This window comes from Phoca vitulina, unplaced genomic scaffold (genome assembly GCF_004348235.1).
Source record: "Phoca vitulina isolate PV1807 unplaced genomic scaffold, GSC_HSeal_1.0 scaffold70, whole genome shotgun sequence".
Classification (NCBI taxonomy): Eukaryota; Metazoa; Chordata; class Mammalia; order Carnivora; family Phocidae; genus Phoca; species Phoca vitulina.
The window spans coordinates 2,894,581-2,966,669 of NW_022589773.1; positions in this window are offsets into that span (position 1 = coordinate 2,894,581).

Here is a 72,089-nt window from a genome sequence, read left to right on the forward strand (position 1 = left end):
GGGCAGTCATCATGCTGTCACAGTGACATGGCAAAACTTTTGGTCAAAGATGTAGCAGGGCCAAAATATCCTCTGTGTCTTAAATTCTGCCACAGTTGCCATGACAACACTCTCCTGCATTTGGCCCAGGAAAAGATGACAGTGAGATGCAGAGCCTGTGTTTTTATTTCTTGGAAACTAATGAAGGCTGGGGCCTACGGGGAGCATACCTCTGGTCCTGCCATGGGCAAGAATCATGTGGAGAGATTGCCTGGGACCTTAGAAAGGCAGAGGGACTCTGGCTGAAAAATAAACCAGATATGGATTTGACTTTTTCATTCTGGGAGACAGGGAGCCTCAATTTAAGAGACAGGCAAGATTTCATAATGATCGGGAAGCTAGGTATTTCTGGAAGTGTTCTACATGAGTCCTACAGTCCAATCAACTCCCATCACGTGTCTCATCTTGAGAAGGCACCTTCCCTGCCCCCAGTGGGCACTTTCCTGAGTCTTGGTGAGAGCGTAGAAAGTAGCAAAAGTGTGTGAGCCTGGAGCTCTGGGGATCCTGAGGAACCCTATCTGCGATGGAGGCCCCCCTCAGGCTTGATTGCAGCGATGAATGCCGGACGGATCAGCTCGCCCATTAACCTCACCCAGGTCTCGGTGTGTTAGCTTGGGTCAGGCGACTCCCCGCTTCCTGTGTCGGTTCCCACATTTATTAAATGGGGACGTTACTGACTACCATTCAGCATTCTTTTGGTGAAGATTAAATCAGATGCTCCACAAAATCATCTAGCATTGTCCCTGGAATGTAGTTGGTATTCAGTAAATAATAGTTCCCTTTCTTTGCTTCCTGAGAGTAGAGCCCAGGGCTCAGTCAGCTTTTCTTGCCCCTGAGAAGCTACCACCATCTGCTCAATCTGCTCTGATTTTTCTCCTCTGAAGATCGATTTGAGGGCGGGATATGGTTTCCTCAGCTCCCTGCTAAAACATACCTCCAGATGAGCTCTAGGACTATGATTTTGAGGATTTTCTAATAATTGTAATAAGGGGATAGAAAGAGACTTCCAAAAATTGCAAATGTTAAGGCATTTTGACTGGAATGACAAAGCTGCTTCCTTGGTCCCAACTGCCTTCTCAAATGGCAAAAGGAAAGAACATTGAACTTTCACCGCTAGGGAGACTCACACAGATTCTCCCTCCTGGCTCCTTGTACGGGTCATGGCACTATAGGAGCATAAGAAGGTAGCTGCACCCAAGACAGATCTGGACTAAAGGCACAAACTGCAGAAACAACAAGTATCCACTTGCTCCAGGATGCGATGTTTAGTCCTGAACCTTCAACATTTATTTCCCAGGGATCCATCTATGGTAGATTTTATTGGAGGCTCCAATTCTTTATCACTTCCTGCCTCTGTGCCCCTGCTAGGGCTCCGTTACAGATGAAGTGTTCATCTCTGCCCCTTGACTTTGGACTTAGACATGTGGCCAAGGGGATGTGGATAGAAGTGACAATGTGCCCATTTCCAGGCTAGCTAGGCTTTCAGAGGCCTCACATTTCTTCTTGTCCTCTTGGGCCTTTGTTGTCACCGTGAGAACATGTCCCAGCCAGCTTGCTGGTCCCAGGAAGAGGACAGGACAATAGAACAGAGCTGACCCCTCACCAACCCACAGACCTGTGAGCCAGCCCAGGGCAGATGAGCCAGCTGCCCAGTCAAGCCCAGGCTGGATCCACTGATCCCCCAGCTGACCCCCAGTTGCAAGAGTGATAATAAATGGTTATTGTAGGTCACCGAGTTTGTCCTGCAACAGTAATTACCTGATCCACTGCCTCGCACAACAGTGATTGCTTTGGGTCATTTCCTTACGGAGAGAAAGAACCTTTTGATAACAAAAGCTCCAGTAAGGCCTAGACCAACCCCATTCAGTGGTGGGCAGACTCTAATTTTATACTGGGGAGAATTTCGCCAGTAACTAAAACCAGTATCTTCTTATGCTTATATAGTGCCGTGACTGATAGAATACCTTGGCAAGAAGTCTTATATTTATTAGAGATTGTAGAATTCTTTGACTCTGAATAACATAGTAGGTATAGAACTCATAGCTCTCTCATAATTAAAAAAGCAGCATTTTAATGCGTATTTAAGGTTCAAGTTTGCTTTTGAATAAGTAAGGTACCTTGTATATTAAAAGAGCAATACCTGCATTAGCAAATCACAGGCGATTTTGTTTTGCCCACCATGTGATTAAACCTGCTCCGGGGCTGGTTCTTCTGCCCCTGCCCTAGAGAAAATCCCCAAGAGGCGCTGAGCGTCAGGTCATAAAAGCACCTCAGTTCTCTTTAATCTCTCAATTTATCTCAATTCATTATTATCCGTGTATCTAGTCCAAGGTAGTCATCAAACTCTAAACTTCATCTAGAAGTTAAGCTTCCCAGTCTGCCCGTTGAGGAGGCCGGCTTCAGGCAGGTATGTCACAGCGCAGGAGAGAGGTGTAATTAATGTCTTTATTTCCCTCATTGGCAATTTCCCGGCCCCTCCACCCATGGGGGCGGGAGTGCGAAGGAGAGAGGTAGAGCAGAAAATTCTTACTTCACTGACGCTGATCTTGCAGTGGTATTTTCTGGTTGTAGGAGATGGCCCTTCATGGTGCACTTTGCTGGAGTCCCGGCAGATACACTTCCATAGCGCCCCCCCCCGACCTGCAGGCCCCCGGCGCAGTGATGTCATGTGTCCCCTGCCCGGCACCTCCACCCTCTCGCTCAGGCCCCAGTTCTTCACTGAGGGTTTCCTTTGGTTCTGTCATACAGACTACGTCAGCCAGCTGGAAATCCTGCAGATTTCTGTAGTGGGGATGGGACACCATCCCTCAGACTCAAGGGGCCACAGATGAAGGACTCCAATGGCCTCTCGAAGCTCAGTTTATCAGGAAAGGGAGAAACACCCACATTCCTCCTCTATGAGGGGCGGGAGTAGGACCCAGAGCATGGATCTCTCCAAAGAAATCCTGTACCTAATCTTCAGCTTCTTCTGTGGCCTCTCAACCTCTTTGTAAACCAGGAGTGGGTGGTCAGCTATGGTCTCTCAATCTGTACTTAAGTGTCAGCTTGGGAGGCTGACAGCACACCTGACTCCGGAAGGTGAGAGAGTTGATACCAGTGGTTGTGGGGCTTCAGCCAAATCTAAGACAGAATCCCAACACCGCGCGCACATGCTCACACACACACACACACACACACACACTTTTTCATCTTCTGAGTAAGGTCAGCAGAAAGGGAAATGAGGGAAGACCATCATCTCATGATTTGCTGAAATATTAAAGAGGCAACTATTAACCGCATGTGATGGTCTCCCTACCTCCCCCAGCCCCCCATTCTCTCACTTACAGTCTTTCACAGCCTCATTAACTTCCTGTTGCCATCCCCATACATGATGGAAGATCAATGCTTTCTGAAAGGGAGAGGGTCTCATGCAAGACAAAGAACCAAAAAAAGAAAAAAGAGAGAGAGAGAAAAAGAGAGAAGGAGGCAAGAAGGCAACTTTGCAATCATGCTTGAGTCCAGGGCATCCAGACAGGGCAGAGCTGTTCTTTAATCACCTCTCCAACCCACTGTATCCTCAGCTGCCACACTGTTCATTACAATTCAGAAAAAAATAAGCACTTCAAGACTTGAGTGTCTTCTGGAGATGTTAGGAAAGAGCTGGAAAACTCACGTAGCCAGAGACACCAGACAACTCTTCCAGATGACAGGCACTACCAAGACAACTGGGCAATCCCACATGTGGAAAACATTTCACTCCCAGAAGATTGTTGGGATAACAGTTTTCAATGATTCATTAATAGTTAAAAGCATATGGCTCTTTCTTAGGCAACTGAACTGTTTAGCCTTTTGTTTTTCTTTAAGAAGCACAGATGACATTGATGGAGATGAAACATCTTGGTGATAGTGATCAGTGGCATTGTGGTGGCCTGTCCACTGACCACGGCCACCATACTGCTTAGCTGGTCTTCCAAGTGGCTGGCCATGAGAAAGAGTAGCCCTGACCTGTTTGAAGAAAAGGGCAAAGAGGTGAAGAGAATATGAGAAAAAAATGAACAAGAAAAGACAAACAATGGCGGCAGAGACTCTTTCTCTCCTCATTCACTTTGGTGTTGCTTCTTCTCAAATAAGAAGAATTAGCAAATGGGGAGGAGAGGAGGCAGAGACAGGTACATATATTGGCTCAAAGCACCCAGGGAAAGAAAGCAATGAGACACTGAGGTAGAAGGAATTGAGGTGGGAAAGAAGGTTTAGGAAATTATCACCAATAAAGAACCTAAATTTTGTAAATAGAAAAAAAAACCCTTTGTATTATAAATATTATTTTGAACGGATATGTGCTGATATTTAGTTTCAATGATATTTAACTTGCAATTGTTTATAATTTCAACAAATTAGAAACAAAGTGGCCAAAAATATTTTTAAATAGTTAAATAAATTATGGCCATCAAAACAATAGCATGATATGTAGCTATTACAAATTAAACATACAAATATACTTATTGACAAAGCAGGACATTCATACCATATGGGTAACTTCAAAAATGCAGATTAGAAAAAGTATAGGCAGTATGATCACAATTAAATTAAATAAGTTACATATATTCAGATATATATGTGCAGAAAAATGTCTGGAAGGATGTACACAAATTTGTTACAAGTAGTTATGTTTGAATGTTGAAATTGTAAGTAATTTTAATTTTTCATGTTCTTCTTTAATATTTTTTATATATTATCCAATAAAAGTTATTTACATGCTTATCAGATAACTACAATATGTAAAATTCTTATAGAAATAGGAAATTTTAGGAGAGAAAGAAAAGCCACCAACCTATGAAGACGGTTAGCCCTGCAGCCAGAGCTGAGAGTTCACATGTATTAGTACGACTGTGAGACTCTAGCAAGACAGGAGGGCCTCTCACCCCCAAACAGGGAGAAGTGAGAAGGGTCTTTCTGTCTTTTTTTTTTTTTTTTCTGTTTGCCTAAGTACTGAAACTAAAGAGAAGTCCAAGGAAGGAAAGATTCCATGTGTCTATATTCCTGCATATACCATTTGTTATACACGTTATTCATGGTACTAGCTTACTATTTATGATAACACAGGAGTGCAGTTAAGGAGCACTGGGATCTCATAGAAACAGTAGTTGTCTAAGATCTAGGAGAGGTGGGTCCTGTTCCCAGCTCTGCCCCCGAACTTGCTGGATCTCAGACAGTTTCAACGCAAGTCAATAAACATTGATTAGGTGCTTATTATGCGTCAAGTACAGAGTTCAACACTAACATACAAGATGAATTTGTTATAATTCCTACATCTGAATAACCCAAAGCCTAGCCAGGGAGACAAGCAAACAAACAAATGGGTATCAGACAATGTGGTACACATTATAGTAAAGATATGAATAAAATACCATGAGATCACAGTGATAGGGAGGACACATCTTCTATCAACATGGGTAGGATTTAGGCATTAGAAAAAAGATAGTTTTTGAGTTGGGCCTCAAAAGACAAAGCAAGAAAGGGCATGCCAGGTGGGTCACTTTGCCTCTCTGGGCCTCAGAATCCTCACCTTTAAAATGAGGACTTGGGGCGCCTGGGTGGCTCAGTCGGTTAAGCAGCTGCCTTCGGCTCAGGTCATGATCCCAGGGTCCTGGGATCGAGTCCCACATCGGGCTCCCTGCTCAGTGGAGAGTCTGCTTCTCCCTCTCCGTCTGCCTGCATCTCTGCTTACTTGTGCTCTCTCTCTATCTCTCTGTCAAATAAATAAATAAAATCCAAAAAAATAAAAAATAAAAAAAATAAAAAATAAAAAATAAATAAATAAATAAAATGAGGACTTGACAGGAACAATCTCCAGCATCTGCATTGCTCGGGAAGGACTGACTGACAGCCCATCCTAACAAAAGCCCCAGCCTTGGTCATGTTGCTGACGCAGTCTGGAGCTCCTAATCAGTCTGTGTGTAAGACAGGGGTTGGGTTGCTGAAGTAGTTCCCCCAAGTTGGGAAATTGGATTAAAGCAATCACTTGTGTTAAGAAAATGTGTCCAGATTTGGCAATGAGGCCAAGAGGATGACTGCACACTTTCAATGCCTTACTGAAACATTGCTCCTCTGGCCCTGGAGGGGTTATGTAATTCTCTCGGAGACTGTACCTCTGTTGACATTTCTATTTACTATTGATTAGAGCCCAGACACTGTGAAGTTAAATGTTAACTTGTGGATTGGTGTCTGCTAGAAATGCAAATTACTTCTGTTCGGTAGAAGAGATGCCCCAAAGGTTACAGTTATATTGCCCTGTAGGATAGTAACCAGATTTGCCTCTAACTTATGCACACGCGCGTGCGCACACATACACACGTAGACACACAAGCATGTGCACACGTGCACATTTCCACGTGTGTCTTCCCTAATAGACTTCGTAAACTCTACTTCCTTAAATGTCTTTTGCAGCTTTATCTTTTTACTGGTTCCCTCAGTAATGAGCTAATACATTTTGACACTTGTTCATTCTACGTTTGAATGAGTCATGTCTTTAAATTTTTGAAAATTACCCTTTGGCATATGAAAAAATTTTTTCACCCTCATTGAGAATCAGTTGCAGAAATTTTGCTCTTTCCAGTATTTACTGCAGTTGCTGGCTGTTTTTTTTGTGTGGACTCTTCATCCACCTGCATTTAGTTCTTCTTGTACCAAGAGAGTATTTAGGGTTTATTCCTGTGATGCCTACCTTGTGACAGCGACCAAGGTGAAGTTAGCAGTCCACACATACACCCATGCATACATGCATGCACACACACCCATGTGCATACACACACATGCACACGCAGACTGGTTTGCTAAGTTCCCATATCTATACTAAAAATGCAAGCACAATGAACAATAAAATGGCAGAGTTGAGACCTCGTTTCCATTATGAAGTTCTTATTAGCTATAGTACCAGTTAAATATGATCTAATAATGACGATCAGAAATGTTAATAATTGTTGAGGAGGGTGAATGATAAAAATGTGGGGTTTCATTATACTATTCTTTCCACTTTTATATATTTAAACATTTTTTCATAATTAAACGTTTTAAAAATTTTTTACATTGGCTAAAGGGAAGAAGACGTTATCAAGAACATTATTTGAAATATAGATGTATGTCCAGTATCATTAACACTAAATTTCTAAGTGTTTATTGAGTTTTGGGAAATAAACTAATGAAAGTATGAAGACTTCAGAAGTAGTAACACTTCAAAATTTCGTGTATTTCATCTTTATATGATCATATTCAATTTCTATATTTCTAGGTATGTCTTGTAATACTGTACTACATATATGTCAATGCCATAGACAAGGGAATGATTAATATATAACTACATATATGTGTAATGGGAGTGGAGACCTCAACATTTTTATTGATGGGAATACACAAGCAAAACTTTGGGTGCTCAGTGTGCTTAAAAAAAATAAGAGGAGAAAAAAAATAAGAGGAGAAAGTGTATAATATGTAAATATGGAGAATACTAATAAAGATATTAAGGTTCAAATGGGGGGGGTAGGGGCTAATAATATTAGGGAATATCTACAAGGTTAATGCATACATGCATTACTTGTATACACAAACATTATGTGCAAAGTTGGTAAAGCTCTTTGAAATCCTTTGGGATGAAAAACACATAAAACAATATATTATTAATATTACTATTATGTTGCATGCTTGTTTTCTATGTAACGCTGCCAGAGGAGTCTTTTAATGGTCTCATTTTTTATGCAACTTATGCCAGTCTCTATTGAAAAGACTTACATTAATCTAAATTATTGAGATGAATTTTAATTTGGTTGGACAATACTAAAGCTTGGAATGACTAAAGAGTAAAAAAAAAAAAAATCAGCTCAGCATGCTGAAAAATAAACATTAAATGACATGAGACAATGGAGAACATATTTTTCTTCCCCCCACACACTCGTTCCATGAATCAGCGGTGTACAGAGGTCCTACAACAAGGCTCTTCAAGTGTGGTGGAAGGGCTAATGTGAGGCTGGAAGATCCTATATTTTTATCTTTCTGTGGCAATGGTTATGTATTTGGGGCGGGGAGCATGACTGAATAATTTTACTTTGTAGCCTTAAATAAAAGCCAGGAAAACACCTCACTGCTCTCCCATCAAGAGACCAACGAGATTTGTTGTGCTGATTTCATTGAGGTGATTTGATTTTTTTAAATTAGTTGGCCAAGTGGAAAGAAATGGATTAAGGGGTTGCTGTGCCCTATGAATCATCTGTGGCTCACAAAAGTAGAACCATGGTTGTAGGAACTACGTTTTAATGTTGTTGCTCTGCTTTCATTCCACATTCATTAGTTTTTGACGAACTCTCAAGCCATACTCTTGGCCCCAGAAGATGAAGACATTACCTTATTAAAAGAGGTCAGAGCACAAGAGACCACAGACCATTCACTATTGGGTGCCTACAACTTCTGTCCTGACATCCCATGCCTTCCCCTCTTCTGAACCCACCCCACTTCCCAGCGCTGCCCCTCCTGTAATACACAAGCTGGACAGCTGTCTCCATCCAGGTGGGGGAGCAATTCTTGTTTCTCAACAAGCACCATGATTGACTAAAAAGCCCAACCCTGGGGACCAAGTACCCAGAGGGGGTTTGCTCTGGCTTTAGCAATATCTTATCAGACTGTTCGGGGCTTGAAGTCTCCCACCTACAAAACAGGCTTACTTTCCCAAGTGGCGAAGCAAGGCAAGAGTATGTCATAGAAGTCAGAGAACCTGACCTGCTTGTGAAATCTGCCTGTGCTAAAGTCACAATTTCACCCAGAATAAGTGGTCAGAACTTGGGCACGTTCCCTAACTGCTAAGAGTCTCAGTTTTCTCTCTGGAAAACAAGGATGCTCATCGTACTCACACCACAGACTTGCTGGATGGTTAAATAAACTACTCTTTGCGAAGCACCTGGAGCGGTGCTTATGTCTGAGGTAAGTACTCAATAAACGGTAGTCATTTTCACATAACAAACAACAAACTTATAGTACAAATTGCCCAAATCCAAAGAACCCCGCATATAATTTGAAATTACACAGTTGTCTTAGTTTTCTATTGCTGCTATAACAAATGATCACAAACTGAGTGGCTTGAAACAATAAAAATGTATTATCTTACAATTCTTTGGGTTTAGAAACCTAACATGGGTTTCACTGGCCGAAATCCAGGTGTCCGCCATGTCTCTTGCTGAAGACTCTAGGGAAGGATTCATTTCTTTGCCTTTTCCAGCTTCTAGAGGCTGCCCACGTTCCTTGGCTCTTAGCTCCCTTCCTCCATCTCCAAGCCATCAACAGAGGGTTGAGAGTTCCTCTCATGGCTTGACTCTGACCTCCTCTCCTGCCTCCCTCTTCCACTTTTAAGGATCTTTGCAATTACACTGGGCTTATCCAAATAATCCAGGATAATCTCCCTATTTTAAGGTCAGGTGATTGGCATTATTTCCATCTTCGAACTTTATTCCCCTTTGTCTTGTCACCTAACACATTCACCAGCTGCAGTGTTTGTGAACATCGTGGGGGGGGGGGGGCATACTTTTGCCTACAGAACCCTCCTGTCCCCAGAGCAATATAAATAGGTTCATTTCTATCACCACTGAGCACAAGAGTTACTATCTTTCCACTAAGAGTCAGTGAGCACTGTAAAACTTCTCGCCAGTATTCACGGGAAGCATTTGCAGAGAAGATTCGATCTGAGAAGTGTCACCTTTCAAGCACTTTATGGATTTCCGCATGGCAAAATTAGAAACCAAAATAACAGAAAAGAGCTATGAAAGATGAAGGCTGCATTTTAAGGCTGAACGTTGAGTCACTGCAGATTCAAGACCAAGAATGCCTTAGGATTCACAGAAGCAGAAGGAAACGACCAGTGTAACAATTTTACTGTGGGGCGTTGACTGCTTCAGCCAGCACAGAACCAACCAGAAAACCAAAGAGGAGGAGGAATTAGACCATACCAGGACCTGCCAGGGGTTCCCTAAGGCCCTGTGAGGAAGGGTTGGTGGTAACTCCTTGTTCCTTGCCTGGTAAGCGCAGTGAAACATATTCCCTGAGGTATCACTTAGGGAGCTGAGCTGCAGATGTAACTGGATACAATGGGAGAGCTGATATACAGCACACATTTCTACTTAAATAAACCCTAGTTGCTATCAATAGTTTTTCCCACAATGTGCATTTCACATAGAGGTTTGACTCTAGAAATTAACTGCGGCCGGAATTATCTTTGAAAACCCATTCAACAGATTTGAATTCACCAGGACATTGACCCATTGGTGTTCAAAAACCCAGAAGTAAGTTATATTGTTTCTCTTTGCCTTTTGGCTATAGCTTCCCTTCCTCTGGGAGGCTAAAGACCAAGATGTAATTTGATTAGGGGTAATTCTCTCAGAGCAAACAATGGAAATATTTTCCCATGTTGCTTAATTGGAGGGGTTGATTTTATATTAGTTAAATGTGTGCATGATATGAGTTTATTATACTCAAACATTATCAATTATTTCTTCTGATATATCTTAATGTACTTCTAGAAAGGTATTCTATTAGATGAATCTGAATAAATTTGGAATCAAGAATCTGATTCAGGATGGGCAGATTATCTGGAAGCCTTCTTTATGGGATGGAGTCCAACCAGGATGGTCCCTGTCCTAGGGGTCTACCCCTGAGTCTAAATGAGCCAGTGAGAGCAGATGTTCAAAGAGTTACAAGGTCTCTGCAGGGACCAGCACTCTGACGACACATTCCAACCTCTGCATGGTCCAAGTGTGTCTCCAATAACCGTAACGATGCTTCTCATTGATATGGTGACTGTCAGTTTTACAAGCATCTCACATTCCTGACTTCCAAAAAAAAACATTTTTCTTGGTGTATTAGTACATTCGGAAAATAAACCCCTCCTCATTTCACTCCCTTTATGCCAAAAGTAACAAATACAGAAGGAACTGAGGTTTGTGTTTCCAGGGTTGTGCCATTGGTAAGGAAAGGTTTCTGAGCACGAAGTCAACGGAGCTGGCTGCCAAGGGTTAACTTAGGCATCTTTTATAACTGCCTTGTGTTTTCTTTCTAACTTCAGGCAGGGGGACTCAAAGCCCAATTTGGGAAAATTCTTTCTTCCTGAAACTCCTAACCACTCCCACAATCATTATTAAGTCCGAGGAATAAGACAACAGATTTTTCTGTTTGCCATGAGCCTTGCTTTTTGCTTCTGCAAGTTAACAAAAGTAGTAATACTTTTAGAAGATAAGCAAGATTTCTGGTGTCAATGCTACAGTTCAAGAGAATTGTCTTCAGGGTACAAAAATGCCTCTCTGAGGAGAACAGGGGCTAAGGTTTCTCCAAGAGGCAGGAAAACAAGAGTTTGTTGTCTCTCTTTGCCGTGTCATAAATTAAGAAGGAGATCAATTCTGCCATTTCAATTTGTGTCAGCCTGAAGGTCAAGCAGAAGCACATAGTAAATTCTGTTTCTGGCTCAGGGGGATTGCAAATAAAACTGACACCACCCCCGCCGTTATGAAAACCTTCGTTTCAATCCCAAGTACCCAAGAAAGTCTTCCCCAGCCGTTAGAAGATTATTCTCCTGGGTGGAAGGTTTGCCTCTGCTCAACAGGAGGCAATAAACTCTCATGGTTATTTATTCTATCCAAAATTCTGGATCTATTTCTACATCCTCAACTATTTAATCTCAAAAAGGTTGTTCAGATTCTCCCCATGGCATCTCGTGTAAAGCAGCTACCACCACTTGGGAACATGTCATGAAACCCTCGGAGGAGGAGGCAAAGCCAGTTTTATTTCATTGCAACATGTCAGGGCAGAAAAAAATGCCACACCACACGTGAACATGTTAGCCCCACCATCGGGGACATAGCTACCTGAAATGTTTCAACCCTGCAGACTTGCAGGTTTGGCTTGATTGCAACCATGTTGAGAGAGAGGGCGAGGATGGAAAGGAACAATAATAATTCATTGTTGTCAGACAGTCCCAACATTACATTAGATGTGTCTTCAAGGAGCTAAACCACAATCAAAGAAAAATTGTAAATGGCTATTAAGCGTTAGGATGGTGATGAAAAGGGAGAGTATCACGGACGTTGTCATTTCCCTCTCGGCTCCCCCTTACCCGCCAGTGTGCCATCTTCCAGCTGCGGTGAGCAACGCCCTTCTCGGGAAATCACTGAGGCTCCCCACCCCACCTCCTCAGGCAGAGACTCAGTGGGAAGGGTTTACAAAATGCTGACCCCGTGCCTCAAGGTGAGACCAGCTCCCTGGTTCCTCACCATATCCTCCATATGCCTCCATATCCTATTTGCGAACATTCCTGTTCTGGACATGGTAGGCTTCTCCGGGAGGGATTAAATGTATGCATGTGTGTATCATTGTTTTCTTCTTTTTGATAAGACAAATCGGAGCCCCTCCACAGGGACGGTGCATAGCCTACAGACACTGGGTGTGGTCTGCCTTGCAAAGAGTAGTGGACACTCTCCATGTCCCACCCAAATCGCCTCAGCCCTTGCAGAACACATCTGCAAACTTCGCCTCCCATGCCAGGGGCTCCTCGCCTCTCTCTGCCTGAGGGTGTCCTCTCACTGCCAGTGAGCCCTCTGCCCAGGCAGGGCTGGCCAGAATTAAGGGATGTTAGTTGGTGGATCGGTATCCCAGCTTCCTCACGCCTGAGTGCAACAGTTCTGAGGTGGCTCTGCAGTTTCTCAGAGGGTCCTCGATCAGGTTGAGCCCCAGTTGCCCTTGCTGGTTACTTGTTTATTAACACATGTTTTATATCTTTCCTCTGTTCTCTGGCTCCCTTCCCAACCGTGCTTCCTAGAATCCCCTCCCAAATGTTTATCTTGCACATTTCTCATCTTGTGGTCTGCCTGGGGGAAAGTCAGATTAGAACAGAAGGGTAGGTGCAGAGGCTATGGCCTGATGACCCTGGAGAAGGGATGGCCCCTCCCAGAGAGGTAGTGTTGGCTATGGATGGGGTGAGACATGGCACTGGTTCCAATGGCTGGATTCCAGAACCACCCTTATCCCATACTCCTAATGCACACTTGCTCCTTGGGACCTATCTATACAGGAGAACTGAGAGAGGTGATGGCAAAGTGATTTGGGGGTTTAGAGGTGCGTGTGCAATACTTAAAATAAATATCACTGTTTGTCTACCTGAGGAGCCAACTGTCCTCTCTTGGAGAAACTTCACTGCCATCATATTACTGAAAAGCTTCTGGTCTACCCCTGGAAAGACACTCTCCCTCAGACACTCCTTGGACATCTCCTATCCTTCCAGGATGTAGGTTCTTTGGAGGCTCTGGCCCAGCACCTGGATCTCCACGGTCTCAAGCCAGCCAGGAACAGAGGTTTAGAAGATCTTAAGCCAAAGATTACAGACAATGCAGCCAGGAACTTTTCCACAGGGGCACTCTGGAGCAGGAGATCAGTGAGGATTAATTACCATGAGGAGGACATTCTCTGAGCACCTGGACCCTTTGAGAAGCTAAGGACTTCGCCTGCACTTTAGGTATGGCTCACAGAGGCCCCTTTCGGCTAAGTAGCTGCAGCCCTACATTACAGTTGGCACAGCGATATAGAACCGAGGAAGCCCAGCCTTCTCCCCTGCAGACGCTCACAGAGCCCCAGTCAGGCAAGGGTACACCAGGAGCCTCAAGGAATCAGCATCTTGACTTCCTCCTGGGGTGGCTGTTCAGGCAACACACTCACAGAAGGATCGGGGTTGAGTCGTTCGCACCCTAACTTGAGAAGGGCATGTCTGTTACATTAATTTTTCCTCATTTCCTTGATATTTGGAGTCAGACAAAACCTGCTAAGCCATGTTTGAAACTTCTGACTAAGGCCACAGCAAATATACAAAGGTAAATATGCAGTGACTTAACCTGGCTCAGAAAACATTAATAGTTTAAAAGAAACTACAGTCTGAATTGTAAATATCAGAAACTGATTTTTTTCCCATACCATATTTCCAAAAACACTCGTCTGAAACTCAAACCACAGAGGAAATACGATATGACCAAAGCTTCTAGAAGGAGAAAGGATGAGGCAAGGGTGCAGCTGAGAATGGACACCATCAGCTCTGCTGAGTCGATTAAGAACACTTTACACACATGGCAAAGTGCTCTGAGCAACACACCCTGAGCCTTCCACATCACAACCAAAACCCACATGAAAGGCTATAAACAACCATTGTCAGATGGCTCCACCAGACCCACACAGCCATCTTCAGAAACCTGGAGTGATCTTTTTCATTTTCCAGGGATCAGTCAGTCCCTACGTTACTACACTCTATGGAACGCGAAAGGTACGTTGATGGACACATCACCTTCCTGAAACTACCATCCCAGGCCAATAGGGAACTTCTTCTGAATTGGACCAGAGAGCCACTTTGCCACAGGGAGGGTGCAGTTTTCAGTCCTGACCCTTTATCTCTACAGGAAATTTAAGACCGAATTTCAGCACTTATCCATGAGAAGTTCTACTACTGACCTAAAGCCCCAGAAGTCTTGACACAGATTGTAAGCAGAAATGAGATTAGTGTGGAGAGCAGACCTGGGAGCTATGGGGTAGAGGATGCCTCTAAACTGAGTTTGGTGATTGCAGGTTAGGAACTCCTTATCCCATTTCTCTTCCTATGACTTCACTGTCAATTACCACCACGGGCTGGGCTTACACCATCTTGCTCATCCTTTTCCCCATTGTATGTGTCACTCCTCCATCTTAATAACATGGACATCCTCCCTCATGACCTGAGGCTGCATGGATTTGGAGGACCCTTGGCAGGGTGTGGGTGTTCACACAAAATGAAAAATTGCTAAGACCAACGACCAATATAATCATTTTATCCATATAACTGGTTTCTCCCATGTCTTAGTTTGGAATGTAAGGAACATCCTCAGCTTGAGAACACCTCCTACCTGAATTTTCAAGAGGTCTAATCCTCAAGAAGATTGCCCCTCTCTATCTCTGTTAGATGCAAGATTCAGGCAGTGTCTGAAGGGCCAGTGCTGGTTGCTTTATTGTCACGACTGAGGCCAGAGCTTAGACACGTTCCCACATGAGGAACTCCATCGAAACGTCTGGAGGTTAGCTGCTTCGGATCTTTGGTTATATGACTATTACAGTACAGATACCCACACTGCTATTTTCCCCTTTGGATGGCCAAGTGGGTAAGGGCTCCCTAAGTTAGCCAAATATTGGACACCCCGCCCCATCTGCTTTCCCTGAGTCTAGGTGTATCTGTTATCTATTGCAGTGTTACAAATTCCCCACAATTCACTAGCTTGGAATAACCATTTGTTTTTGTCTGTAAGTGCACGAGTTAGCTGTGTGGTCTGGGCCAGACTCCACCCATCTTGGCCAGGCTTGCTCATGTGCCTGCAGTCACCGGGCGGGTCTTCTGGAGGCTGATGGCCTGGGATGACCTCACCATTGACTGTCTGATAGCTGGAGTGACGGTGGTGACTGAGTCACGTGTCCCGTGTCCCTCAACAGGCTAGCCTAAGCTTGTTCATATGCCAGTGGCAGGATTCCAAATGAAAGTTTTGGGGTGGTTTCTTGTGTAGCAAGAACACAGAGATCTACACCCATATTTCCAACCATATTAAAGAAAATAAACAGAATTTTTTTCCCTTATCAATACATTTCTTCTCTGTCACCATCTTTTGAATCTAGCAGATTTAATGATAAGGTAAGGGATAGAAGCTCTTGGCACATTTTCCCTTCTCCTCTCCCTCTCAGACCACAAAGCCATGGAGGTTTGATTCTCTTGCAGCTAGGACACAGTCCTTTTGGCTACACTCACGGGGAAAGGGACCACACCCCACTATGGGAAGAGCTGCCAGTCACCTTATAAAGGGCAGGCATATAAAGGAGAGGCAGCCTTATTTTTGCACCAGGCATCCAGAATTTCTCAAGACCAGAGGAAACCTTCTCTCTCCTGAGACCTGACCCCATTTGTTGTCACAGGGATGAGTAAAATTTCATTCAGGAAATCCTTATCTTCTTATATCTAAGGGTTAAAGCAAATACCAGTAACCTTCAGAAAAAAATGGTGAACCATAATTAAGACCTGTTATCCTGTGGTGCCGAGTACTTCGGGGTGGGAGAAAGGGCACCACGTTAGCTGTGAGGAGAAGAAAAAACCGTGGACAGTTACGCATGGTCCTAATGGTGCTACCTCTCCACCACGTCCTCACCTGGGCCCTGGGGCACTGTGCGTCGTTAGGTTCCCATGGGTGGCTGAGGTCACTATGACTTGTGGAAGAAGGGGCGATGGTCCCCCTTCACCCCATTCCACTTCCAGCTCAGATACTTTCTGGGAAAAGAGACTGGCATGACCGTGTTAGAAGAAGAGGAGAGAGAACAGACGGGATCTGCTTCCTATTCGTTCTAACTCCAATCCTGACCCACCCTGTCTGGTGGTATAATTGTGTCCTGACTCTTCCCAGACTCTGAGCAGTGAACCATAGCCACCCTCTGCATCATTCACCCCTGGGAACTAAAGCTTCCACGTGTGTGGCCACTCTCCTATGTGCAGGCTCCCGGAGCGACACAGAAGGCTAAGAGGCTCCCCTCCACACATGTCGGTGGGTGGTGAGCTGAATGAGAATTTGAATTTCTAGTATCAAGGATGCTGCAGTCCTCTGAGCCATCTTCATTCCATACCCTCTCTCCACTGTAACCTAGACATTTCTTCTAAATGAGTATTGTTCCAAGTGTGATTGTTTTTAGAATGGGTATTTTTTTTTCTGTTTTAAGTCAAAAGATCCAATACCTTTGTCTCATTCATTTATTCATTCATTCCACAAATATTTTTTGAGCACCTACTATGCATCAGGCAGGCTTCTAGGAGTTAGTGATACAATGGTTAGCTTTGGCTGATGAGTTAATACCAGTGGTATCAGATAACTGCTCAAAAGAAAAATAAAGCATGAGAACAGATTGTGAGGGAGGGAGACTTATAGCTAGGGTGGTTGGAGAAGCTTCTCTGAGGAAGTACCATTTGAACAAAGACCTAAAGGAAGTGAGAGCACAAGTCTTGTGACTCTCTGGGGGTGAGAATTTCACGGGGGGGGGGGGGGGATGTCTCCATTGCTTAGGACCTGCAGAATCACTCAGAAAGAAAAAAAAATTATTACTTGTAGCCCATATTTCTTCTGCTCTTCAAACATTCCATGATGGTTAAAATTATATGAAAACTTCCTGAGGTTTATACTTTTGCTAATAAAACATTGACAAAAATGTGACAAGGCTAGAAAATGTGTGAGGCATCAGGGGAGGGCTTGCTACCCTGGCACATTCTGGTTCTAAATGTTTCCCAGCCAGTGTAGACAAGGTCCTACTTGTAGTCCTTCATGGATAAATGTGTTTGAAACTTCATTCCAAAAAAAAAAAAAAAAAAAGAATCAAAACCATATTTGTGCACTCTCTTCACAGCTGTGATCCATGGGGATCTAAGATAATGGGAGGGCAAACCCAGAGACCAGTCTCAACAATCAAGGCCCCTCCCAAACACCTGCCCAAGGAGAGGCTGAAAGCAAGGGCAGAAGAGGGAGGAAGCCCCTGGATGTAGAGCCAGCCCTCCTATGAATTCCCACCTCCATGCCCAGCTGGCTCAAGAGCAAGGCCATTAGCACCACCTGCGGAGTGATAGGAGCCGTGAAGAACATCAGAAGGCCCTGGTGGAATGAGTTTAAGAAAAACACAGAACCTTAGATGGTGCCCAGAGCTGAGGAGATAGAACGAGAATTTTCAGACCTGACCCTCCCAGATACTGTCAGGCCCTTGGGAGAGGGTAGGCTGACAGCATCCAGAAACCAAGGAGTTCCAATAGGCACCTTCCGTACTGAACTACATTTGTGCAGTTGTCCCGTGTTTCTCCCTTTTCTCACCTCTCCATCACACCTGTCCACTGCTCTCTGTCCCTTTCTTCTCTTTCACCTTTTTCTTGTCCATCACCTATCAATTGCTTCTCTTTCTGACCCACTTCAGCCTCCTCTCTCTCCTTAGTATTTAGAAAGTAAATGTTGTTGGGGCACCTGGGTGGCTCAGTCAGTTAAGCATCTGCCTTCGGCTCAGGTCATGATCCCAGGATCCTGGGATGGAGCCCCGCATCAGGCTCCTTGCTCAGCGGGGAGCCTGCTTCTCCCTCTCCCTCTACGCCCCCCACTCTTGTGTGCGCATGCACTCTCCCTCTCTCTCAATCAAATAAATAAATAAGTAATCTTTAGAAAGGAAATGTAAAAAAAATTCATAGTTACCCAGAAATTCCAATGAATGAAATGATATTTTACCATCCACAACAGTGTTTTTTTCTACTCTAATTTTTTAAATTTAATTTTATTTTATTATGTCATGTTAGTCACCACACATTACATCATTAGTTTTTGATGTAGTGTTCCATGATTCATTGTTTTTATATAACACACAGAGCTCCATGCAATACGTGCCCTCCTTAATATCCATCACCAGGCTAACCCATACCCCCGCCCCCCTCCCCTCTAAAACCCTCAGTTTGTTTCTCCTACTCTAAATTTGAGGCAACAATGACACCCTCATTTCCTGCTGGTGGCACCTTCCATCAGGATGGACCTTCTAAGTGCAGCCTGACATTATATCTATCATATAGAAAGTACCACAATGTGTTCCCAGTCATATGAACCTCCTGGGAATACGTGCTTAGGAAGTAATTCAATAGAAGCCAAAAAATGTCCCACGCATGCCAACGTGCTTTGTAGTGTCATCTATAATGACAAAAAGTAGAAAACCATGAAAGTGTCCAACAGTACTTGAATACTAAAGCAAACTCTGTTTAAATGACTCAATGGCATACTATGTGTTCATTAAAAAACTCGTAATCATAACACGATGTGGAAACCTGGCAAAATAGAACAAAATTCTATTATCCTCTTAGTACAATGATGTGATGCCAGATCGGAAAAGAATACACAAAAATAAGACTAGTTTTTCTCTCTTACATCACAGTGGTGAAAATACAGACTTTAAAAAAACTCTTTTCATGTTGGCACACTGTTTTTTAACAGTAAACATGTAAATAATGTCAATGAAAGATATGATGGAAACTTTATTAGGAAGTCCAACATGAAGCAATCATAATTCCCCGCTAGTAACCCCACGAGATTTTTCTTTCAAAGTACTTGCTTTTATGGTATGTTTCCCCATCCTTCTCATATCACCTCTCCCCAGGATCAACTTAAGGGTAGGAAACATTCTTTATTTAACTTCACCCATCCTGTTTTCTGTTGGGCAGACCTGTTACATATGTTCCACATCACGGTCCCACATTATCTGGACAACTTTATACCCCTAAGTGGCACATCCTAAATGACACCTGCTACAGCAGACCTCTCTCTTCTGCTAACTCCCACCTCTGTCTCTTCCTGTAAGCAGCTGGAGTACTATCTCTCTTCTCCTCCATCTCCAAATCCTGCCCACCCTCTGAGCCCATTACACCTCTCCTGACCTCCCCCGCCCTCCATGACCTCTTCAAATTCCTCCAACAGCGATCGTCTTTACCATATGGCCTGGGTTATGAACTTGTCACAACTTATTCTTCTCTGTCCAACTCTACTGTAAAACCCTTGAAGCAAAGCTCACAATGATCGGCTCAGAGTTACTAAGTGATACCATTTATTAAGTGATCAATAATGGAGCAGAGCTAAGGGACATATGAGAACTGAAGAATCGATTGCCGTACCTGTTCTGCTTCTCATCTACCTGTCAGACACAGTCAAGCACCCAAAACTGATCCTCATTAACTATTGCGAAATGCACGTGGACATCCATAAACATGAAGCCATCTGTAGCTCATTTTTCAAACCGTTTAACCAGCACAGATGAATATGTATTACTGATGGTATCATACTGATTTTTATAGTGTTCTAAAGTAGATTAAAAGCTATAGGCGATATTATTAATAACCTAATTTATCAGTGGAGTAAATTTGTAGATTTAATGTTGTGGTTATAAAGACCAACATGAAAAGTTTCTTGAAAATAGATGTTTTGAGTAATTTTATCTGACATATTAAACCATGAAAAGATATGAGTTAGAATTGCTTAATAGAATACTTAAGCATGCATATTAAATGAATCATATTTGTGACTTTTCAAAAAGCAGACTATTACATATTCCTAAATGGGAAATTTATGCTGTAGAATTAATATTATATGTTACAGATTCATAAATCACTGACTATATTAAAGGCAGAGTAATCTGGTTAAAAGAAATTGAGCTATAGAGTTGGGAAGATCGGGGTTCAGAATTCCATCTTCTCTGTGACCTTGAGGAAGTTACTTAAACCTGCCTATGCTTCACATTCTTCATTTGGAAATGGCCCAAGACTGCCACCTTCACAAGATTACTTTGAAGATTAAATGGTATTACGTATGCAAAGCACTTAGCACAGGTCCTACTACTCGGAAAGCAGTCAATAAAAGGTATGTATTATTACTGGCCTTATTATTTTTTAATTATTATCATTTTATCATAAGGGAATGCCATCACAGAATTATTATTCTTAGCATGTCAAACCTGCAACAAAGTTAATATGAAGCTTCTGAACATTTTCAGTTGGACAGAGGAAAGGCAGTTTTTACAACCATCTTGATACAATGAATCTCAGCTAATGTCCCCCAGTGCAACCAACACAACTCTATTAATAGCAAAGAGCCTTAATGGGGCAAAGTTGCAGCAAGGAAACATCTTTTCAAGAAATCATAAATATTATTGATCTATTTTTCTTCCTCTTCCTCGAGAAAGCTAACTGGAAGCGTGTTCGATCCTAATGGACCAGTGGGGAAGGAGAGGGAGTTGTTTTCTCCGAATCAGTCAGAGGAGGTTTGTCTCGATACATCACCCACAAGTAAAACTTTACCCCCCTGCCCAGAGAACCTCTTAAATGGCCAGGCTGGGTCCCTGAACACAGTCTATTACATTGGTCCTTAATATACCACCTGGAAAAATATTCAGCTTTAATTAAGCTTGACATTCTCCAAATACAATGTTGTTTAAGCAGCAAAGATTGAGTTTGTTTTCAATATGAGAGAAAACGACAATTAGGTGGAAAAGGAAACAGTTCAACAATGTAGCCTCCCATGTGTGCTGTTTTTGGAGGCAACTAATGAGAAAGAGAGACAGAGAAGAGAGCAGAGAAGTGTTTATCCAAAGTCCTCTTGGAGCACAGAAACCCTCTCTGAACCAAAGAAATCATGAGGGTAGAAGGAAATGATGTAGAACATCCTATACAACTATAATAATGATGATGACTTTATAACTGCACACAGCAGAGCAATTTTTAATCTTTTAATTTTCAAAGTACTGCTTTGTACCCCACTTTTACCACAAATATGCAAGAAAAATATCTAGAAAGCCTTGAGAGACCCCACAGTGACCACGCGTCATGGCTACTTCCCTGACTCTCTGGACCTCTCAGGACTTGATGCTGCTGCCCTCCCTGGTGCTCATTTCCTCCTCGGGTTGGAGACTTTCCCCATCTGCTCAGACCTCTCTCATCCTGCTCCTGCCTCCTAAATGTGCAGTTTCCCTCAAAATGCCAGCCTCTCTACCCTATTCCTTGAGGAATGCACCCAGCCCCGCACCAGCCATCAGTGCTATGGAGAAGATCCCCAGAGACACACACCCAGCCCCGTTCTCTTCCAGAGCATCAAGTCCAGGTCTGGGATGGCTTTGAGGAGAATCTACATATGAACTGCATTTGAAGGCGGGAGGATTCCAATAGTGGAATAGGAGTTGAGAAAGGAGCATTAGAGGTGAAAGATGAACATGGGCAGAGAGCAGAGACACAGAACAAGCAATGTCTGGACCACAGTTAAGGTCTCTGAGGGATTCTTACCCTTTTTAAAAAGACTTTCAGGAAAAGGACTTTTCCATCTCCTAGGGCATTCAGTTATCTAAATATTTGGGGACACCTTCTCATTGCTTACCATCCAAAGTTGAAAAATAAGTCAAAGGACACATAAACCCTTCCCACACCCTTAGCTCTCATGACATCAAAAAGAGTGTCCCTGCTCCTCAGGGGCCCCATTTCCAGAAGTCTCACCTTCCCAGACATAACCCCCAATGCTGAACTTCACTAGAAATGCCCCTAGGCATGGGGAGTCTGATGTGATTTGTCCTACACTTTCAGTTCTGAAGCAGTGGTTGACTCCTGCTGAATTCAGTTGCTGGTCTTCCAAACTTTTCTTGCAAAGAAAGATCACCTCACCACTTTTAGAGGCTTGATGTCTTGGATTCCTCTTTTCACACACACACACAAGCAATGGCAGTTAAAGGGAATTTGAGTGAATTGTCCAACGTATCTATTGTTGTTTCCCAATACCTGTCTATGGCTTATTATACAATCTTCAGTGCAAGGTCTGCAGAAGACAGAGTGCTTTTTAATATGCTTGAAAGAAAAGCCACGTTATGTAACTGATTAACTCCTCATTCCATTACACGACACAAAGCATGGAAAGTAGTTTCCTGAAACAGAAAATAACTTAACAACTGGGTGAATTCTCCCACTGGGCCGTCCTGGGTTCAAAACTAGAAAAGCAAATCTAACTTTCCTAACCATGTCTTTTGCAAAAATAACTTATCTCCATGGAGAGATGTCATTTAATACATATTTTGCAGCATGTGAGAAGAAGTGTAACACCATGTAATATGCCCATAGGCAAAATTAGAAAAATTATCACTCTTGGCAACTTATAACTATTGAATATATTTCAAGGTCAATGGCTTAGATCAGAATTTTTGCTCTTGATCTCCCTATGAGCCTACCTTTCTTTCTCTTTCTCCTATGAGTTTATGCTAAATATAATTTAAACTACTCCTTGCTGTAGCCATAACTATTTCACTCCATGAAATACATTTTAAAGGCATTTATATATTTCATGGTCAAAGAATAGAACACGAACACTATTTGGCTACCCAAAACACTATGTTCTCTAATTTGCTTTGGATTATAGTGTGTACCTCATAAACCAATTTCCAAAGCCCATTTTTCCACTTGCCTTTACAACCATCCTCACATCTATCCTCACATCTTTCTTTACCAAAAGATGTTTTAATGCCCACAAAAAAATATCTAATCCACGTGCTTTAAAAAAATAACAAATCCACTGGCATCTGCTTTAGATTATGATGGTAATAGTTCCAAAACTAACTAGGAAATTAGATAAAATATGACAACATTTACTTGAAGGTATTGGAAAGCTGCTAAGGTAACCAGAACTTGAGTGCACGAGAACCTAGAGAGAAGGGAAATGTAAGGAGCTGAGCTGACCTTCTGTGTGCTGATTTTCTCTTCAGGACATCTGCTGAGTCTTGTCTTTACAAGAAGTTAGAATCTGAGAAACTGGGCAGAGAGCTATGGCTAACAGATAAGGAAGCCACTAGAACTTTTGGAAATCTCACCAGGGAGAGAAAAAAATAGGGTTTGATGCTGCCTGATAAGTGGTTTTAGAGTGACCAATAATCCAGAGAGAAGGGAACATAGGGACAAGTGATGAGTATCTCAAGTTGCTAAGAGCAAAAGCCTGAAAAATCCATCAGAAAACTGCTGAAGACATAACAGAGTTTCAACAATCTGATATGCTCATTAGTTTAGGAGCAGTCCCCCAAAAAAGTAGGCAGCAGTAAACATCCCAGGTTTTCATCCCAAGAACAGGGATGAAGAAGAAGGTAGATGAGCCTTACCAAACCCAAAACCCTGCCTTGGGTCAGCACTGTGTCTGATTAGACTAAGAATTTGCCCCCGATTCAAGCTGTCTACCAAAAGGGATGGTGAACCCTCTCTAGAAGGAGTTAACATTACCCTGAGTCCCCACAGTTTTTATGTACAATGCCTGGCATTCAATCAAAAACCACCAGGCATACCAAAAAATAGAAACAAGAGAATGAAAACAGACAACAGAAACAAATGCACACATGGCCCAGTTATTGGAGCTATTCAGACACAGATTTTAAAAGGACTATGATCAATATGTTTTTAAAAATATAGGACAGTAGGAAAATTTCACCAGAGAACTGTAATTTACTCTTTGAAAAGCATCAGATAGAAATTCTGGAACTAAAGAGCTACAGTAATTGAAACTGAGAACTCATTAGATGGGTTTCACAGTAGATTGCCTACAACAAGAGAACCGAGGAGCTGAAAGACAGTGAGTATGAAACCTCCAGGCTGAATCGCAGAGAGCAGAACACACAGAAAATACAGAGAAGATCATTAGCAAGATACGGCAAACTTTGAAAAGTTCTGACCCATCTGTAACTGAGTTCTGGTAGGGAGTGCTCAAGTGAGTCAGAAAATACATGTGAGTAGACAGTGGCTGAGAAAGTTCCAGAACTTCTGAAACACAGCCAACAGTTCATGGACCAGGATCAATATAAGAAAATCACAATTAGGCACTTCGGAGTAAAACCGACAAAAAACAAAGGCAAAGAGAAAGATGAGGAATAGAGACAGAGGAAAAAAGACACGTTACCTTCAAAAAAGGAACAATAAGGCTCCTAGTTGAGTTCTTAGTAGAAAACTATGGAAGCCAGGGGTCGATGGATTACTGCCTTTCCAGCTCTCCTAGTTGAGTTTTTAGTAGAAAACTATGGAAGCCAGGAGACGATGGAATACTGCCTTTCCAGCACTGACCGAAATAACTGTCAATCTAGGTGGCTGTACACAGTGGAACCATCCTTCGGAATGAAGATGGAATAAAAGAGATTTCAGACAAACAAAAGTTGAAAGTATTAATTACCAGTAGACCTGCATTAAAGACAAAAAAGGGAATTCTTCAGGCGGAAGGAAAAATGATCCCAGATGGAAACAAGGACATAGTACAAGAATAAGGAGCATCAGAAAAGGTGAAAATTTAGGAAAATAAAAATGAATACTGACAGTAAAAACACTCTAATGTGTTGTGGAATTAAAACATATATATGTATGATATCATATAATGTGTATATATTATATATAATATATATATTATATAACATATACATAAGAGTGAATGTATGTTTATAATATATAAATAATATTTGCATATAATACACAATTTATATATAATATAAATATTGTCCTTTTCTATGACAATAATAATGCAAAAGAGGGGAGAAAATGAAGCTAAAGTATTAGACGTTTCTAGCAACATTTCTGAAAGGGCAACATGATAATAAATCAAGGATAGATTTTGTAATCTCTAAGGTAACCACTAAATAACAGTAAAAGCATATGTAACTAAAAAGTTAATAAAGAGAGAAAAAATAGAACAAAAGGAAAACAGAAGCCAGCATAAAGTTTATACCAAAACCTGATAAGATTATTACAAGAAAGGAAAATTATGATCAATTTTTCCCATGAACGTAAATGCAAAAAGGCTTAACAAAATACTAGCATATCCAGTGATGCATATAAAAGGTAATACATCATACTTAAATGAGTTTTGTCCAGGAATGTTAGGGCAGTTAATATTCAAAAAATCACACAATGCAATTCCCACATTAACAGAAAGGAGAGAAAAGGTAGACAAAGTCATATATCATCTCATAGATGTAAAAAGCACATTTGAAAAAAAAATTTAACACTTATTCATGATTTAAAACAAACAACTGGAAAGTAGGAATAAAATGAAACTTCCTAATCTCAACAAAAATAACCACAAAAAAGCCCACAGGGCACGTGATACTTGGTAGTGAAATATTGAAGACTTTCCTTCTGTGATTGGGATTGAGACAAGGATGTCAGCTCTCACCACTTTCATCCCACATTGTGCTGATGGTTCTAGTGAGAAAAATAAATAAAAGGCGTATGGTATTGAAAGGAAGAAGCAAAACTATCATTATTTTCAGATGATATGATTGTGTATGGAGGGGAAAAGAATCTACAGCAAATTTAGTGCACTTACTAAGTTTATTGGATACCAGGTCACTAGGCAAAAATCAGTTGTGGAATGTAAATTAAAATCGCCGTGAAATACTGCTACATACCCATCAGAACTGCTGAAATGGACAGAAATGAGTATGTGAATTGTTGGCATTTATATGAAGCAGCAGGAATTTTCATATAGTGTTGTTGGGACTGTAACTTTGTACAACTACTTTGCAAAACTGCTTAGTAGTGTCCAATGAATCTGAATGTATTCAGACCCAGTGAATCAGCAATTCTACTCCTAAATATATGCAGGACAGAAATGCACATGTGCATCCTTCCCCACCATCCCCCAACAAAAACTTGTATACCAAACCTTCTAAAAGTATCACTTGCAATAGCTGAAATCTGCAAACAGCCTGTTTGTCTATCAACAGTGCCACACATAAATGCATTGTGGTGTATTGATACAACCCACTATTATACATCTATGCAAATAAACCACCCAATTCCACCCAGACGAATGTCACCAAAAAAAAAAAAAAAAAAAAAGTTGAATAAAAGAAGCCAAGCACAGAAAGCACATATTCTATGATTTCATATGTATAAAGTTCAAAAAAGAGGCAAAACAAATCTATGTAATGAAAGTCAGAATGGTGATTACATTTGGGGCGATTTCTGGGAGACCTCACAAGGGAGGTTTCTTGGGTGCTGGTTAAATGGATGTGTTGTCCTTGCAAAAATGTATTGAGCTGTATGCTTATGATCTGTGCATTTTTATGTATGAGGGCCATCCGTCAATAACAGCTTATAAACTACATCAATAAAATAACTATTCCTTTAGTGAATGCCTTCTAGGTACAAGAGAGTCTGCTAAGATTTTTGGGAAATGCAAGATGTTTCAAATGGAAGGGGTTATAAGGTGGTTGGGGAGAGCATATACATATGAAAAATACGACTCAGAACACAGATACAGAAGAGAATTCAGGGAAGTCTAGAACTAGAGGAGCACTAACCATGTAGAGGCCACAGAGCCCCCAGGATGCGTGTAAGTGGATTTTGCCCCTCGGTCCATTGGGGTCTCCCGTCCCCTATGTTGGTTGGGACACCATGTGCCACACTTGGTGTCACACATGGTCAGACATGGTGATGAAGAGTCAGGATTCAGAAACCAGACTGACTGGATCCAAATCCTGGCTCCCCCTCTCATAAGGGGTAAGCACTGGGCAAACTAGTTACCACTCAGGGACAGGACAAGAGGGTAACAATAGCCCCTAGCTTTCAGCCTAGCTGGGAGGGTTAAATAACCTGACGCAAACACCACCAAAGCATTTGGCACATACGAAATTCTTAAGAAATGTTAGTTACTGTTCATCAGCCCCGGGGTTGTAATTTGGGGAGAAGGGAGTCATAGATGAAGGTCCCCTCAAGAAGCTCACACACAAGGGGAGATTGAACAGCTAGCTACTGCAGCCCGGTAACAGCCGAGCTACAAGCTTAGAGTAGGAACCCGGTCTTCCTAGTTATTGCAATCAGAGATGGTGACATTTGAGGGTCAAAGATGCGTAGAAGTTTGCCGTGCCAGGAAAAAGCTGTGGCAAAGGAGAGGTATCCGTTGGGGAGGAGAAAAGTAGTAAAGAAGGTGCTTCTAAGCAGAGGGAACAACATGAGCCAGGCAGTAAAGCCATAAGGACTGAACTGTATTTGAAAAACAACAACATGATTCAGTGTTACATAGAAATTAATTTAACACCAAAACGGAGAAAAACCAACTGGCATATTAACAAATATATAGAACATTTCAAAGCCGAGCAATAAATATTTTTAAATATCTCTTGGTTTAAACGTTCTAGGCCTGTCAACACTAGCTATTCACTGGCTGCCCAAAGGGACAAAAGAACGGCCCCGATGGATTGTCTATAGCATTATGGGGACAGTGCGTGTGCTCCAAGATAGGGAAGAACCCCGGCAGTCGATTTTAAGGGCTCAATCGAGGTGTCTCATTATTTTGACGTAGGGAACGGGTTGGGATTTAGAGGCAAATTGTGAATTACATGAAATGTGGCCAACTAGACACAACCTTCATGTTGTGAAGATTGGGAAGATGCTCAGAGACGGAGACAGAAAACAAACATGATCTGTTAATCATTACAAGCAGAGGGCTTCTCCGAAACCACGCACGGACACCGCATTCTTAGTCACCGCCAACTCCCAGATCCATCAAATGTGAACATCCGGATTAATGACTTTTATGCATAAGGATCCTCGCTGCACCCAGGACACTGACCTGGAGCCAGGGCGATGAATCGCACACAGAGTTGGGTGATTTAGTTAGTACTGATGGTGTGCTCCGAGTGGGAAACCCAATCTCCTGGGTGGCCTCTCAGAGAGTATCACGGTGCCACACGCTTCTGACATGGAGAACCTGGGGACTCCAGCACGGAGCTGGAGTGCCGTGAAGGGGGAGGGCTGGAAAGAAGGGCGGGCAGGGAGGTGAAGGGGAGAGCAGAGAGTTGAGACTCTGGGGTTCTTTGTCCACCATTCAAAGACTGTCTGCTGTGTTCTTCTATTGCCTAGCTCTGCAGAAGATGCTGAGGATAAATCAGTGAACACAATGTGATTTCCACTCTTTAGGGCTGCAGTAGAGATTGTTATAAGATGCAATGGGAAAAAGAGAAGGGGAAGGTCAAATCTGCCTGGCCGTGGACTAACGTAGAAGAAATGCCACTGGAGTCGGTACTCAAAGGATGTTTAACAATCAGAGAGAGTGACATGCACAAAGACCCAGAAGTGTGCACGTGTACTCTGTATTGGCCTTAAAGCCCTCACCAATATCATATATGCCAGTTTCTCCTGAAGTGGGAAAGGTTGCCATAGCCCTCTTGGAAAATCATTCCAGGATCCTAGGACCAGGACCAGTGACTAACCTGGGATAATAAGGTCATGGGGCTCAGTGGATCAGGAATCAAGAAACCTTTGTTCTTTTCTTGGCTGCCAACTCCTCTGACACATACCAGTGGGGAATCCTGACAGTTTGATTGGTAGGTTTGCTCCATTCCTAGAGTCTTAGATTTGAAGGTCATAAGTCATTTCCACTGGTCAGTTCTGCTATTAGATAGATTTTCAAATACTGACTACTTAGAAACTCAGGGTAAACATCTGCTATGTAAACTAGTTTCACTTGACCTGAAAATTAAGTTCATTATTTACCTTGAAGTGCATAAGCCTAATTTTTTGGCAATGGGAAGAGAGGCAAAGAGTAAGGACAATGTACCACCCCCCTTAGTGCTAAGAAGATCCAGTGTTTTCATGGGGGATTTACTAAAGGAGTGAGGGGAAGTGAGTAGGTACCCAGGCTTCCTGAAATCAGAGGTGCTCTGTAAACATTAGAAGTCATTGACTTGAGCTTATTTTCCCTCTGCCATGGAATTTTGAATTATATGCATTTTTATTGTAATCAAATTATTTCGACCTTGCAAATGAGCGCCAAAAATGTACTGATCCATAAAATGGCTTTTCAGAAGCCTGCTAGCTTTAAAATATTAGGCATCAATTCAAAATTGCTCTGAGTTCAGAGATACTGGTGTATTTCAAAAAACAAAGTCCTTTGTCTCCAGAATTTAAAGGGAAAGATTCTAAGAAACATTTCCAGGAGCTTTTAACACATAATATTTAAAAAGAAGAATTTAAAGAAAGAAAGTCTAAGAAATACTTCCCTGAGCCTTGAACACATAATATAAGAACTCTTACATCCTATCATCAGGAATGCGGTGACCTTGCAAAACGGAAAAAGGCATCAGATAAACCGCAGCAGTAAGATCCTCCTGTAGGATCATCTCCAGGTAATTTAGACTCCAGGAAGCTTCAAAGAAAAGTCCTGAAATCTTGGTTTACACTGCACCAAGCAAAATCTGGAGGGTGTGAGAAGGACAAAAGCTGAACTCTTATTTGAAAGAGAGGAAGCCAATGATTGTTTAGCCTCTGCTACCCCATTATTTCAGGAATTTCTCTTGTGGAAGTTTGACTGTAGCTCTCTTGACTTTCTCAGAATTGCAGATGACAAAAATAGTCTTTAATTAACCAGCTTACAAAGTATGATAATGGCTTTCCTTTACCTCTGGGCAATTGCCTGTGCTAGTCTGACATGCGTGGCTCCAAGGTCATTCCACAGTCTTTTGAAACAGTAATTTGTTTACTGCCAGTTTTTGAAAATTTTTATGTTCCAGTAATAAGGGATGGAGCCCCGGGTGTTTGAGGTAAGGGACCTAGCTCCTGAGAGCTCACAGATTCACCCGAGGGTCCTGACCTGTGTGAAACGTGTCCTGGCCTATAAACGCGTCAGAATGACATTAGCCGTGTATTTACAAAGCTCGGCCCTGAGTGGGTCCATTATGCCTGGTCTAATGGATCTGCATTCCTCTAAGTGCTTTTTAAGTTGTGTAGACTGCTCAGCCAATATCCCTTCAGGGTACTCGAATGTTTAACAGCCATAAATAGCAAGCTAGTCCCCCCAGGGCGATCCTGGGTTGCACTGAGGAACACTGAAGACAGGAGGCACAAGTCCAGTCTGTCTTCTGTCACCATCTCGTCCACTTGTCTGAGCCTGTTATCCTTATTTATTCAACTCTCCTAATTGGAGAGCAGAGAACAAACTAATGTCACCATCCTTCCGTCAGTTGACTATCCAACATTTGACTACCATCAGTTACTTCCAATGGCTGACCACCCCCATCCACTCACACTGTGTTAATTATCTCCTTGTGCTAATTTAATCTACCCACTACTCCTACCCCAATGAGTGAAGCAGTGTTACTACCACCACTTGACAATGAGAAAACCAAGAATGGAGATGAAAGAATATGCCCAAAATTACAGAGGTAGTCCACCTTGCGCTATCTTTAACCCCTTTGTGAAGAGGGGGAAAGTCAGCTTGGAGAAGTTAAGTAGCTTGTTCAAGGTTACAGAGATAGTAAGTAATGCAACTTGAATCAGGTCTGTCTGAGGTTCAAGCCAGACTCTCCTCTGAACCCCAGTGGCGTTCTGGGTTTGCATCTTAAAGCCTGCTAGAACCCAGAAAGATCATCAGAACCATGTAATCTTCGCTTTGCAAATAGGGGTTTGAACGAGCTAAGATGAAATAGCTAGTGGTCAGCAAAGTCTAAAAGTTCAGGACTTGTCACAGCACTCTCTCCCCTAAACCCCCAAAACTCTCGCCTGATTTCACTTAAGAGAAAAAGATCTGAAGCCTGAAGAAGGTCATTTGGGGTGTGGTTTAAGCATAAAAGTTGGCAGCAATCAAAATGTGATTATAGGATAATCCTAACTCTTTAAAAAATAAAAATCTTTGTTATCTTTTAGTTTTTCCTTAGCAATTAATATTTCACAGTCATTCATTTTCAACATTTTTCCTTTCTTGTGACAAGTTCATTATTTGAGATCATCTACCTTCTTTAAAATCAGTTGGCTTTTTTCAGCAAGTGATAATAGACTTGATTTCTTCTAACTATAAATTTCTGTGTATGTGTATGTGTGTGTGTTTATATACACATATATACCCATATGCATAGGTCCATAGTATTTTCATACCTGGAATAGAGAATTAGTCAATATTAATAATAATATTGAATTAGTCAATACTGTCAAACATAAATGCCTTTAAATTCAGACACAGAGATGTCTTACACTAATAATAATAGAAGTAATATTTAATCAGAGTGTTTGACCTATAAATATTCTCGATAAGTATATATCGGATGAATGAATTATTTGTTAAGCATCCCCTCTGATTAAAAATAGAATCCTAATCTATAAATCTTTAACTTGCATTTAGTCACTGGACTTTTAGTGTGATTGATGATATGTTAATCATATGTAAAATATCCTAAAACTTTAATATGTGCCAATAAAAATATGTCCTAAAATATGGGAAGAAAATAAAGCTTTCTAAAAAAAGATATTCAGATCTTCTTGAGAACTACTCTGAGGTTTAAATAATACACAGCATATTCAGGAAGAGAAAGCAGAAAGTAGTCCACACATATTTAGAACCCTACACTATCTCATGGAGTCCAATTAATCAGTCTTTCCAGCCTGTAGGAGTATATATATATCCTATGTTTTCTGATTATTTTTTTAAACGTGCAGAAACACATTTTCAGTGTATTGAAAACGAAGAGAACCCAAATTTCATAGTTTCCAGATAAACTGAACATAGAGTCCTAGATCCCAGGTTAATATTGACATATGCTGTTGCTGACCTCCAATAGACAAGATAAAGATGGTTTATATCCAAGTCTGACAACACAACAAACCACATATTTTTTCCTAGTGGCAATTCATAAAACAAGAACCACCATGATACAGAGAAGCCCTGTTTACTAATGAAAGCTTTTATCAATGTTTTATCATGTAGTGGGTTAATAAAAAGGCAGTATAAAAATAAAATAGCTAAAGATATGAGGTCTTCCTTTCAGAAATAATATTCCGCAAAAGGTTTAACGTCTGCCATCCAGACCAGGGCTGGATCACTGGGGTCTTCCCACACTGAGTGAGCAGCTTCCATCTGGCAGAGGAGCTGGGTCCTGCAATGATAGAAGGCTTCCTGTGTCCCACACTTTGAAGACCGGTGTGGGCAGTGAGCTTGGTGGGATAGCCGATCATCTGTTCAGGCAAGGCTTGAAACAAATAGCAGTAAACCGAAAGCTGAAATGGAACTTGCCCCATTAACGGCAAGCAAAAACTCATCAGCTAGGCACTTTGGGGCTCAGTAAATGGCACCACACCTAGAGGCATTTACAGGAGGCAGATTTCCACTGTGCCTTTTATTTTGGACAACGGCTGTCACTGGCTTGTTGTCCACAGAGCTTATTCATTATTTTACACATACTGAGCCCTCCAGAAAGTGTCTAGGCATAGAAGATGCCCCCAAAACTGCCCTTCAAGGCCCTTACCAAGCTTATCTTTACCTGTGGGATATATCTTTGTGGCTCCAACCATACTAACCTCTCCTTCCCCTGAACTCTCAAATCATTTCTGACTTGAGTCATTTGCATGATGTTCACTATTTACTGCTTCACGCTGGGGTCAACAGTAGATTTGTAGTCACCCACTACACCCAGGGAAGAGCCCCCAGTCCTCATTTTGGCAAGTTATACTCATTAGTCTTATCAGGACTCATTTCAGGGCTTTGGCTTGAGAGATGAGAAAGTGGTGTTGGCTTGTTCCTCTAGACTTGAGCCCTGGAGAAATGATCCGCAGGGAGCCTGAGGATGAAGCCAACACAGGGAGATGGCAGAGCCTAGCTAAGTGACAGAGAAATACTGGGACCTTGTGGCTTATTTTGAGTCTTAAATCTAGTAATGCCCAAAGTCAGCCTGAAACTTTCCAGTATATGAGATAATAAATTCCTATTTTTTACCTAAGCCAAATTGAGTTGAGTTTTCTTTACGTGGAACGTATGATAGTTAATTTCATGTGTCAGCTTGACTGGGCTAAGGGATCCTCAGATAAGTGGTAAAAACATTATTTCTGTGTGTGTCAGTGAGGATGTTTCCAGAAGAGATTAGCATTTGAATTGTCAGGCTGAGTTAAGAAAATTGCCCTCCACAATTCAGGTAAGCATTATCCAATCCCAATCCATGGAGGGCCAGAAGAGAAGAAAATGGTGGTGGAAGGGTGAATTTGCTCCTTTTGCTTGAGCTGGGATGTCCATCTTCTGCCCTTGGACATTGATGTTCCTGGTTCTCAGGTGTTCAGATTCAGACCAGGACTTACACCATCAGCCTCCAGACTCAGACTGAATTACCCACCAGCTTTCCTGGTGCCCCAGCTTGCAGAAGACAGATCATGGGATTTCTTGGCCTCTATAATCGTGTGAGCCAATTCCTATAATAAATCTCCTTGTATATGTATGTATGTATGTGTGTATGGATGGATAGATGGATAGATTAGAAACAGAGAGAGATAGGTAGGCAGAGAAGAGAGACAGAAAGAGAGCTAGCAACAGAATTAAAGATATATCTTGTTGGTTCTGTTTCTCTGGAGAACCCTGACTAATAAGGAAGTAAACAATTCTGATACAAGTGTGCCATGTTTCATCAGTACAATTTCACCTTTTCAAAGGGAGGATCCTGCTGAGTGCTCCCCCATAGCCTTAGCTTAGTACAAAGTGGTAGTCACTCAAAAATGTGTCGCTTCATTAATTTTCTGAATTGTTCCATTTCATTTGATACTGAAACTAGAAAGGAAGCATAAAGTCATGATGGCCATAGCAAGCCCACTTTGTGGTTCCTGGAGGTCTGATGCTCCCCAAGTCAGGGACTGGTTCTGAATTTGACACCCTGCCTAAAGCTCACTCTACCTCATTACCTGGTTATTCAGACCTCACCATCCAAATCAAGATTGACTTAAGAGATTATATTTCTATTTTGAAATCAGTATTTTCTTTATATGTCTTAGTGGTCAAATCCTCTGAACTCCAAAATAAAGACATACAGGGATATCATATATGATTCTAGCCATATGGTCACTTCTTTCCACAGGTGGGCAGTTAGACATACAAATCTTAATGGGTTTTCCCAGGTAATGTGCTTCATGGAAGGCTGCCCAGTTGAATAATATATCTCCTCCAAATCCTAGGACTAGTCAAAATGCAGACACTCTTTCCATAACTACATATTAAGAAGTTAATAAAAATATATAAAATGTGTGTGTGTACATACATGTGTATAGATAGTATGTGGCCCCTGAGGTGACTACATGGTTGTCAGAAAAGCAAGCCAGTCACTTTGCTCACATTCAAAGCCCACTGGGGCATGCTGTATTATGAATCATTTTTCAGTTTCTCTGAAGCCACAGCCCTTGGCTGGATAGAATCATTTTGGTCCTTTTTGTGAAATTTTGATACCTTTGGACATTATCATTCACTCATCTGATATTCATTGGTGCCCACTGGTGCCCACAGGAGGTAAGGTTACAACTGTGAACAAAATCGTCAAGGTTCCAGCCCTTAGAGAGTTTATATTCTAGTAAACATGACAGGCAATAAATAAACACACAAGTAAATGATTAAGATTATTTCAAATAGTATCAAGCATTTTGGATAGAATAGAACAGGATGATATGAAAGAGAGTGACTGGGAGGAATGAGGGAAATGTCACCAGGTGATCAGTTTTGAACTAGGATATACTGTTTCCTCCCACCCGAAAAACTATGTATGTATGGTCTGTAGCTATCTTTTCTTTGCCCCCCATGTCAGAAGACCTTTCTCACGTCAGGGTGAGGGGTGCAGGACATTATCCATTTTATTGGAAATTGTCTGCTCTCTCCTCTTTTTTTCCCTTCCCTCCCTCCCTCCCTCCCTCCCTTCCTTCCTTCCTTCCTTCCTCCCTTCTTTCCTTCCACTGAGAGAGATCCTTTTCCTTCCTTTGGAGGGCTTCCAGTGGGTCCTGGTGCCTCTTTCTAGTATAATCCTGAATTACAGACTTGTTGCCTTCATTTAAAAAATACCCATTGCTCCCAGTGATCAGCTCTTCCACACATGGGCAATAGGTTAAGAGTTGGCAGCCAGAGTCTGAAGACCACACCTATACTAAGCTGGGCAAGAGGACAGAACTCCTAAGGTTCTCAATCTCTCTCTATGTATGTATGCGTCTATATATATCTTCTATCAAACATAGCCACAGATCTGGTAAAGTGGCTAACCACTCCTTCTGAAGCTAATGGGATGAATGTCTCTCTTCAGACAAGCCTCTAAGCGTGGGCTATCTGGAGCACCAGTGCCCTCTCATGGATGAGCTGTGAAGCATCTTCAAAGGAACATGCACAGCCTACTTTTCTCCAAGACAGCTAACACTCAACACCTCTCAGCCGCTGCCCTCCTTCTCCAGAGATGAGGAAGATCATGGTGGGCTGTCAGGAGAAGCTGACTTTGCCCACTCCTCTATTCTCCCCCAAAAAGAACCTGTCCCTAGCAGGTGTCTTGGTCCCGAAATCACCGTGTTTAAGTATCATTCTTAAATCTTTCATCCCAGCCAAATATGAATCTTCCTAAGATAATTCACTTTCAGGGATTATGAGTCATTTACCAGATAGTGAGAAAGGATTTATGTAGCTCCTCCTTAACAGCAGACTTTGACCTTAAACAAAAGGAAAGACCTCGGGTGCACGGGGCAACTCAGAGTCCTGGTAGTGGTTCAGGAAGAGAGGGTTCACCCTTAGAATGATTTTGACTTATGAATCTAGTAGATTCATTATATGGTCTTGATTAACGTTCACACTAACTCAAAAATGCATGAACTATTATTATCCTGAGATATTTTGCAGGTGAGGAAATCAATCCTGACACCAAAGAACCTGGCATATGGTCAATGTTCAATAGATTAGTCCCTTCTTTACTCTGCTATTGCACACAGCACAGTAGATGTTCTAAGAGGAAATCTGCACAAATGAAGTCACTCTCTCTTAATGCCTAATGAAATACAAGTAGGGAAGTGCATGATGGGAAAAGCAGAGTAGAGAGGAAAATATAATCAAACACTACCATTTCTTGAGTATGAAACCAATATGATTTTTTTATCCAATTCTTATTTTTAATTCAACAGTTTAAGAAAAATCTTAGGTTTCTAATTAAGAGGCATGTACAACAAGAATTGTGGTATTTTGGGGGGCACCTGGGTAGCTCAGTCATTAAGCGTCTGCCTTCTGCTCAGGGCATGATCCCAGGGTCCTGGGATCAAGCCCAGCACCCGGTTCCCTGCTCAGCAGGGAGCCTGCTTCTCCCTCTCCCCCTCCCCCTGCTTGTGTTCCCTCTCTCGCTGTCTCTCTTTGTCATATAAATAAATAAAATCTTTTAAAAATTGTATTTTTTCAAGTGAAAGTTTACAGAGACATTTCCTGATAAGCATGTTTGCTAAGGACATTACTCACTTTTATCTAAACTTAAGCTAGCTCCTAACCCCCTCATGAAACAGGCATACATCTCATCAATATGACAGCCAATGCTTTTTATGCAATCTTGAAAATTGGGGTTAAAGGAAGCCAGCATGTCCCCATAAAGTCAAAACTCTGGGTTTGCTGGAGGGCCAGAGGCCCTGTCACACTAATGGCAATGTTATTATTAACATTGCTATCATTATCCTCATTATTATTGGAGACTGTGATGATATACATTGGCAGGAGGAGGTCTTTAATGGATTTTTGTAGGACCAGGAATGCCTAACTTCAGGATAAGATAAGAGCCTCTGGGTGGGTTTCTCCCCATACAGTTTAGAAGGTGTGCTTTTTCTTCTTGAAGACTGAGAGCATGAGAAGTCAGCTAACTATTTATTCCCATAAACATACTGGCTCTTTGGCAGGGGGAGCTTTCTTGGAAGTGTCCCAGTAGCAGCAGGAGACGCCAACTTACACCTGAAAAGTATGGTAGGAAATCTACCTCATGGATAATTTATAGGATAATAACTGAGAGATGACCCAAGTATCTTTTTCTTGAGTCTTATTTTTAATGACAACACTTCCCTCAGAAGAATCCCTATAGGATGCCTGATGATCATGTTTTAGAGATAAGTAACAGGAGATTCTAGGGGGTTCCCCAAGGTAACACAGTAAGTGACAGAGTTAGCACCTGAATCCAGGTCCCCCATCAGACCCAATCCTAGTACTCTTTCTACTACTCTCTGCTGTCTCTCCCAGGTAGACCAGCAAGACTCTGACCAAGACTCATGGGCATAACCAATTACTGTTTACTGATTACCACCATTTCTTCTGCTTTATTGTGGGTCATTTTAATACTTAGGCAGCAGTGAGACTTTGTTATCAGCCACATAGCTGAGCTATGTGTTCTATCTAATTGTATTCCCCAATTATCATTTTGTGGCCAGTGTGTAGATGGGGCCATTACTACATGACCACTGGCCATGCATCACAGTTAAAAGTCAAGTCAGTCTTAATTGCCACAAAATCAAGTTACAAGTCAGTCTTGATTGGCACCAACATTTCACAAATGGGTCAAGTATTCGTTGATTCTTCTACTAAAAAACGGTTTCATAGGGTTCTGATTTCCACACCCAGTAAATCAGAACTTCTTTAAAAGAGCCACCACGAGGACCAGAGCCTCTAGTCCAGTTTATCTCGCTTGCCATAGTATGCTCACCATCAAAAGAGTTTACCCCTTTCCAGTTGACTGGTTTGCTTCACTTTGTGAGAAAAAAATGTACTAGGAGACTTTAAGACGGTTGCAGAGATAGTATTCCTCTCCACCTCTCTAGGCATTGGGAAGCTACTGGAGAACAAAACAGATAAAGTTCCTTTCCACAAAAGTTTATACTATCAGTAGATAATATTCATTTAGGCCTCACAATTGTAGACTGTAAAGGACACAGTTGTCAATTCGTTTAAGGTTTGTTTGTTTAAAAAATTCAAGTTCAGGCCTATATTTATAGTTAGAAACTCAATTTCTGATCTGAAGTGGGAACATCTTTCAGTATAAACCTTGTTCAGAGCTTACCTAGTTAATGATGGCACACTAAAGCTATCTGAAATTTAGAGCTTTTCCATGCAAATTGGACTTATTTTTCTATCAATTAGCCATGCTTAATCTCTCCTTTTTGCTCTTTCTTTTACTGGCTGCCCACCCTTATCCACTTCCTATTCAGGGTTAATAAGTGAAAGCATGCATGGGACTAATATCTGTCAAGAACTCGGAGTTATTATTCTGGAGAAAGTGGTTGTGGGAAAGGAGGACCTCAATGAACTCCTTTATCTCCAACCAACAGGACCATAGTTAACTGAGACGTGGTTTTTGGCATTTCCTCTTATTTCACAAAAAGAAAATAAGGAAGTATATATTCAAACATGTATTTGCTATCTCAACAGAAAGCTCCTTATCTTCCCCTCAGCTGCCTGCCAAGCCCCAGAGGGTTTCAGGGTCAATGATTATCATCTCTCCACTCAGACACTTTGACATCTGTAAATATGTTGACCTTGAAGATTGGACCAAGTCGTTCCTAACAGATGTTAATTTGATTGCTCAGTTCTGACCTCAAGTGAGGTCTGGCTTTTGTCTTCATCACTATATTAAGATAGTGATAACCTCCCTGAAGTCATAAAAATGCCCTGATAAGCCTTATTGATCCTGGATTTGAAATTGAACAGATAACCCTAGTGTATTATGGTAAACTTTTAACCTACTCTCTAAGATATATGTCCACCAAGGCAGATACAAGAGTTCATGGTTTTTGTTTCATAAAAGACTTCTCCCTCATTTGTTTTTACATTAATAATTACTGCTTTAAAATTAACACAACCTACTCTGTCCACATTGCATTTTTTTTTGCCAGCTTCTGACAAGAGTAAGGATCCTTATAATCAGGAAATTATTGAAAATCCTTCTCTTAGAAAATTTTGCACTGTGAAAAAATTGGAAGACAATAGTGAGACATTAAAAATAGTGATATTCGTTATCTGCCTTTAAACAAGCCCTGTAGATTTCAGCCCCATGTCAGAAATGACTCTATTTGTGTAGATGAAGACCCTGAATCTCAGGAAATAAAGCCATTTCTTACTGTTGTGTTGTAAGAAAAGAGCATGACTTGGAAGTCAGACTGGGTTCAAATACTGGCTCTACAACTTACCAGCTGGATGTTCTTGGGCAGATTACTAGACAGAGCTGAGTATGCATTTCCTAACAGGTAAGATGAGGATAATATGCACCTTTTGTTATTAGGATTCAAAAGATACCCCTTCCTTCAAACATACAGATCACAAAGAGACTCTGAAACCCAAGCTTCCTTGTTAACCACACCCTTAAACTCTAATTAATAAATAGACTATATATTAATAACACATTTTGTGTTGTTGTGAGAAGCTTCCTAACCTGAAGTAGAGCTACTGCTGGCCAAATGCGGACACAGGGCTTAAGTAGGAAAATAAAACATTAAAAATCACTAAACTATCTTACTGCCCCAGAACAGGAAAACTGTGTGTCTTAGAGACTTGGAACAGATGGACTAAGGTCAGGAATTTGGCTGAGGTGGTAAGGAATGAGATCTGTGTATAGTCAAGTAGGGAAGGTGGGAGCAAGATCTAGAAGGTTCTAGAAGAAGCCACTGACAGTTCTAAACCAAAACAATCCTTGGGCCAGGCCTCCAGCAGCTTTATGTCTGCCAACCCCTGCATTATTCAATGCACAATGTTGCCAGAGGTTTCTTGGGGGGGGGGGGGAATCCCCCCAAAAAGACAAATCAGGACCACATTCCAAGGTAACTGAGTTGACCTTCACCTCTCCCTTCCTGTTTGCTGATGCTTGAAATTCTTTTAAGCTTGAGCGGAACACTTTTCATCCCATAATTACAGCTAAAAGGCTTAAATTTCACAAGCTTATTTCAGACAAGGTGTTGATGAATATGAGTTCCAGTCAAAATATAATCAACCAGTCAACAAGTGTCAGTGACTGATTATCAGATCTTTTTTGTGTGAAAGAGGAAAGAGGTGAAGGGAGCAAAGCACTGGTCAGCTAAAAGGAGATAAAAGGTCACCACCAGAGGGAAAGCTCATGGAAAAGTAGTTTTATGTCACAGTTTTGCCTGAGAAGAGGCCTGTTGGCAGCTGGGAGGGGGTAACAGAAGCTGACTGAGCTCTGAGGTTTGGTTTAGGGACATTTGGGGTTTCTAATAATTGTTTTGGTTTGATTTGGTCAGGCTTCTGCAAGTACCATAAATCTGTTGCAATGATTTGTGAACTACTTTCCCTTTGGTGGTGTTTATTTATTGTTCACTGCACTGGTTGGCTTCTTACTGGGGGGGAAAAAAAGAGCTTCTAATAGATTGATAGCATAGGTGCTGGAAGGGAGAGGAGACTCCAACCCCCATCAGATGCCTCACCTCCCTCTACAACTTATTCCTTCTGTGGTGACCCAGACCAGTCAGTCAGCCCATCATTACGTCAGGTATTCAGAGAGCCAGTCAGTCAGACATTCAGACAGACATTCAGTCACACATTCATCAGTAGTTCAGCCAATCAGCATGTCAGACAGGCAGGCAGGCAGTCAGTCAGTCAGTCCATGTGGAATAACTAATCTTCCTAACCAATCACCTATTTTTGTACTCTACTCATTTCTTCTCTTATACTAATTAATATACCCTGTGGTGCAGATTTCAATAAGGATATTTAAAGTGCTAACCATCCTTGAAGTGTTGTGAGTCAGGCTACTTCTAATGCTCGCTAATCTTCCAAATCACAGATCAGATTTCACTCATACACATTGTATGTATTTACTCTAAATTATTTCAAAAGAAAATTGCCATAGAGATAATACACTTGACTGTCAATAGGGGACTGGTTAAATAAATTATGATATACATGTAAAATAAAATACTGTACAGCTCTAGGAAAGAATGAGGGCACACACATGAACAGTTATGGAAAAATGGAATGTTCTTTAGCATTTTTGTCACATGAAAATGGATAAGCATAGGATGCTAGATATAACATGCCTCCACTTGAGTGAATGAAAGAATTTATAACCTGTGTATATGCATAAGTATCTCTAGAAAAATATATAAACACTAGAGAAAAAAGCTAAAAATTTTAGCCTCAATAATGTTGAAAATAAACAAATTTGGACCCTAAATATATATATATATATATATATATATACACACAAACACTAGATTTTACTGATTAAGTGGGGGTATAAGGTGATATGAAGGTATTGGGGTGGAAGAGTGGTATTTCAGTATTTGCTCTTTGTGCCATTTCTAAAATAAGTTCAGTTCAGTATAAAAGATGAAAACACTAATAGCCTTTTAATACATTACAGAACAGTGTTTTGACACAGGTACATCTCAGGAACTGTTCTCATATTTATTCGTTCTGTTGATGAAGACTGAGGCTGCAGACACACCTCATGACTGACTTGTGAGCAGGGACACCTCTGCCGCAATTTGTAAAGCTGTCCTTAGCTTGGTGCTGCCCTTCTCTCTCCATGGCTGCACATGCTTTGTCTTTGCAATGGTCACCTGTTCCCACCAATTAGGTCCCCCACCCATAAGCCACAAAGGCCCCCTGGTCCTTGGCACTGGGCATGTCTGTGTTGGCTCAATGCCTCCTCCAATTAGGTCCCCCACACATAAGCCACAAATGCCCCCTGGTCCTTGACACTGGGCATGTCTGTGTTGGCTCAGTGGCTCCGTCTTCTGCCTCACTCACATCCTGAAGAAAGTACACAAGAAGTTACCAAGGAAGAATATGCAATTCTTTCCTGCACAGTTAAAGGTGAATTCCTTAAGGGCCCAAGACAAAATATACTTAGCAAAAGCCAAAAACAATAACAAGAGCTGTGTTCTGAAAAACAACGATTCACTGAGATTTTTGTTGATGTCATTCTATTGCCCTTAAATTAATTTCAAGGGAAAACTGGTGAACTTTTGTCCTCCAGGAAGTTTTTCTTTATTGCCTGCCCTCCCCCGTCCTTCTCCCTCCAACTTCTTTCATGCCCTCCCAATCAAAACACCACGAACGACACCCCCTGCTAATCGCTATTTTGCTGTCAGGCCTAAATGGGTCAAAACTCCAATCACTAGCGAAACAAGAGGCAGTGTGTTTGGCTTAGATCTGGGAATGTACAAACGCTTGTCTAAGTACCGGTTTTCATATGCTAATATGTTATAGGGAAGCATTTCTGCTGGGCTGGAGGCCACTGACTAGAGCTGACAGACCCAGTTTTCAAGAAGGCATTGGATAGGGTAGGGGAAGCAGACTCTCCTCACTTCCACAAACTGGCCTCTCACAGGCCTTACTGACACATCGATAGCTTTGGTGTGATGCACGTGGTATTTTCAAAAAATTTTTAATTAGTAACAGATACCTCAAACATTTGGAGGTTTCACAAAAATATGGATCTAACATCCCTTTGTGACACAGCTGGCTGGCCAAGACCTAAATCCCTCCATCACAACTTTTGCATGAGCTGAATAATGACTGCCCCTTGAGTTAAGGCACACTCTCCAATTCAACAAGGCCCCAGGTGCCTAGTTATTCTGGTGACATCTATTGCTGAGTGACAGATTGTCTCCCCAAAGTCAGTTGTTCCGTTTTAATCTTGCTCCTGATTCTGTAGTTATAGGTAGGTGTTGGCCAGGCCACAGTAATCTGAAGGTGCAACTGGGCTGGAGGCCCAAGATGGCCACTCCCAGGGCTGCAGTGGATGCGGGTGATATTGCCTGGTGGCCCAGCTAGGACCATATCCCGGAGCACTAATAAGTAGGCTCTGCAGCATGGCAACTGAGGGGAGTGGGACTTCTCACATAGTGGCCTCTTCCCCTGTAGCAAGTGTCCTAGAGAACGGGGCAGAGCTGCATGGTCTTTACAACCTAGCCTCAGAAGTCATTCTGTTGGCTGAAACAGTCATAAGCCCATCCAGAGTCATGTTGAAGGGACACAGACTCTACCTCTCACTGTGAGATACGTCACAGAACTTGAGTCTCACTTACTTGATCTGCTTGGATCCTACAGACTTTTGAGGGAAAACCCCACCCCCACCCCTGGAGCCTGAATGAATATTGATAGAAATGTATCTTCCTCTTCCCTTCCCCTCCCTGCTCTCTGCCCTCCATCGAAGTGGGTGGGGGACAGTATTTACTGAGTACCCCCCAGATGCCATTCCTTTATCTTACAAATACTTGTAGAGCACCTATCTTGGGCCAGACACTTTCCATATATCTTCTCAAATTTAATACTCACAGCAGCACTGCATGGTCGATGTTATCCCCATTCTACAGATGAGAAAACCAAAGTTCACAAATCAAATATTTCAAATGAGGTTGTACAGCTTCCAAAGCATTGATCCAGGATTCTAAATCAGCTGTTACAGTGTGTCACATGCCAAGAGGTATTATAATTTTTGCTTTGGTCCCTGAACAATATCTCTACAAATGTGTGGTGATGTACTGCATCTCTAGTCAGAATAACAGATTGTCCTCATGTGCATGAATCCCCTGGTTCACGTCTCAGTGGAGACAAGGCCTCCCCATAGAAGGGCAAGTGTTTGGAAATTCACAGATCCTTGTGTTTGTCAGCTGTACCCTGGAAAAAAATCAACATTTCTTATATGAGATTCTCCCCCTCACCCCCCAAAAAACTAAACAAAGCAGCAGTTCTGGCATTTGAGCCTCCAACCACAGGCTTTAGAATGCAGACAGGCATACAGATTCATGCAGTGGGCTGCTTCTCATTTCCCTTCACATTTTGGGTGGCTGGGAAGAGATATGAAATGAATCAAAGAGGGAGAGACGTAAGTGAGGGGTGGTGAGCAAGGGGGATAGTAAGTATCTGCAGTCTCAGAAAAATAAGATCCTGGGCAGAAGTATGGGGGAATATGCCCCATTTTTTTTTCTTTAGGTAAGCTCCACGCTGGGCAGGATGTGAACTCACGAGCCTGAGATCAAGGCCTGAGCTGAGATCAAGAGTCAGATGAGCCACCCAGCTGCCCCAGAATATGCCCAGATTCTAAGGGGACTTGTATTTCTGTGTTCTTACACAGGGCCCAGATTTCACTGGTTTATTGTCTGGTTTGAGATTTTCCAACCCCACCTAAGTCTCCTCTCTTACCAGCTAGTTCCCTTTCTTCCTTCCAGTAACACTGTTCCTTGGCATGAGTAGGAAGGCTACTCTGTTCCCAATAACACAGGAGCCAAGGAGAGAGGATGAGAATTAATGTTTACTAAGCCCCTCCTACTGCTGGGCATCTGGCACAGCATTGTATTCATTGCAAATCCCAAGTGTAGGAGATATCAGCTCCATTTTTCTTTTCTTTTCTTTCTTTTTTCTTTTATTTTTTTTACATATAATTGAGATATATTGGCTTCAGGTGTACAACATAATGATTAGGTATTTTTATATATTGTGAAATGGCCACAAGAAGGCTAGTTAACATCCATCACCACATATAGTTACCAAATTTTTTTTCTTGTGATGAGAAATTTTCAGATGTACTCTCCTGATCCATCTCTTGACGGCGTAGATGTACATGAAGAGAAAAAATTAATAGCAGCCATCTTTGGAAGTGATCTACCACAGCATGCATCATGCATTAATATTTTTTGAGGTCATTTTAAGTTTTCTGAGGACTAGGGATTTATTGAAATTTTAAAAACATTTTTTACTGTAAAAATAATACATGCACAGAAAAAAAAGTTCTTCTGTACCATAATGGTATCAAAGGGAAGGATATAAAATAAAAAGTAAACTTCCTTCCCAATCCCACCTCCCATTTCTGGGGTCTTCTTAAACTTCTCTTTGCCTATCTCCTTTTTACATCATATACATATATGTAAACTATAGTTTTCCAAATATACTATCATTTTTTAAATATAATATTCCCAAAAGTCTGTCCCACCCACCCCCATCAATCACTGAGGTATGCAAAGATGGTTACCTTTTAGTTTTTAGTTGCTTCTTGAGAACTATTACTTTCAATCCCTTAGAATATTTGTTCTTGGCAAACAGTAAGTGCTAAATTCATGTTGACTAAATAGAACTGAATTCATGCAGACTCTCACAAACAGACATTATGTTGTCCTTAAAACCTTCTTCTTCTTTTTGTACTTTTATTCATCCCTTTATCCCCCATTTTAATTCCTTTTGGCCTTCCAAACATTTTTTTAAATACAGTAAAATAGCCTTAAATATGAGAAGAGATAGAGAAAGGACAACATGAAATAATGACAAGTCCAAATTATAAAATAATTACTAAGAACTGAAGGACTGCACTTCTCTATACCAACTACACAAACAAAAAAATAATAAAGTTTGGAAAACCCAAGACTGATAGCCAGTTGCTTCCACAAAAAGGTCAAAGTCATTTGAAATTAGCATACCAATTATTTGCTTTCAGATGGGTGCATGAAAGTCTTGAAAATTCAACTCAACAACCATTTATTGAGCATAGACCATGTATTCATTTTCTGAAATGTAAGATGACTGTGATAGAGCCATGTCCTTAGAAGAGTCCACTATTCAAAGGAGGAGACAGACACAGAAATGAAGAGTACAAGGGAATGATTTTGGGGCTGGTAGAGAGAGAGCAGGGCTAGAGGGGCACCTGTAGGTATCCTCAGAAAATGAGTATTATGGTACCACTGTTAAATCCCACCTGGACATAGAGTTTATGGTAGATTGTTCATCCTGAAATCTGGTTATGCATATTCCTTTTAAAATATTTTTAGAAAATGCAGGGAAGGCAAATTCAGCCCCAAGGTAACTGAAAAAATCACACACCCAAAATCAGCCATGTTCAAAAGGATACCATTTTTTACAGCATAGGGAATATAGTCAATGGTATTGTAATAGTGTTGCATGGTGACAGAGGGTAGCTACACTTGTGGTGGGCACAGCATAACGTATAGACTTGTCCGATCCCTATGTTGTACACCTGAAACCAATATAACTTTGTGTGTCAACTATACTTCAACTAAAAAATTAACGAAATTGAAAAGGATACCAATTTTCATTTTACATATGAAGACAGTCTACTAATTTCCAGTAATCATGTCCTAATTTCCAGTAATCATGAGGAATCATTCGTTACTATCTCTGGGGTCTGAAAGTATTGGACCCTGTCATGGGCAGCCTCCAAACCATTCACTTTCTGACTGCTATCTTTAATGCCCTAGGAGAAGAATCTCTGACAGACTACTGGAACACCAAATATAGTGCTGACATGGTACAAAATGTTTAAAAATGAATCTCTCGTCAAGGTTTTCTGGAAGACAATCCAGGTCAAAGGCACATTGCCTGAAAGCCGAGGTTGATAACTGCCCAGATTATTCAAGAGGGTGGTACAGAAGCAGGGAGAGGGTGGAATGTTAAAAAAGAAATCAATTAGAAATGGATTTTATTCTCAGAGTGCTACAGAAAGCACAAACTTCCCTCTAAGCCTTTGTCTTTTTAAACGTGACATCTCCTCCATTAGATGCTCATCTTGTAGTTATTCTGTCTTTTTATTTCAACTTTCCTGTATAGGACAGCAGTGCTATGCTTGTAAAACCTCACCGTGGAAAAAAGAATATGGGAGAATGAGAAGAGCTGAGCTGAGGTGCAATGAAACAGTAGGAACCACGGGTCTTTGGTGTCCTTACTGTCCTTTCAATGCCTTCTATACCCACCTGTCTCAGGATGGCTGCCCCCAAAAGCATACCTTGAGACCAGAGTATCAGTACAAGTAGTTTATTTAGGAGGTGATCCCCAAAGCCCTGTTAAGGGAATAGGGCAATAAGAAAGGGAGTATTATCAGGCAAATTAGCACTAGGACCACCAAGGCTCAACTAGTGAGGACCCTTATAAAGAGTGTAGAACTTTTGAGTTATCCCCAGCAAGGAGCAAGGAAGCCTGGGTGTTCATCCACTAACCACCATCCAACATGGACTGGGCTGTTCCCAGAGACATTAACAGCTCAGTTCTTCTGGCCTCCCCATTCAAGGCCAAGAGAAAGCCCTCACATGGAGAGTTGCTAGCTTCCAGTAGGAGGTTGTGGGAATGCCCTAGAATGGTGCCAAGTTATATGGACGGGACACAGACAGAGTCCACTGCACCATCCCATTTTTTTATTTGCTCAGCATTCCCAAATTCTGTTCTCTCCGTGTCTTTCTCTCCTCCCAGCATATTAAAGTTAGATGTCTTTTCTTCCGTAGAGGGAAGAGAGTTTGCAGGTGATGAGTAAAAGAACAGTTGAGCATGTAGTGTTATTAAAAAACCTGAATAAGAATTATTTTTATGAGATTTAGGTCACAGGGGAGGGTTCCTACAGAACGGATGGGACTTCAGGGGGAAATTCTTGTCTTGTATTTGTACTAAATAACTGCTTTGATGAACAATAATGACTAATGGGAATGATGCAGTTAGACTTGTTTCTTCTTGTCTCCTCATACCACAGACCAATATCTGCCTAATGTCCCAGGTAAGAAAAGAAAAATCAGTAAATTTATACACTGTGTTTTGTTTAAGCCTTCTACTCCCAAAGCAAATTTTTTCGTGAATAACTTAAATTGAACTGGGGCCCCACGTGGGCCAGTCTTGTGATGGTGTCTTATTAAAAGAAACAGTTGGTTTCTATCACCAGACAAAAAGTAACTCAAGCACTTCAAATCTTTGCCTAGTCTATTGAGACTTTATGCACAGAAAACCATTTTTACAATTTTGTCTCCCCATCTCTCTGCCTTCTCAGTATCATTTGCAGGAACTATAGCTGCTCCCCCCAATTTTTTCCCCACTCGTCACTTCCCATCCCTGAAAACTCTCCTGCTTTCAATCCCCACAACTTGTATCTCTCCCCACTTCTCCTGCCTTTTTCTTGGTACAATCTACTAAGACTGTTTTTTATCTTTGGGTCTTTTGTTATTGTTGTTCTTTTTTTTTCCATGGCATGTAATCTCTACAACAAAGGCTATCCAGAAGCATCTATTCTTCCCTCTAGGAGCCATAGTGAAATATGTGTGTGCTGGGGAAGGGGGAGGATGTAATGTATGGAGTCAGAAAGGTACTGAATCCTGACTTAGAGGTTAACAATTCTGCTCTTGCTTTACTCTACTTATCTATCAATCTGTATTTACCTATGTCTATCTGTCTGTTGGAAAAGGACTAAAATGAACAAGAGGAGAGAGTTCCTTGTTTCCTCTTGCCTTCTACCTTCACCATCTTTACTTCCTTTTTGCCAGCTACCACTTCTACCTTATGAATTTTGACTAGCCAATAAACTGCAAGACTTGCATAAACAGTTCTTGGGAAATAGTGTTCTGGTGGTTATCAAAAAGGAGCACAAAAGGGAATGACTCCCAGCCCTGAGTTTTGGTTAAAGTTGCAAATTGCTGCTTTAGCCAAAATGGCAAAGCTAGGGACTCAACTTTGCTAATCCTCAACTTTGCTAATCAACTTTGCTTGACCCTGCTTCCACTGGGGAGTCACCAGGTGTTTGGGTGCTCCCTGAATCAAGGAATTCACTGGACAAAGCCCTACCAACCTTTACTTGAGTCCCTTAAATCATTTTCTTTTGACTTTATCTCCACATACAGTATGTATATACACATATCCATATCCATATGATGTATGTGAAGACAGATTAAGTTACAAAGCATTTTCATATTCACTATACTTACAAAATGCCAATAGCCTTATGAGGTAAATGTGAGTATGAATTATTTTCTTCATTCTATAAGGGAGAAAATTAAAGTTCAGAGGAGTTAGATGGGTTGGCCCAAGGTCACACAGCTTGTTACTATACATTCAAACCTGGGCCGCCAAGTCCCCTGCATTTCACTATAGTACATCTGAGCATTCCATGGTACTTTTGAGGATTGTCAAAGGATTTTGTTTTTGTTTTTGTTTTTTTTAAAGATTTTGTTTATTTATTTGACAGAGAGATAGCGAGAGAGGGAACACAAGCAGGGGGAGTGAGAGAGGGAGAAGCAGGCTTCCCCCTAAGCAGGGAGCCTGATGCGGGGCTCGATCCCAGGACCCAGGGATCATGACCTGAGCCGAAGGCAGACGCTTAATGACTGAGCCAGCCAGGCGCCCCTCTCAAAGGATTTTGTATGCCACTCCTTATCCTCCACACCAAGGAACACCCCAAAATCCAGGACAAAATGAGGACAATCCACTGTCTTAGAATCAACATTCAAACTCTGTGTTAGGCTATATGTGTGTAATGGTGATTACGTTTGTGTTTGCATAATTTGTGATCACATATAATCTTTTCTCACTGTGGAAAAGTAGAAATTGCAGAAAATTGCAAAGAAGACAAAAATCACCTTTGATTTAATTAAATTTCATAATCACTGTTAACAGTCAGTGTGTATCTTTCACAAACATATATATTCTTGAATTTTAACACTCGATATCAGAACAAGACATAGACACTACAGGAGAGGACAATGATAAGCCAATTTCACTCATGAACAGCAACACAAAATTCTAACCAAAAATATTATCAAGCTGAATTATGCAATTTATAAATAAGATAATACACTGTGGCTGAATTGATTTATTACAGAAATTTGGTTGGAATTGACATAATACAAGTCACTATTGCAATGTACCACATTAAAAGTTTGTTTTTTTGGGGCGCCTGGGTGGCTCAGTCGTTAAGCGTCTGCCTTCGGCTCAGGTCATGATCCCAGAGTCCTGGGATCGAGCCCCACATCAGGCTCCCTGCTCCGCGGGAAGCCTGCTTCTCCCTCTCCCACTCCCCCTGCTTGTGTTCCCTCTCTGGCTGTCTTTCTCTCTGTCAAATAAATAAAACCTTTAAAAAAAAAAAAAAAACTTAAAAATAAATAAATAAATAAATAAAAATAAAAAAAAAAAGTTTGTTTTTTTAAGAAGAAAGTATGATCTCAACAGACACAGAAAAAGCAGTCAAAAATTAACATTCATTCATGAGAGAACTATGAAAGTGGGAAGAGAAGGAAACTACCCCAATCTGACAGAGTGTATCTCCTGCAAATATCACATGCAATAGTGAAATATTAAAATCATTCTCTTTTCTATGAGAAATAAGACCAGGATGACTGCTTCTCTTCAATATTTTCTTGGAGGCTCTAGCCAGCACAGCAGGAAAAGAGAGAGATATAAACATATACTAATTGGAAAGGAACAAACAAAGCTCACTATTTACACATAATTGTCTACCTAGAAAGCTCAAAAGAGTCTACAGAGAAACATACTAGAATTTAGCAAAATTTCTACACATAAGTTTAATATATGAAAGAATGAGTGCAGGAAGGATATTTCTGTTCATCAACAGCAATTAGAATGTCTAATTTCAAAAATTAGAATGGTGCCAAAGACCTTAACAGACACCCCACTAAAGAAGATATACAGATGACAAATAAGCATATGAAAAGATGCTCCACATCACACGTCATCAGAGAAATGCAAATTAAAAAAATTAAAATAATCATGTGTAGAATACAGTTGATACACTTATTAGAATCCAAAACATTGACAACACCAAATACTGGCGAAGATGTGGGGCAACAGGCATTCTCGTTCACTACTGCTGGGAATGAAAACCGGTGCAGCCATTTTGAAAAACAATATGGTGGCTTCTTAAAAAGCTAAGCATACTTTTACCCTACAGTCATGCTCCAGCAATCATGCTCCTTGGTTTTTACCCAAAGGAATTGAAAACTATGTCCACACAAAAACATGTACACAGATGTTTATAGCAACTTTATTTGTAATTTCCAAAAACTGGAAGCAACAAACATGTCCTTCAGTAGGTGAATGCATAAATAATCTGTGGTACATCCAGACAATGGATTATTGTTAAGTACTAAAAAGAAATGAGCTATCAAGCCATGAAAAGATATGGAGGAATCTTAAACGCATATTACTAAGTGGAAGAAACCAATCTGAAAAGGTTACATACTCTATGATTCTAACTATATGATATTCTGAAAAAAACAAAACTATGGAGACAGTAAAAAGATCAGTGGTTTTCACAGGTTGGATGGTGGGGAGAGATGAATAGGCATAACACAAAGGATTTTTAGAGCAATTGAAACCATTCTGTATGATACTATAATAATGGATACATGTCATTATACATTTGTCCAAACCCATAGAACGTACAACACCAAGAGTGAACCCCAATGTAAACTATGGACTCTGGGTGATAATGATGTGTCAGTGTAGATCCATCAATTCTAACAAATGTACACTCCGATGGGGATCCTGGCAGAAAGAATATATGATAGAGAATAAAAGCGGTCCTTTTCCTGCTGACATCACAGGAATGAGCTACTATTTCTAAGTTATGTTTAGAATAAAAGCTGGTTTCTTTAAATTTAATTTTATTATATTTGAAAAGACTACTGATAGAGGGTAGCACATGGTACCTTGAGCCTGAGCTCTGGCTTGGAGCCTTAGCAGCGTTGACAGAAGCTGGGAAAACTGCCATTTCAAAGCTACAGTTTTCTGAATTGCAAGAGGCAGAGATTTGAACACACCTCCACTGAAAGTATTCCCTTTTCTAGAAGTCAACTCCAATGGGCCAGACATCCATGCAAATGTCAAGCAGAGGCTGGTCAAGCAGAGCCAAGTGCTCTGTACGACAACGCAGAGGGTGTGCGCTGTCGGCGGAGTTACATCTCTACAGGCTCTCTGGGGTCTCTGTCCGATGGCTCCATGCCTCACCCCTGCTTGTGCCCCAGCAGCTGGACATGCTCTCATTCGAGCTGACGCTCACAGAAGAGCAGAACTTTGGGAATCAGAAGAGTGCAGGAAGGACAGGGAGGACGGACTGGAGGGAGGACGACCAAAAGAAACTTGGGAGGGTGCGGTAGAGTTTGACCTGGCCTGAAGGGCTCATGACCCACATATGGTTTTACTTACGTCTAAACAACCCAGATTCAAGAAAATACTGAACATTAGGGGAGCCCTGCTTTCTTTGTACTACGGAGGGAGAGATGCAGTGGAGACAGCCTCCCACCCCTTCCCTCCTTACTTTTAATCTTTTTTAAGCATGTGCTGTTATTGTTTTCTGATGTGATGGGGCTGTGGCGGTCGCACATTTGTGAGTTTGGGTCAGGGTGTCCCAACAAGGACATGGATATTTTTCAACTGTCAATGATCCTGGGAGAAGGATCCAGGGAGGAAGTGAAGACTCAAATCTGACCTTAGAAGGAAGAAGAGGAACAAATTCTGTTCTCTGGGTCTTCTTTTTTGGTCATGGACTCTGAAGACACGTTTCTGAAGTCTTCCAACCAGAGGCTCTGCCCTAAGGAGGCACCCAAGGGAAAAAGGAGGGAGATAGACCCTAAAGTCATCTGATGAAGCTGGGTCAGACCCTGTGGTTCTGAAGTCAGCCATCCCTCTGGCTGGGGTACTTAGACCTTCTCGCCATTCCCCGGGACACAAGTCAGGCTCAAACATTCAACAGGATTTTACCAAAGGCTTGAATAGACAAGATGGGGTGGGGGGCAGGGGGAGTTTCATTGGATTTTCCTAGACCTGTGATTCTCAAAGTGCAATTCCAAGATAAGCAGCATCAGTATCCCCCAGGAACTAGTTAAGTAAGAATGCAGATTTTGGGGTCTCATCCCACACTTACCGAACCCAGAACTCTGAAGGTACGGCTCAGAGATCAATGGCTTAACAAGCCCCCAGGTGATTCCAATGCACATAAGGAACACTAGGCCTTCAGTTCAAATCTTACACAGGTGAAGAGCATCACCTTGAATTTAACTTTTAATGTGACCTCATTTGAACACCCTGCCTGTAAAGTCAGAGTCATTAGTCATTAATGCTGTTCACCTACTTATTATTTCCAGCTATCTGCTTTCTGGGTCTATGGCAGCATTATATTTCCCAGCCCCCTTGTGGTTGAATGGGACCACAAGACTAGGTCTTGGTGTTGCCAATGAATTGTAAAAGGGAGCATTAGACTGTCAGTACTTGACCCTACAGACCTTCCTCTTTCCCTTTGTAGTAACGTTCAAGACAGTGGCTGCTCCATCAGTCTGGACCCCAAAGCAAGGAGATGTGAAAAAGGCCCCCAACCTTTGTTGTTATACGCCACCAGGACTGATGGGTTAACTGCGCCTGCACCTGAGTAACAGGTGCAGGTGAACTGACCAGTACCTGAAACTGTGACCACAGGTTCTATCATTTCTGTCAATGCTCTTATTTCAAATATCCTGTCCATTTTTAAACCACCAGTCCCAGTTTTTACTTCAATCACCTATAATCTGTTGGTTCTATGTCCCCTAATGGACTGTGAAACTTATTCTCTGTCCCCCACATTGTCTAACACAGAGTTGGGGGCACAGTAGGAGTTTAATATATATTTATTGGTTGATCTGTTATAATCCACATCCATTTTAAAAGACCGTTCTCCCTTTACAGCCTCTGTTTCTGTAAATATCTACCACAAAGCACTCTTCATATTTTCCCCTTCAAATGGCTTCTTTCCCTCCTGATAGTACTTAAATTCAGCATTTGAGTCTCCTTGCTTTGTTTTAATTATTAACTGTGATTAGATACTCCAAGGGTTCTGGAGCAACCGGGCAATTGAACACGTATAATTTTCCTGATTATTTCCCTGACTCAATTCGGAACAAAAAGAAACAAACAACAGAAGTCAAAGAAGGAGTGTTTGTTTTCTCAGCTAGATCACTGTGGATTTACACCTCTTTCCCATTTGCACTAATGAGAATTACATGAGTAATTCCCCCACAGTGAACACAACCCTTGAGTCCTTCCAGTGCCTTTCTAAAGTGGGAGCAAGAATTTAAAGCTATTCTAGTGCATGTAACTGAAAAATACCAACTACCACATCACATGTGCGAACCAAACATTTCTCTTGAATTGGGCCTGGAGCTCCGGAAGATACAGGATTGTATCTCATCCTATCTTTGAATCCTTAATGCCTAACATGGACTCTAGCACATTATATGCTTTTTGTTGAGTGAATGAATGAATGAAATGAATCAACCAATGCAATCAAAGTTTTTTTGTTATTTTACTAGAAGAAACTAAAACCCAAATTTTGTTAATTACCCCAGGAGAGAAACATAATTACCAAATGTGGGCCTTGCTCTGTGGAAAACAAACCCTTTGTTTAAGGGTTTCTGTCTCATCTAGAACCATTAATCCCTGAAAATGTGTTTGTCTCATCCCAGGAGGTCCATCCTCCAAGATCTTTTCATGTGTTAAGAGTCCCCATAAAGGCAAAAACCCCTATTTAAACAGATGATGGACCTGTGCCAAGAAGAATAACTAGAACACATGACAGTAATTCTCACGTTATTTTTCAGTAAATGCTGACAATGCTAATTAAACAAATAAAGCCAATGAAAGCAAATACCTTACTCAGAAAAGGGATGGGGATCACACTGGTTCCTTAACTCCACAACTCACTCTAGGCAGCCAAGGTACCAACAGGGTAAATCCACGGTGTTAGGTCAAAGCTCCCAGTGTTCTCTTGTGGCAGAGATTCAGGGTTGTGTGCCAGGATATTTAAATATTTAGCAACCTGAATCTGATCCCATAGTCCAAAGTAGATCAAAGGACTCTATTCTCTGGAGGACGCTCTGGCAAAGGAATCGCTTCTGGGACAAGCACCTCCTTTTCTCCATATCTGTTCCTATGTGGAATTCTTCTCTGGATAGGTAGGATATTTGAAGTGGAATGAAGCAATTTGCCCAATTAACTTGCTAAAATCTTTTCACTGTCCCTTAATTAAAGATTTGGTTGAAATATAAATTTCTATTTTCAGATGCAAAATTAGGCATAGAGTTGAATAATTTACACTTTAGTGTGAATTAGTTTCCATACCATGCATTTTTTTCCCTGAATCTTTTGCCCACTTAGAATAACAGAATAGTAAGTAGTTGAGTTCTACTCAACTCTCCTTATCCTGTTTCCTATATGTCATGTGAACAGTTATTATATTAGAGAGAATTTAATAGTGAACAGAGAAAGCATTTCTCAGTGCAACTGTTCTAGAGTTAGATCATCAAAGCACAAAATTCCTTTGCATTGTTCTCTTTTGATTAGATTTATTACTTGCAGCCACAGAAATCAATTTTGGCTGATCCAAAGCAGAAATTGTGTGTGTTATAAGTATGTTGGGTAGTTCCCATAATCACCAAAAAAGGATGACAACCAGACTCACAAACAACGCAGGCAGGAACAACATCTCAGAGCAGGTCAAGGAACCAGCGAGGTCTCCACGGGCAATGCCTTCAAGCTCTAGACGCCACAGCCTGAGCCCCCAGCCTGTTGGTAGGAGGTGCTGGAGACCCCCATGACCCACACCGCCATCAGTCACTTCCCTGGAAATCCCACCCTACTGTCCTACCACTACCTTCACAATGGGTGCTCCTTGGTCTTCACTAGTTTCAAAGTCTGGGGCACCTTCTACTGGTGGACTTGATCCTGTTGCCTACAAAGTAGCAGCAAAGGAGGCTGACAGAGGAATTTTGGTGTCTGATACAAAAGGCAAATTCTGCTTCTAATGAAGACTCACAAAGTAAAGATACTGACAGTTTCCTAGAAATTGTTAGAGATTTTATTCTCCAAAGTTTAGATGTCTGCCACGAAATATGCCCAGATTATTTTTTTAAAAAAAATTTTTTTTGAGAGAGAGAGTGCATGAGTGGGGAGGGGGAGGGGGGCAGAGGGAGAGAGATAATTTTAAGCAGGCTCCACGCTGATGTGGGGCTCGATCTTATGACTCTGAGATCATGACTTGAGCTGAAATCAAGAGTCAGATATTTAACTGACTAAGCCACCCAGGCACCCCGAAATCTGTTTATTTTAGTGAAGGTATCGATACATCAAAAAAATCTGTGTGTACTTATACCCAAGTTTCAATATCATAGAAGTTTGAACCTTCAGGTAGCTTGCACTAGGCAAGGCAACTGTTACAAATTAGGACAGAGGGAAGGGAAAGAATATGACCTAATTCTTCTAAAACTGAAGAAACCCCAACAGGAGTTGATGTGTAAAAGACTAGAGGATCTTTAGGGAAAGACTCTTTAGGGAAAGAGTATGCAAGTTAAGTCCAAGGATTAATGCACTTGCTTTTCTTCAGGTCAGAATTCATTGCCTAAACTGACGTATCCACACTGTGATTTGATTGTTGCAGAATTTTCCTCAGTGTTTTATTTGGTTTATGTTACATTGTTTCAGCAATATCTGGAGGATACCAGAGTTAAGATACTTCACGGTAAGGTCTGCCCCAACCAGATCTTAACATCTGGAATCAATAAATCCAGTGGGCAGAGCACAGTGAATTAGAAGCTAAGAGGTTTGGGTTCATTCCTGACCTCATCACTGCATCCTAGAGTCAACATGGTGGGCAGACATGGAACGCAAGTTTGAAATGGCTTTAGTAGACAAAAGCAAATTTTAATACATTAATTCCCTCTCTGTTCTTCTCTGTTTCCTTAAATACCTCCATTTCAGAACAAGAAGTGTAGATCCAAAAAGCTAAGAGTGCTAGGTGAGTATCAGGACATTATTACTTGCCTGGATACAGTCTGAGAAGATGCCACATGGAGTCATGTCAACCATGACAGAATCTCGGAATTTGAGTAGACATTCAAAATTACCTACACCAAGTGCCATATAGGAATATCCTCTACATCATCCCTGACAGGCATTTGTCCAAACTTCCACTTGAATCTCCATGGGGTCCAGTGATTACCAGGACTTCATGGCCTCCTAAATCAGCCCATCCCATTGTTGAACCATGCTCATTGTTTGGAAGTTCTGTCTGCTTATAAAACTCCATTCCACCCAATGGTCTCACTTCTGCCATGGGGCCATAGGAACCTCCGATGAGAGTCTTTCAAATATTTGAAGACATCTGCCTGTCATCTTATCAAGCATTAAATTGTGTCAGGTCCACTTCCTTAATATTTCTAGTACCTGCCCATTCCTCTCCAGTCTCATTTCCATTACATCCTCTCCCCTGAATTATTCCCGGTGTCCTAGGAGACATTCCTGCCTCCAGTCTTGCCTCCTCCAATCCATTTTCAATACATTATCCTTAATAATACTTCCAGCATAAGTATCTTTTAAAAGAAACTCTCAGATAGCTTCTTACTACCTTCAAGATAAATCTCAAATTTTAAGCCCTGTTAGCCCTTTATTATCGGTTCCTTGCTTTTTCCTCCAGGCTCATCACTCATCATCCCTTCCATTTTACATAGTACCTATCAAACTCTGATTTACTTTGAGTTCCCAGACCCATCTTGCTCTTCCACGTGGACTCTGATCCATGCCCTCTTCCTACCATGCCCTCATTCCCCATCAACTGGATCATCCATGCTCATCTTTTCAGACTCGTTCTCCACCATCCCCCTCACAAAGCTAAATCAGGCACCCTCCCATGGCACTCTGTTCTTAATCCATACTATAAATATTAATGCACTACATTAAAATTATCTATTCTGTCTCGACCACTAAAATGAAGCTCCATGAAGAGGGCAATCTAATTCCTTGCTCACTGCTGTATCCCTAGAGTGCAATTCAGTAGCTGGTATGTTGCAGGAGCACCATTATTCTCTGTTAAATGATGAATCCAGCTTCTTCAATCTTTCCTCCTACGACTTGGTCACTAGATCCCCCATGATCCTGGCTGCTCCCCCACCACTGTCCCATATATTCTCAAGTTAACAGTGTTCCACCTACAACTTGACTCATGAACTCAGCCTTGATCCCAAGGTCAATGGAAAGAGGGGAAAGCCCTAGGAAAGAAATCTAACTATCCAACTATCCCTCCTTCAATTCTTGCTCTGAGGTCACTCCGGACTTGGTCAGAATCCCAGCATGTGGAGTTCTAATAGGTTGGTGACTCTGCCAAACACCCAGTGGAGTTTTTGTTCCTCTATATGGGAATTAACAATAACTTAGCCATACACTGAATAACATATGCATTAAGCAGAACTTAATAGCTATTAATAAAATATTGATGCATTTGTTTTTCTGGCCAAATATTTGAAAGTAACCGGGACCATTTCCAGGTGGTGACTTCATTTTGGCATCCTGCGATAGGGAAAGTCATTGCTGAGTTGTGCTGTTTAGCGTATACTTCGTGGGTTATTTTCTTCATGTATATACACAATGATTGTATTAGTGAATCACTACCTCAGACAGTGGGCCCAGAGAAATTTTCCTTGAGAAGATTTTATTCAATATATTTAAAGGTTGTTCCCTGAATCTTTTATTTGCAAGCTCTTGGCTTTAACCAATTTTCTACATAATGCTCTAAAGCTTATATACTACTTGATCATCCACTGCATTTTACTCTTCTTAATGCTTCTAACTATTTTTCCCATTATTCAAGTTTTCTATTCATCTTCATCATCATCAATACTGAGTCTCCGTTCAGTTTCATAGTCCATTCCATCTTTCCTCATTAGCACGGCTTCTCGGAGTTCTTGTACATCACTTAATCATTTGCACACATCTTAAAACTTTTAACCCTTCAAAAAAGGATATAAATGCCAAAAAATCATAAAATTCTGTGATTCAATAGCAACATGCACAGAAATGCATGCAATTCTTGCAAACAGTCACTGTATTTTTCATCATTTGTAATATCTATAAATAAACAGACAGGATATTCACATGATCAACAGAGACCTCCATGTTAACTGGCAATGTGACATGTATGATCATGTGAAAGTTATGCCCAACTGCACTTTGAAAAAACTTACCTAAGCAATTTAGATTATGGAAGGACAGATAGATGGAGAGAGAGAGGGGGAGAGAGAGAGAAAGAGACAGAGAGAGAAAGAGAGAGACTGACTTTCCTTTTATCTACTTCATGATTTGAAACGAGCTTTAGGATGAAATCCTTTTTCTTTTTACTGAGCACGGAGTGATGAGAAGGGACATGAAATCAGCCTTTCTGATGAAGAATACCAGCTGAACAATTAAACCAAATATAATATAATCTTGAGGAAATAACCTTTTCACTCTCAGCCCAGTTTTCATATCCACAAAAAGGAAAATGGGAATGCAAGCTAGTGCAGCCAATCTGGAAAACAGCATGGAGGTTCTTCTAAATGTTAAAAATAGAACTACCCTACAACCAAGCAATTGCACTACTAGGTATTTTTTCAAAGGATACAAACATAGTGATTCAAAGGGGCATCTGCACCCCAATGTTCATAGTAGCAATGTCCACAACAGCCAAAATATGGAAAGAGCCGAGCTGTCCATCGATGGATGAATGGATAAAGAAGATGTGGTGTGTGTGTGTGTGTGTGTGTGTGTGTGTGTGTGTGTGTGGATAGATAGATAGATAGATAGATAGATAGATAGATAGATATGGAATATTACTCAGCCATCAAAAAGAATGAAATCTTACCATGTGCAATGACGTGCAACTAGAGGGTATTATGCTAAGCAAAATAAGTCAATCAGAGAAAGACAATTATCATATGATTTCACTCATAGGTGGAATTTAAGAAACAAAACAGATGATCATAGGGGAAGGGAGGGAAAAATAAAATAGGGTGAAATCAGAAAGGGAGAGAGACAAACCATAAGAGACTCTTAACTATAGGAAATAAACTGAGAGTCGCTGGAGGGGAGGGGGGAGGGGGGATGGGGTAACTGGGTGATGGGCATTAAGGAGGGCACTTGATATAATGAGCACTGGGTGTTATATGCAACTGATGAATCACTAAACTCTACCTCTGAAACTAATAATAAACTATACGTTAATTAATTGAATTTTTTAAAAAAGCAAAATGTTTTGTGAGGTTCTTTCTTCTCCCAAAAGCTTATGATTCTATGATAATAAAAATTATTCTGCAAATACCAAATCATGTATGTGGTATATACTTTATTACAACTGAGGGAAAAGGTGTGTAGGAGGGAAGGGGGTGGTGTGGGAATGTGGCAGCTCTACAGACAGAGACTCAAAACAACCATAATTAATTGTCACAACCTGGTTTGGTCAAGGGCCAGATGAGCAAACCCTATGAGCCAGAAATCCAGAAATGGGATGGATTCCGCAGGACAGAAGAGTCACAATGACAGAAAGAGACCATCTGGAAAAGTAGGCTGGATGAAAACAGTCAACATTTATTGGTCAATTAACCACTGCTCCTTAAACATATAGAGAACAACCAAGAAGAGTAAATGAGTTCATACTTGTAAAGCCCTGAAACAGTACTTAGCACACTGTAAGTGATCAATAAATACTAGTTGTTATTATTCACAGCTGTACATATTATACAATAGGCAGATTTCTAGAGATATTATGAAACTCAAACATCATCCACAAATGCCTTGCTCCATTGGTACGGTAAGGTTCGGGAAAATTGGAATGTTCGTTGACCCACTGGAATTTGGAAATTCCTTTTACTTCTTCAGCCTTTCCCAGGATAAGGGCGTCAAAAAGTGGAGAGAAGAGGTGAGATGGGTCTAAGATCCTTCTTACTTAAATCCAAAGCTAAGGGCTTCCTCTTTGTGGAGCAAACCGAAGGGAGTGAGGGGGCACAAATGCTAAGAGGGTGTGTCCTGGGGGACTCTTGAGGAGAACAGAAGTGAGCACCTGCTGTGATATTCTGGAGAGTAACATATACCAGAAGGCTTCCAGGGACAATCCAGAGAAGAGATTTAGAGCCCAAATTCTCACAGGAGGTAAATGGGTGTTCCCAGCCTGAGGTGGCCAGGAATTCTCCTTGTTCCTGCCCAGTTTGCACTTGTGAGAGGCATATCCATAGTGTCACCTGCCAATGTGATGAGTGCTTGGAAGTGAACAGCAATGGCCCTGCCCTGGCCTCCGGAGGAACAGCTCCCAGGTGCGCCATATTCTAAGTGAACTGGATGGCCCCTGGGAAGCATGAGCTGGGTGGCCTTGCATGGAAGTCATATATGTCTTGTAAAGTTAAATTATATTTCCAAATGTCCTAAGGACATCATTTTTAATGATAAGATGAATGACTCAGGGAAGTGAATAATCCTCTTGTATAGTCAGGTTAATTATCTGTTTTATTTATTGGTGTGAGTCTGGACTTTCAGATAGTGGGGGGGGGTTTCCTATAGTGGGATATAGCTCTAAAAAGTGCCTCCAAAATTTAACGTGTGCCTCGATGTGTGATAAGTTCACATCCATACCCCCTACATCTAGACTAGTGTTTGGCACATAAGAGGTGCTCAATAAATGGTTGTGGAATGTTGTTTGAAAGGAAACAAGCCTTTTCTTTGACCACGGTGTGGCCCTTGTGGAAAACAATGGAACTGTGAGCCCAGAACTTCAAAGGATAGTCTGGTAAAAAAAATTTTAAAAATTCTAAGAAGCCAAACAAGAAGTCATAAGAAACTGCTAATGATATAACAAAGAACGTAAAATGTCAGCCTTCACCTATTGGTAATTGTTTCAGCATATTCTGTCTCTGACTGAATGTTCCACAAACAAGCAATTAAGGTAATCTTCATCACAGGAGGTAGTCTGAAGAACTCTAAGCCACAACATGTTTCAAACAGCTGGGGAACAGCAGAAATACTGTAGAAAAAAAAAGACACAACATCCTGGGAGCTGGTGTTTTCATGGAATTTAGAAATAAATGTCAAGCGATGGAACACAACCATTTATGAGGCACCAGATTAGATTCTTGGGTTGCTACAATTGTTCAGAGGACAGAACAAAGATTTCTAGATGTTACCTGGCAATGAACAGAGCAATCGCTGGTGGGCGTTTGTCACCCTGTAAAGGTAGCCAAGATTCAAAGTCACAGGTCATAATGAAAGAGGAAAACTTCCCACGTGTGTATCATTCGTCCTACTTTTAAATATACATTTAAAATAAAAACTATTCTCACCTATTTCTTCCCAATGGGACAGAAAATCTTTCTGATTTCTCAAACTCTGTTGAGTACAGGGTTAATTAAGGACTGATTCCTCTTCGGTGCCTAGTGAGTTCCTTCACACACGCCCTACACACTCACACACAACCACTCAGGCATTCACACACTTTCCTCCCTAGCTGTGGCTCATGCTTAGTTAGCCCTTGTTCTGGCCTGGGGTCCTTTCTTCCCTCATCTGGTGACACCTGACGTCTCACTGTGCAGATGTAACGTCCTTCACAAAGTGTCATCTGATCTCAGTGACTTCCATTCTTCCAAATGTATCGGTTTCTAAACATAACCTTTGCCCCTTCTGTTCACCTGAAGAAATACGATAGCCAGTGGAAACTAACAGTTTGGTGATTTCCCGCAGGGACCCAGGTCAGCAGTGACTTTCAGTTTCCTATTCGCCCAAGTGTAGCAGAGGCTGTCCGTGTCTGGCCCTTGTCCCCTGGCCACTTCTCTCCCTGATGTGAAAGATCTGAAGTCTGCTGAAAGCAAAGACCTGGGACTGATGGTGGGCTCTCTGATTCTGACAGTGTCCTAGAGTCCCCTCAGCTGACCCAGGCCAGAAGTCCAGAGAGTTAGTGCCCCTGCAGCAGCCCCCAACAAGAAGGGCCATAAAAGTTTTTCTTTTTCTTTTTTTTCAAACAAAGCTTAATTTATCTATGGGCATAACAAATAAGTCAAATATTCTTGCCTAACACTAACAAATGGTTAAACTGGACAATGACATTTTAAATAGCATATTTATTAATATATTTTTCTACTGGGTTTTCAATTAGATGGAAGTTGTAAGTGATGTAGATTAATAAAAATATATCTTAGAGATTATTTTGTTCATGCATGCATTTTTAATGCATTCATTTTCTTTTTTTTGTTATGTTATGTTAGTCACCATACAGTACATCATTAGTTTTTGATGTAGTCTTCCATCATTCATTGTTTGCGTATAACACCCAGTGCTCAAAGAAGAACCTTTACCCCTTCATCATGGGACTTCGAATAGTATTAAACACTGTCATTTGTCCGGAATCAGATATTGACATGTCTTAAAGAAACAGGCACCCAAGCTTGAGTGATCTTTGGGTAAAGCAGAAAGGGGCTGGGAACTAAGGGTTTAATTTATTTTTTAAAAAAAATTTACTTATTTGTTTGAAAGAGAGAGAGGGAGAGAGGGCATGAGTGGGAGGGGCAGAGGGAGAGCGAGAAAGAATCTGAAGCAGACTCCTCGCTGAGTGTGGAGCCTGATACGGGGCTCCATCCCTCGACCCTGAGATCATGACCTGAGCCAAAACCAAGAGTCAGACCCTTAACTGACTGCACCACCCAGGCACCCCCTAAGGGTTAAATTTGAATGCTGAATTCCTGTTAACACCTTCAGGGCATCCCTAGAAATACTCCCCCACATATTGAGTGTAGTTGGATAAAAGTTGTGATCCTTGCCCATAATAGATTTTAGAGTCCACGAAATAAACATATAATACTAAAATAGATATAAAATAGCCACTTACTCCTCCCAAAATAATACTTTCAATTAAAATAATAGTTAATGTTGTGGGGCGCCTGGGTGGCTCAGATGGTTAAGCGTCTGCCTTCGGCTCGGGTCATGATCCCAGGGTCCTGGGATCGGGCCCCGCATCGGGCTCCTTGCTCAGCGGGAAGCCTGCTTCTCCCTCTCCTTCTCCTGCTCCCCCTGCTTGTGCTCTCTCGCTCTGTCAAATAAATAAATAAAATCTTTAAAAAAAAACAAAAACAAATATTTAAAAAATAAATAAATAAATAAATAAATAAATAAATAAATAAATAAATAAATAAAAATAGTTAATGTTGTATATTTTAGTCACTGCACTACCATTGCTTCCCAAAAAGGAATGGGGAGTTTGTTAACGTGTCCTTGTGCTATGGTTGAATGTTTGTGTCCCCCCGACAAATTCATATGTTGAAATCCTAATGCCCTATGTGAAGGTACTAGGAGGTGGGGCCTTTGGGAGGTGCTTAGGTCATGAGAGTGGAGCCCTCATGAATGGGATTAGTGTTCCTAGAAAAGAGATAACCACAGAGCTCCCTAGACCCCTCCTCCAAGTGAGGATATGGAGAGATGTCTGTGACCTGGACGAGATCCCACCCCTAACCACACTGGCGCCCTGATCTCAGATTTCTAGCCTCCAGAGTTGTGAGATACATACTTCTGTCATTTATAAGCCATCTAGTCTCTGGTATTTTGTGATAGCAGCCTGAAAGGCCGAAAACACCTGGTTTATAATCACTGTATATCTATTTGCAAATTATATGCAGGGGGGTGGCAGCAATGACAAGAAAGCACGTGAGTACTAACATTTGTTAGAGCATTTCGTTATTCGTACAGACCTCTGTAGGCGATCAGTATGTGATACAAACACAGGATCCCTCCAGTGGAATTTGTTCCTTGTCACCTGACCTGACAACCCCACCAAAATACCATGTCATAGCAATGCCAATGGTCAGCCTCGTGAAATGACTTCTCGCAACTCTTGCAAAAATGGCTTATCAAATCTGAATAATAAACCAGATGGGAGAGCAAGTACATGGGAAGAGAAAAACCAAACCCCAAAAGATCTTTCTTGGCTATCATAATATTCTTATTTTATTCATTACTGACTGAGTGCCTGGCATGGATACACATAACAAGAACAAACTGAATTTGAATGGTTTCTCACCACTCCCTTTTACCCTTGCTCCATTGACCCATTCTTTCCTCTCTTTAAATGCAATCTTGGACTTGTCCTATAGCATTTGAGGTCACCCTCAGAAAGTAATCAAGTAGTTCCTTTACTAGAGCATGCAAATGTCCAGGCCACCTTAATAATCACATATCTCTCAGTCCAGGACAAGGGGATTATCCCAACTTTGATCTCTTATCCAATTATAGCTTCTCCCTACCCCTACCCAGCTCAGGCCTGATCCAGGATTAGCAGCAGGTATGAGTGGCTGCAGTGCATCAGCTTCTTCACTGTCTCCTAGCTCCATTCTCACTAACAAGCTACGGTCCCCCCAGGTTTCATTCCCTCTGTGGCGGGAGGAGGTAGCATGCAAAGAGGAATGGAGCCTGAAGAGTTCTGTCTTGAATGGTGCTTGGTCACCATCATCAGTGCTCTCTGAGCACAACAGAAGTCCAAAGCTCACTCTTTTTAGTGGGCTACTTTTGGATTCCTCAGAGATCCTCTGCTGGGCACCTTCACTTGCAGGTCCCTCGACTGGGAGGTGCCTTTCTCACAGATGATCACTTAGGACTCCTTCTCATCCCTAGGTCACTCTGGTGTTAGCTAGCCCCTCTCTCTGCCCTCCAAGACTTCGCTTGGACAGGATACTTTTTTAAATGACCAGACCAAGTTCCTTCTGCAGGGTCCACATGGGGGCCATGGGAAGCATGACCTCTGCCCTTGTTCGGTGGATGGGCAGGTCTTTCCAGATACAACCCTGTGGTCTCCCATTCATCTGCACCTGCTGTCCTACCCTTAGACTTTTTCTGGCAAGATTTAACACCAGCCTCTAGGTTGCCAAATTCCATGGGATTCCTCAAAGCTCCCCTTACACAGTTTGAACTGAGAGAGATAAATCCACTCCATTCCCTGTGGGGCAGGAAATCAATGCCTGAGAACTGAAACAACCCTCCTCCATCCTGCCTCCTTGATACCCTCATGATAGGTGATGAGCTAGCACTGGCCAGACTTCCATAATCTCCTAAAGCAGTCTGCATTCTGCAGATGTACTCCAATCCCTCTCTCTAGGACTTTTGGGTATTTGGTACCTGCTTTACTATTCACAGCTTTTGTAGACTCAGCCAAAACTGAGACAGATCTCCTTTTAAATACTGCATAAGAATATGAAATTTAATAATAGCATAATGAGAGAGAGAGAAAATTATATTCACTAGAAATCCTTGAAAGGGGAATGCTGTATTTGTTTGGAATAAATTCCATGAGAGAGAAGCTGAGGTCCCCCAAGGGACCTCATTGTGGGCAGAACCTCCTTACATGGCAAAGAAGATAATTTTTAAAAATTGTGCTAGGGAGGGGGGAAGCTGAAATAAAGCCAGTGAAATGGGGGAGGCTATATATACCCTCTCCGTTCTCATTATGGGGATTTTAATATGCATTCAAGCATTAATGTGCATGTGGATTTCTTGTTGAAAGCAGTGAACAGTATGATTTATGTGTTCTGGAAGACCCAGGTAGAGTGTGATAGTTAAGAACACAGTAGTGGGGGAAAGCATGAGTAAGCCAGGTCAGGGAAAGCAAAGAATTCCTAAGGAGTCATCGGGACAGTGCCAGGCTCTGGGATGAGAACTCTACCCAGTGTCAACAAGAATGTCGAGTGGGGGAGGCATCTGCAGCCCACTCACCTTTGTCTAGTGAGAAAAATAAGATACTGTGTTTGCTCCTGTCAACCAACTTCTTAAGTTCACAGTGGAGAGGATTAAGATCGCATAGTAGAATTGACAGACCACATTCAAATCCTCTCTCAGTCCCTGGTTCTGCCATTCTGAGTGATCTCAGCAAGTTTCCTGACATCCCCTTCTTATCTTGAGGGTATTCATCTATCAGATGATGCTAACACATGTCTCACAAAATTATTCTGAGACAGGTGTCTATACTCGTGAAAGTACCTGCAGGAAAGTAGGCAAATGTAAGTTTCTCTTCTTCCTTCCTGAGGCCCTGACTCGCTTCCTTTCTTCCCATCAGGAATAAAAGGAACTAAGTGGTTGAATTGAAAATAAACTCAGTAAGACTCAATAATATGATATGGCTTCCCAAAAGATAATGCAAACTTAGATTGCCCCTAGAAGCAGGGTGTCTGGAATAATGGAGATTATGACCAAATGAACACTTCTAATTTTATATATTGCTTTAAGTTCTGAGCACAACACTTAAAAAGGGGGTAGAAATAATTTATTTTTACTTTTTTAAGATTTATTTCTTTGAGAGAGAGAGCGAGCAGGGGGAGGGCAGAGGGAGAGGGAGAGAGGGAATCCCAAGCAGACTCCACAAATGGGCATGGAGCCCGACGCAGGGCTCAATCTCACAACCCTGAGATCATAACCTGAGCCAAAATCAAGAGTTGGACACTTAATTGACTGAGCAACCCAGGGGGTAGAAACAATTTAAAGCATGGTTGTAAGAGGGCAAATGAGGATGATGAAGGTCTTCAAAATCATTTCATTTGAGTCATTATTTTTTTTAAAAAAAAGGTATGTTTCTTATGAAAAGAAAAAACTCAGTGGGGAGGCAAGAAGGCTATCTAATATTTGGAACTCTAATGCGTGGAAAAGCAAATCGATTCATTCAGCAAGGTGGACATTTGGTGTTGTTGCAGAAACAGTGGTACATGTAGGTCAGGAGAATTCCAGCTGGACTCTTCCCCTGGCCAGTTGCGTGATCTGGGACAGGTCATTTTTATTTTTCTGGGTCTAATATATCCCATCTGCAAAATGAGGGTACACTGTATCAGTGTCTTTTAAAGTCTTTAAAACTACCAATGGTAAACAAGTTCTGCATTGTAACCTGACAGACACATGAATCTATTTACGGGGAAGACAAAACTACAAAATAAAATGTATCCTTGCTACAGTGATGTACTCTGATATCCTAGCCTATTTCATTGTTATACAATGCTGGTTGTACCCTACTAGATTGGTTTTTATAACTTGCTAGTGGTTTCTGCAGTTTGGAAAACATTGTTAATAGGTCATCTAGAAAGTCCTCTACAATTCTGATGTTTGGTAATTCTGTGAACAATAACTGGTTCTTGGAAGTTTCTAGGAAACTTATTTCAGCTTAACATATAGAAGGCTTCCAAATGATGAGGGATGTCAAAAGAGGCAATGGGATTCGTGCAAGGTGGTGTGTTCCCCATCCTTGCAGGCAGGCAAGCAGAAACTGAATGCTTTTAGTTGGACATTGCAAAAGGGATTTAAACATTAGGTGGTTGATCTTGATCTATACAATCTTTTGATTTCTACTGCTCAGCATCAGTGATTCTATGATTATCGTGAGCATTTCTTTGCAAATAAAAACTAAAAGCCCACATAGATAAGAATCTAAAAATAGGACAATGCTTTTACCATTATCCTTTCTTTACTAAATATTTTGGGACAACTACAAAGGATTAGCAAAGGATAATTGGGAAATCTGAGAAACAGAAGTTGTTTATTGCTCATCTGTCAAAAGCTATTCCAGCTTTGCCTGTAAATTTTTTTTTTAATGTTTTGTCCAATGTGATTTTTTTTCTACAGCTTTAAGGAAACCATTACTGAACTACTAAAGGTACATACTTGTTCAGAAATTAGAATAGCTAGAATACCTCTGGATTAGAACACACCAATAAAAAGAATCATAAGGTTTATGAAAGCATTAACCTCTAACCGAAACACGTATTTGATTAGGTCCAACAGAACAAGAGGTCTCCATATCTTTGAGCTAGTTTTTGACATACTTATCAATAAGAATGAAACAACTTGATACAACATTTTCTGTTGCAGAATTAGAGGCTTGTTGCTCGAGAAAGCAACAAGTAGATCCAGGGCCTCCTCATCCCATGGTGACAGTAAAACTGAATGTCAGATAACTGATCTGCCCCTAGAAAATTTAACTCCTTCCTACAAATTCTAGATCAGTTTATGCCCTGAAGTGGAGAGATCACAGGAAGGAAGATGGAATGGTCATTGCTGGAAGAAGGCCTGCTTCAGTAACCACGTCCGTTTCTCTCGAGTGCAAATGTCCTGAGAGGTCATTTAAATTTTGCCACACCTACTCCCAATGATTGTCTTAAGGGGAGGAGGTGAGTGGCCCACACATTCAGACATGACCAAGGCTTCAGAACAGTAGATTCTATTTACACTGAACCCCTTCTGGTTATAATTTTGCAACTGGTTATGATTTTGCAACTATCCCCAAATATAATGATTAATTAACTGTTTCTAGTTGGACCCAAAATTAAATTTCCATCAGATCCATTAAAATCGTTTGGCTCCACAATTCACTTAATTTCCAAATTTTCCTATTTAAAACATTTTGGAATGATGGAAAGCAAATTTATAGCAAGTCTGGTAGGTTTTAATATTTCCATTACCTCTTATCCCTCAGATGCGTGATAATTTTCTGTCTGAGCTTACTCCAAAAGGAAAAGTCATTTCTACTAATATTTGGTTTATCATCTCCTTCACTAATGTACACAATTAGCATTGACTCTGGGGAGCTTTGTGGGCCTTCAAAGGGAAAATACAGACCTGGGGGCCCTTGATCATAGCCCTTAATATGGTGGCTGGCTGAGGCAGCAAGAAACTAAAGACATGGTATGTTAATTATCTGTGGCTGCATAATATTTGATGGTTTAAAATTTAATGGCTTTAAAGAGCATCAATGCATCTCATGAGTCTGTGGGTCGACCCAATGGTTCTGCTAATCTGGGTCAGGTTCACTGATCTGTCCCCAGTTTGCCCTGCTCACCAGTGGAGTATGGTCCAGTGGCCAGAATAAAGCTCTTAGGCAAGGAGAACTTTGTAGTCATCAGACCTCGGTGTTGAGAAGTGAAATCCTCAGAGTCTATTCCAGTGTGGAAACAGCCTACATCCAACTTCCTTGGTGACAATGATAATAGTCCACATTCAAATTCATATTCAAAGTTTACCAAATTAAAATTTTATGTTATCTCATGTATCCTTCCTGAAATAGACATGAGAAAGACTTCATAGGTGAGGATATAGAAGCTCCAACAGTCAAGGAACTTAGGTAGGATCAAACCACAGTTAAACAAGGGCAAAAACGGAATCCAAATTCTCACTGTGATCCCTCTATCTGGAATAACTACCTCTTTTGTTCACTTGACAAACTCCTGCCCATCTGTCTTTGACCTAGCTGAAAAGCTGTGATTTTTAAAAATAAAACACACAAATAAAGATAATTTCTATAAATCTAAGCAAGCAAAAAAAAATAAATAAAAAGACAAGAAGAAAAGAGATTAGCAGTGAGACAGGAGGTCTCCTCCAGGACCCCTTGGCGAGAAGAAGGGACTAGAATTGTCTAGCAGATGGGAGGGGAAATGCCGAAACACACAACACTGGGGAAAAGTGTTGGAGATCTTATCTTAAAGTTGGAGATCTTATCTTAAAATTCAGAGTGAGAAACCAGAATAAAAACCTTTTACCAGAACTTTAATAGGGACTCAGGCTTGTTTGCCTAGTTGCCAGATCCTGTAATATCCGAGGCAGTCATTAGAGGTTGGTCGCTGTTCTTCGGGCATAAAGAGCCAAGGATAAGCCCACCTGGAGGGGAAGCTGTGGTGTGCAGAGGCCCTCAGGAAGGGAGCAGTTGGTTCCTCTCAGCCCCAATGGTGGCAGCTGCTGGGGGGGAAGCTGGATTTTCCAGTTCCATCAATTGTGCCCCAAACGTAGGGGTAAACCAAAGAAAGAAATCAAGGAGTAAGGGAGCTCTTGAAGGGGCAGGGGTGGGGTTGAAGGGGGCAGGGCTGGCTCAGTGGGAGGGAGAAAGGACAGGGAAGGCTGACCAGGGAGGAGGGAGGGCCGGAGAGATGAACAGGAAGGCATGCCAGGTGAGGGTCAGGGTGTGCTCTCAGGTCACAGACTCAAAAGGCAGGCAGGAAATGAGGACTGGCCTGGAGTTCAAGTTCCCCAGCCCTGAGGGTGGAAGTGGCCTTCAGACAGTAGGGCCCTGCTCTCCATTTACTGGAGGAAGAAACAAAGGTTCAGAGAAGTACAGTGATTTGCCAGGGCCCTGCTCTCCATTTACTGGAGGAAGAAACAAAGGTTCAGAGAAGTACAGTGATTTGCCGTGACTGATGCTGAGTCCCCCAGGACTTAGTTCAGGTGTCTGTCCTTCCTGCCTTGAGACAGAAGCTGGAAGGGCCCAGAGTGGCTATTTTTGAAGACCAGACTTGGGCAGATGCAGGCAGACCCAGGGCACCACATAGACACTCCTCACAGCTGTCCTTTAAGGAACATTTGACATGTAGGGGCTGGGGGCAGGCTGCCCCCAAGATGCGCCACTCTGACAAGAAGATTATCTTGAGCTGAAAGCAATCAAGACCCTGCAGACCCAAGAGAAATGTTTGCCCCTCCTTTCATGACCTAGAAGAATCTAAATTGAGGGTCTTTCCCAGAATAAGGGTTATTAGCAGAGATAAATGTTATGTGAGTGACCCATCTGTATGGCAAGGCAAGCATGTAATTACTAAACATCTGCTCCTCTCCTTAGCGCCCTGTGAAGGACTTTCCTTTCCTCTGAAGTCCCAGACCCCTGCCCCTTCTCCTTAGTTCAGGATGACATCTATACCTCATTGTGCTTGCCTTTAGAATTTCCATGTCTACTTGGATTCCCCGTAGGTACTCTACTAAATTTGATTTTCTCCTGTTAATCTGTCCCATAACAATTTGATTCTTAGTCCAGGTACAAAGACCTTTGAGGGGACAAGATTTCTTGCTCTCTGACAGACAGATGATGTAACTGGGGATCAGAGAGCTGAAGTGCTTGCCCAAGGTGGCAAAGGTAAGAAACTGAAGATCTGGGATTGAATGTGAGTGGACCCTGTGCTCCCAAACCAGCACTATGGACAGGACATTCGGTCCCGCCACCTTTCCATGCAGGGGGAAGCAATTAGGATTCCAGTAACCATAGGAAATATCAAAGCCAAGTCAAGATAAAGTAGGGCATAACAACCATTCCCTCTCTGCCTCCTTCTGCCCCATTTTGCCAGCACCATATATTTTTTATCAAAAACAGAACACAAGAAATAAGTAACT